Here is a 69431-nt window from a genome sequence, read left to right as displayed (position 1 = left end):
GCAATTGTATCTATTAATTATGCTGTTTTATGTAACTTCCTTAGAGATATGTTTGGGCAAAAGTCTAGAGTTTGTTAGAGATAGTGGTCGTGTCCGGTATGGACATATCTTGTAATTCTCGGGTATAAATAGACCCCGAGCCCTATGTAATTTAAAAAAAGAACACACACGTTCAATACAATTTCGGCGCATCGCCACCTTTTTGCTTTAGTTTTGTTTCGACGAGTTCTTGCTTTCGGGTTAAGCTGCATCGGTTTCGATCTTCAACAAGAGGTAAAACTTGTTATGACGACTTACGTTCTCGAGATTAGTGATTCTATCTTTATGACACTCTAATCTTGTCTATATAATTCGTCAAGTTATCATATATCCTACATAATCTTTGGCAATATCATCATCTAACCTACAATCGGCTAACATCTGTTAATAGAAGACAGCCGATTAGGTTAAATAGCGATGTTGTTCTAGATTATATAAGATATCTACCACTTTATGAAAACCCAGCGGCTTGATTGTCTAGATATTGTTCTTCTTTTCATACTTAATACTGCATCAGTTGAGTTTGATCTATTAAGTCGTGCTTAGAATATCAATCTCTAGCCTGTCCTCTGGTTGCCGATTAGGGTAGTATCGGAGTTTCAGCCGATCTTATCTGATTTAACCATATTCGATCTATATGCTTCAATGACATGTTAAATCCGCCCTTTATGTCAGGATCTTATTGCATTTAAGTATATTAAGCTTTTGTTTGGTATATTATATTTGTTTTAATATCTTTATATAAAGTAGTATCGGAGTATTAGCCGATACATGCTAGATCTATCTGATCGGCTATGCTATAAACATATATAATCATGTTATTAATATATATTTCGATCTAAGTGATTTATACTGTCTCGGCATGGTGACCGATCTATCCCAATCACTTGATTTAAGTATATATTAATATAAGAACTATATATCGTTAATATCTACAGCCGATCGAATAGATTTAGTTCCTTAATATCTATTTATAACCGCCGATCGATTCATATATGACATCGGCTCAAAGATAAATGATATGTCATCAGCACCTTACCGATCGACTATCATTTATAGATTTAACCACGAATTCTTTGTCTCTATTTCTTGTTGATTACAGGATCAAATCAACTGGCACGCTCATACATTCGAAGGCGAGCTTTGGACCTGCACTGGAGTTAAGCAGATCTCCCAGGCCTCGTGTTTTCTGTCAACACGCTTTTGGCACGCCTGGTGGGACCAATTAGAAGTCAGCAAGCAATTCTTCCTCATGGCCGAGAAGCCACCGCTGTCGCCATCCTCGGCTAGCCCAAGCACTGTTAAAGAAAAGATCCAGAAGTTGGGGTTGACTGACATCAATGAAGGAAACGTCGTGCCTATCGATCCAGAGAAATTCACACCTGAGCAGAAGAAGGATTTTGAAGCAATGTTGCAGCAAGCCCGGGATCAGTTCTTGAACTCATTCATGCAGACCCGCAAGGGAACATTGGTTCAGAAGTATAAAGTAAAGGTAGTTGCCGATGACCCTGGGACCAGTTCTTCCAAAGGTGAAGACGGGAAACAAGCTCCAGATGGCTCGGCTCGACTGAGTGACAAAGGGGCTACCGACGGTTCTCTAGGAAGTCAAGGTGACAACTCTCAAGGGGTCCATGGAGTTCAAGGCGATGGAGTGCATGGAGTTCAAGGTGATGGTGCTCAGGGGTTGCAAGGGAGAAATCTTAATCAGAATAGTGATGCGGCACAAGATTTTTTCAATAATTTCCAAGACCGGGTCGACTATGCTGTGCACCATGCTTTGATCAATCAGTCTAGGGTGTTAGTCAATACCTTATCAAACATGATGAAGTCAATAGCCGATGGATCAATAGTTGAGCATCAGGCTGCAGGCCCAGTTTATTTTCAAGGAGGTGTCTTTCCAAATTATCGGCCTTTGATCACTAATACCCAACCATCTATTCAGGCAGTTCCCCCCGTCGCACCATCAGCTCAGCCGACGGAGCCGGCATCGACTCCCTTACCTACTCCGTCAGTATTGGCACCAGGCCAGCTGGTAAACCCTCGGTTGTTAATGAGAGAGCAGCCACAGCATAGTGGGCAGGTTGTGAATCGGCCAACGCAAGATCAGATTGCTGCCATGTTTCTGCCGCCTCAACCTGCTATTGATCCAATACAGCAGCAGCCGATTCAACAGACACTCCCGAGTCAGCAGGTTGTACAACCAATCCAGCAACAAGTTGTGCAACCAGTCCAGCAAACGCCACCAAGGCAACAGCCTCCGCGGCCGATTCAGCAAACGTCGTTAAGACAGCAAATCGTTCAGCCGATTCAGCACCAAGGCTCAATGAGCGTATCGGCCGGGTTTGTGACGCCTGGTGGACAGCCTGTACAACAATTTTAAATCAAGTCGTCCCAGAACACTTGGTTCACCATGTACAGCCGGATGGCACAGTAATGCCTCAAGTTGTTCCCGAGCATTTGGCACGTAAAATTCAGCCGAACCTTCATAATTACCAGGGGCAACTTGAATTATCAAAATCATCATCCTTCCCCGCAAGCCCAATATCAGTCAGGGGGACTGGCTCAACCTCAGTTTGTGTCTCAGTACGGTCAGTTCGAGCCCATGCAACAACAGTCACAGGGAGCAGCTCAGCAACGACCGTGGGCCGATGTGATTGCTGATGTAATGAGGGAACAGTTTGGGCTTAAACCAAAAGAGACTGGAAGCTTGTATCGGCAGCCTTACCCTGAGTGGTTTGAGAGAGTTCCTCTCCCCAATCGGTTCAAAGTTCCGGACTTCTCCAAATTTTTGGGACAAGATGGTGTGTCAACTTATGAGCACATTAGCCGATTTTTAGCTCAGTGTGGTGAAGCATCGGCTGTGGACGCTCTGAGGGTTAGGTTGTTCCGGTTATCTTTGTCTGGATCAGCTTTTACTTGGTTTTCTTCTTTGCCGTATGGGTCGATCAATAGTTGGGCCGATTTGGAGAAGCAATTCCACAGCTATTTCTAAAGTGGGGTTCATGAGATGAAGTTATCTGACTTGACGGCGATTAAGCAGCGGCATGATGAACCTGTGCACAAGTATATTCAGAGATTCAGGGAGATGAGGAACAAATGCTTCAGCTTGAGTTTAACTGACGCTCAGTTAGCCGATCTGGCCTTTCAGGGTATGATTGCACGATTAGGGAGAAATTCTCGTCTGAAGACTTTGATAGCTTGTCACATCTGATACAAAAGGTAACCTTGCATGAGCATAGGTCTGCGGAGGCTAGGAAAAGCTCTAAGAAGATTAATCATGTTTGTCCCTACATGTATGGGTCGGATGACGATGAAGATGACTCTGAGATAGCTGCAGCCGAATGGGTGAGGAGTAAAAAGGTCATACCGTGCCAATGGGTAAAGAGTTCTGGAAAGGAAGAGAAGTATGATTTTGATATTACTAAAGCTGGCAAGATTTTTGATCTGCTACTCCGAGAGAAGCAAATTCAACTCCCTGCTGGTCATACGATTCCATCGGATGAGGAATTAGGCAAAAAGAGATATTGCAAATGGCATAATTCTGGGTCCCATTCTACTAACGATTGCAAGGTGTTTAGACAACAGATTCAGGTGGCCATTGAGGGAGGCAAGATTAAGTTTGATGATTCCAAAAAGCCGATGAGGGTCGATGGTAACCCATTTCCCGTTAACATGGTACACACAGCTGGTCGAACAACTGATACGGGGCGCATGAGGGGTTATCAAGTAAGTTCAGCTAGAATTATAAACAAATATCAAAGGAAATACGACAAGCAACAGGAAAGGCATCATGAAGAAGATAATGGTGGCTTTGATCCTCATTGGGGCTGTGAGTTCTTCAGGTTCTGTTGGAATGAATGTATGAGGTTACCATCTATCGAGGATTGTCCTAGATGCAGTGATGTTGCAGGGGGTTCAAGCCGATTGTACGATGGAGGAAATTGGCCAAAACAGACAAGAGTACCTGTTCATCAGAGATTGGGCCCAGTAAACCAACGTGGTGATTCGGAAGATGACGAAAATAAGAAGACTCAATGGTGTCCTCCTGGTATTTTTACGAAAAATCAGAAAAGAAGGGTTCAAAGATTGAGGAGTAGAGAACGCTTCCAGGAGGTCGAGCAAGAAATTAATCATCGGCTGAAGAAAGCAAAACCGAGGCAGGAGTGGCGTGTTAAGAATCAGGCTCATGTAGCCGATGATGTTGCAGCTGATGAGGCAAAGAGGTTGGTAAAAGGAAAGAGTGTTGTGACGGCACTAGTTAACATGGTTTTTACCTTGCCAACTGAATTCGGGATCGATCAAGCCGATGTCGACGAGGTGGAAGAGGAATCGGCTAAGTTGGTTCTGTCACCAAAACAGGCGGTGTTCGAGAAGCCTGAGGGGACAGAGAATCGGCATCTTAAACCATTGTATATAAATGACTATGTCAATGGGAAGCCGATGTCTAAAATGATGGTTGATGGTGGGGCCGCGGTGAATTTGATGCCTTATGCTACGTTCAGGAAGTTGGGTAGAAATGCCGAGGATCTTATCAAGATAAATATGGTGCTCAAGGGCTTTGGTGGCAATCCATCGGAAACCAAAGGTGTTCTAAATGTGGAGTTGACAGTCGGCAGTAAGACTATTCCTACCACGTTTTTTGTCATCGATGGGAAGGGTTCTTACAGCTTGTTGCTTGGAAGGGATTGGATTCACGCCAATTATTGTATTCCTTTAACTATACATCAATGCTTGATTCAGTGGCAAGGCGACAAAATAGAGATCGTACCAGCCGACAGGTCAGTTAATGTTACCAGTGCAGATTTAGCTATTTGGGAGATGGATGGCCTTGATTGTTTATCTGGAAAAGTTTGGAATGGAGATTTTCTAAAAGTGTCTGATTCTGATATACAGCCAGTTGAAGATGGAGAACCCAAGCTATTATTTTGAGGGCGTCGTGGAGGGTTCAAGTGTCTACACTAAGGATACGGTAGATGATCTCGATGACAAGCAAGGTCAAGGTTTTATGTCGGCCGATGATTTGGAAGAAATAGATATAGGTCCAGGCGATCAGCCAAGGCCGACATTTATTAGTAAGAATTTGTCTCCAGAATTTAGAACCAAGCTGATAGAGCTCTTAAAAGAGTTTAGAGATTGCTTCGCTTGGGAGTATTATGAGATGCCTGGACTCAGCCGATCAATTGTAGAACATCGGCTACCTATCAAACCAGGGGTTAGGCCGCACCAGCAGCCTCCGAGGAGATGCAAAGCCGATATGCTTGAACCTGTCAAAGCTGAGATTAAGCGTTTATATGATGCTAGTTTTATTCGTCCTTGCCGATATGCTGAGTGGGTTTCTAGCATAGTTCCTGTCATCAAGAAGAACAACAAGGTGAGGGTATGCATTGATTTTAGAGATCTGAATAAAGCTACACCGAAAGATGAATATCCAATGCCAGTAGCCGATCAACTGGTTGATGCCGCGTCAGGGAACAAAATTTTGAGTTTTATGGATGGAAACGCAGGGTATAATCAAATTTTTATGGCTGAAGAAGATATCCATAAGACAGCTTTTAGATGTCCTGGTGCAATCGGCTTATTTGAATGGGTTGTTATAACTTTCGACTTGAAGAGTGCTGGAGCTACATATCAACGGGCCATGAATTATATTTATCATAATCTAATCGGCTGGCTGGTTGAGGTCTATATTGATGATGTGGTTGTTAAATTTAAGGGAATAAAAGACGACATAGCCGATTTAAGAAAAGTTTTCGAGAGGACCAGGAAATATGGCTTGAAGATGAATCCGACAAAGTGTGCTTTTGGTTTATCGGCTGGCCAGTTCTTGGGATTTCTTGTCTATGAGAGGGGAATTGAGATAACTCAGAGAAGTATCAATGCGATCAAAAAGATTAAGCCCCCGGAAAACAAGACCGAATTGCAGGAGATGATCGGCAAGATTAATTTTGTTCGAAGGTTTATTTCTAATTTGTCCGGAAAATTAGAACCTTTTACACCATTGTTGAGATTGAAGGCCGATCAGCAGTTTACTTGGGGGGCAGAGCAGCAAAAGGCTTTGGATAATATTAAAGGATACCTGAGTTCCCCTCCTGTTTTGATTCCTCCACAGAAAGGGATACCTTTTAGATTGTATCTGTCGGCCGGTGAGAAGTCAATCGGCTCAGTCTTGATTCAGGAGTTGGATGGAAAAGAACGAGTTGTATTTTATCTTAGTCGTCGGCTCTTGGATGCAGAGACTAGATATTCTCCTGTGGAGAAGTTATGCTTATGTTTATATTTTTCATGCACGAGGTTAAGGCATTATTTACTGTCCAATGAATGTACTATTATATGCAAGGCCGACGTTGTTAGATACATGTTATCGGCTCCAATATTGAAAGGAAGGGTTGGAAAGTGGATATTTTCCTTAACTGAGTTTGATCTTCGGTATGAGTCATCGAAGGCGATTAAGGGACAAGCTATAGCCGATTTTATTGTGGAACATCGTGATGATTCAATCGGCTCGGTTGAAATGGTGCCATGGACTTTATTCTTTGATGGATCGGTGTGTACTCATGGTTGTGGTATCGGCCTAGTTATAATTTCCCCTAGGGGGCATGTTTCAAGTTTGCTTATACTATTAAACCTTATGCGACTAATAATCAAGCTGAGTATGAAGCAGTGCTTAAAGGGTTGCAATTGCTTAAGGAAGTTGAAGCCGATGCTATTGAAATCATGGGGGATTCTTTGCTGGTAATCAGTCAATTGGCAGGGGAGTATGAATGCAAGAATGATACGTTAATAGTTTATAATGAGAAGTGCCAAGAACTGATGAAGGAATTTCGGCTGGTTACTTTAAAGCATGTATCTCGAGAACAAAATATTGAAGCTAATGATCTGACCCAAGGGGCATCGGGGTATAAGCCGATGATCAAAGATGTTAAGGTTGAAATTGCAGCAATAACAGCCGATGATTGGAGGTATGATGTGCATCAATATTTACATAATACATCTCAGTCGGCTTCTAGGAAATTAAGATATAAGGCGTTGAAGTACACTCTATTGGATGATGAGCTTTATTATCGGATGATTGATGGAGTGTTACTTAAGTGTTTGAGTGCCGATTAGGCTAAAGTTGCAATCGGCGAAGTTCATAAAGGAATTTGTGGCACTCACCAATCGGCCCATAAGATGAAGTGGTTACTTCGGCGTGCAGGGTATTTTTGGCCGACAATGCTGGAGGATTGCTTTAGATATTATAAGGGGTGTCAAGATTGTCAGAAGTTTGGGGCAATTCAACGAGCGCCGGCGTCAGCTATGAATCCTATTATTAAACCATGGCCATTTAGAGGTTGGGGAATTGATATGATCGGTATGATAAACCCACCATCAAGTAAAGGGCATAAGTTTATATTGGTGGCGACTGATTATTTTACCAAGTAGGTGGAGGCCATTCCTTTGAAGAAAGTTGATTCTGGGGATGCAATTCAATTTGTTCAAGAACATATAATTTACCGATTTGGTATTCCTCAAACTATTACAACTGATCAAGGTTCAATCTTCGTGTCAGATGAGTTTGTTCAGTTTGCCGATAGCGTGGGTATCAAATTATTGAATTCTTCACCATATTATGCACAAGCTAATGGGCAGGCTGAGGCATCTAACAAGAGCTTGATCAAATTAATTAAGCGGAAGATTTCTGATTATCCTCGGCAATGGCATAACCGGTTGGCCGAAGCATTGTGGTCTTATCAGATGGCTTGTCATGGATCAATTCAAGTTCCTCCTTATAAGCTTGTTTATGGACATGAAGCTGTTTTGCCATGGGAAGTTAGAATCGGCTCTAGAAGGATAGAATTGCAAGATGGTTTGACAGCCGATGAGTATTATAATCTTATGGCCGATGAGAGGGAGGACTTGGTTCAATCGCGTTTACGAGCCCTTACTAAGGTTACCAAAGATAAGGAACGAGTTGCTAGGCACTATAACAAGAAAGTAGTGCCTAAGGATTTTTCGGAAGGTGAACTTGTATGGAAGTTGATTTTACCGATTGGAACTCGGGATAACAAGTTCGGCAAGTGGTCACCAAATTGGGAAGGACCGTTTCAAATCTATAAGGTTGTGTCTAAAGGGGCATATATGTTGCAAGGGCTTGATGGTGAGGTTTATGGATGAGCGCTCAATGGCAAATACTTGAAGAAGTATTACCCAAGTGTTTGGGTTGACGCATGATCGACTAGTGTTGCTGATGCATGACAGCCGATGTGTTTTACATCGTCTTGAGATGGCCGATATTGTTATATCGCCCTTAGTCGTTTTTCCAATTGTAATCGGTTATGGTTTGCCGATATATAACGGCCGATATTGTTATATCGCCATTAGTTGTTTTTCTAATTTTATCAATGCTGTTGACATTATAAAATTGGGGGGCACATATATACCAAAAATGAAAGTGAAAATTAGAACTTATGTTAATCGGCACGAAGGATTGTTAAAACAGCAGGGTATTAAGGTATCTTAGCCGATTACAAGAATTTTTAAGTCCTATTACACAAAAGTTATTGAGACAAGTACTGCTGGATAGCCGAAATAGCTCTTTTCCTAATTTGTTCCACTTCTTCAATGGCTTGGGCATCTTGAGCATCAGTTCCAGAAATGATCTTCAGGGACTTGGTTAGGTCAGCAACATTCTTGATAGCCGATTTGAGCCTTGCTTTTTGCTCTTCGACAGATTTTGGGAGATCGGCTAGCTTTTTGTGCTCCATATCCAATTCAGCATTGCATTCTTCAAGCTGTGCAAAGAGATCAATCTTGCGGGCTTCAAGCCGATCGATATTGGATTTGATCAGACCTTCGGATAGCTGATCGAGTTTGACTTTTTCTTCATGCACAAGCTGCCGATTGACTTGGATTGTGGCTTCAATCTCCTTGCGCTCACGGTGTTCGGCTAATCTTAGCTTGGCTTTTGCTAGTTTAAATTGATGTTGCTCAAGATAAGCGGCTGGAGTTAAGACATCGGCTAGTTCTTCAGGAATTAGAGCTTGAACTTCGTGCAATCGTGTCCTAATCGATCCACAGTCGACCACTAAGCTATCCAGAGAAGAGGCCTCTAGCCGACGCGAGATATCTTCAAGTGTTTTCTTTGCATCGTTAGATAAGGGAACTAGAGCTTTGCTTGAAGTATCTTCTTCTGCCTCATCAAGATAATCTTTGATATCAAAAGAAAAGAGATCGGTTAGAACCTACAGGTATAAGTTCAGAAAGTTTGAGAGCTAAGTCAATATAGTCGATCTAAATTCTTGCATCAAAGGAAAACTTACTGGGATAGCAGGAGCAGCCGGTTGTTCTTCTTCCACAATATGATGACTCCCCACGGCCGATGGAGTTCGGTCACTCGGTGATTGTTGTACAGGAGAACAAGGAGGAGGAGGCTGTAAAAAGACAAGTGTTAGACAAAATCGGCTAAAATCAACTAGTAAAATTGAGAGTGTCTTACTGGTGAAGCTGGTTTGAGAATTGGTGCTGCTGATTTCTTCTTTATAGCAGTTTTCTTCTTTTGCAACTACAAAACCTATGAGTAGTCGGCTGAAAAATAATGATTATAATAGGGTTTGCAAGGAAAGATGTTTTACTCTGAAGAAGTGAGTGGGGGCAGAAGGAGTTGAAGGTATCTGCTTAGGCGAAGCCGATGGTGTTTTTTTAGTATCACTTACTTCGGCTGCAGCCTGATCAACATCATCCTCAATATCTTCTTCATCCAGAGCTTGTTCAATGGATGGATCCAAAGCAGGCAGGTCGTCGGTTGGCTTGGTTTTCTTAGACTTGGCCTTTTTCTTTGGAGCTAGAGTCAAGGTGTTCACAGCCGATGATCTAGTTTTTCTTTTCTTGGTTACATCGGTTGGTTCCCTGATGGCACCTTGGAGGAGGGTTGAGACCTTGGGGGCATGATAGCCGATGATAGAGGGGGACAATCCGCCTCCATTAGGAATCAGACCTGGGGCATATTCAATGTTCCTACCACTATTGCTCTGATGTGGAGGGGAGGACACTGTTGTCTACAGAACAGGAACAAAAGATTAGTCAAGTAATGAATCGGCTAACCGTTATGAAATTTAGTGATGACAAAGTTTACCCGGGGTATGACGTCAGGGAATAGATCTGTCATGTTGTCACGACCGGAAATAACCCAACGGGCGTTCCTTACGTGCGTACATTATTCCTTGTCCCAGGAGGCAAGGTACACCAAAAATTGATACAATTCAGAGTTTAACAAGTGGAAGCGTAATTAATTAATTTATTACATGGGCGGCGAAGGCCCAGCACACAAGAAGACAAACGAAAAACAGCGGAAGACTAGGGCGACGACCACAGGCGCTTGACGACAGGCACGAGCTAGACACCAAAGCCTTCATCATCCAGGGGCTCCTCTTCTGGGTTTGGGAAAAATTGAGCAAGACTGAGTACAACCACCGTACTCAACAAGACACACCCACAAGTGCAGAATAAATGCAAGGGAGTACAAGGGAGCCATAATATAGGGGGTTAGGGTTTGCAGTAAACAGCATTAAAAGTCACTTAGTTGCTCAAAGCTACTTTGTAAACACGGTCCTAGAGCTATACAATATTATTAACCAAGGCCGTGAACCCACACGAACCTGCCTTAACCCAAGGCCTACGATGATTCAGACCGAACTGGCAACCCGACCCTGGGTCCCAGCTCGTCCCAAGCCAACCCAGGCCAACCATTCCACATTTTAGCTGTTAGGCAGGTTTTAAGAATTAAAACACTAACTTGGGTACATTGCTCGGCTTGCCCATAAACGAGGGCGCGGCTATTCGAATAGGTTATACTCTGATCAGAGGTGTACATCTTTACCCACAAGACACATCTTTCTCACGTGTAACCACGTGCCACATACCACCACGGTATACGGACGGAAGACATGACATAGTTTCCAACCCATCCTAGCCATAAACAAGAGTACCGACCCAACCCCACCTACGGCCGGAACCCCCGGGACAGGTAGGCAGGATTGAACCCCTAACAGCAGGACACCGGCCCTGTGCCATGACATCTCGACTACCGGGCCGCAGCTCGTGTAGCCTTCATTTGCCCTAGAGATGTCCATCGACTCCCGACTTCATCCATCTCCATCCGTGTACTTTTGTTTATAACCAGACTGAGCCACAAACTAAGCCTTACCCACTAGACATGTGGAAGTACGGTAGTGCTTTGCAACAGAGGCCCGAAGATCGGTCCTTATATGGCCGAGGTGCTACTATCAAAACAATGCACCCCGAGCCCAGCCTAAAACCATTTTGAGGGTTTTGAATAGAGGGGGAGGTGTGAGTCCAATTCCATAATAATCCAACCATTCCATAGTGTCCAGGTGATAAGAGTATTCCCAAAGTCTAGAGTTGTAAAACCACCTAATATTGCCTAATTAACCAGCGAAGCATCTACCTAAAATCATACTAGTGGTACCATGAGTAGAGTGTCCACTAGTTGGGGTTTTGTTTATTCTAGGGTGAACAAGGAAATAATAACAATAACAATAATAAGGTCATAACAAAGGTAAATAAGCATGGCTAGATAAAACAGTGATAACGCGGGAATTTAAATAAAGCGATAATGCAATAATTTAAATCAAAATAATTTTTTAAACTGGGATTCAATATGTTCAAGGATGATGTGACTTGCCTTGCTCACTTTCCCAAACGTCAGCTTCAACCTCCACGAAGAGCGGATCTTCCGAAGCTGCAACGTCTACACGACCAACGGAAAATAAAAGGGCTTTTACTCTAATAAACTCCATATAATAAGCAGGAACAAAGCACAAAAATGGGTTCTTGAGTTCTTAAGGAAAAATTAGAGACTTGAACGGTCCAATTCCGAGTTCAAATGGCCATGTTATGGCCATTTGAAGTTTATATGCTCTTTAAATGAATATTTGCGAATTTCTGTATTTAAATTTTAATTTAAAAAGGGTTTATTGCGTCAGCCGAGGGGAGGAGGCGCGCGGACCAGGTCCACGGGAGTGGGGCCCACGCGGCAGCCTCACGGTCCACGTGGACCGGGCGCACCCGGGCTCGCACTGGCCGGCGCCGTGGGTCCCACGCGTCAGCCGCACCCGAGGGCGCGGGCGGCTGACGGCCGGGCCCCACGCGGCGGCCACTCGGCGCGGCCGGCAGGAGGCGGCGCCCGCACCCCTATGGTCGCCGGCGGCGGCCATAGGCATGGCGGAGCGGCGGCCGAGAGAGGAGAAGGGAAGGGGGAAAAGAGGCGGTGGTCCACGGCTCACCCTAGGTCGACGGCGACGACGAAAAAGGCGGCCGGAGCGGAGGGAGGCGGCGGCGCGGCTCGGGTTGACGGGGTCGACGGCGTTCCGGCGGTCGGCGGACTCGGCGAGGGGGTGGACGGGGTCGACGGCGGTGCGGCGAAGCCGGAGGAGGCGACGCCGGGGCGGGAGACGGTCCCGGCGAGCGGAGAAGGCCGGCCGGAGGTCGTCGGCGACGGAGGAGAGAGAGGGCGACGGCGCGAGCTCGATTCCGGTGGGGAGACGGTGCGGCAAGGGGCGGAAACGGGCGAGGGAGGCGCGGGGAGGGTTTAAATAGGGTTGGAAGGGGGAGAGAGCGGCCGGAGGGGAAGAAAATCGGCGTGGGAGGTCCGGCCGCCATCAATGGCGCCGGCGAGATTTGCGGGGGCAAATCCGCCCGTTTGAATGCGAGAGAGAGAGAGGGAAAAATAGGGGGAAAGGGAGAGGGGATCACGGGGAGTGATTCCCCCCCACTTTATTGCACGCGGGGACGGCGGGAGGCGGCGGGATTCACGGCGGTGGCGGCGCTAGGGCGCGGGGGAGGCAACGGGAGCGGCGGGAGGAAGGGGATGACAGGTGGGCCCCACCCGTCAGCGAGGATGGCGGGCGGGCCCGCCCGTGAGCGGCGCGCGCGCGGGGAGAGGCCGAGTGGGCCGCGGGGAGAGGAGAGAGAGAGAGGGGGGGAGGAGAGATGGGCCGGGCCGGCCCAAGGGAGGGAAGGGGGACTTTTAGGGTTTTTCTTTTTATAAAATCATTTTAACTTTGTTTATTTCTTAATAATTATTATTTGTGCTCTGAAAATTCCACTAAAATTTATTTACGCATTTTAGGCTTTTAGGAAATTTACAAAAATCCTCTAAGCCTTATTTGGCTTTTAACTTTGCACATTTTAATTGTTGGAGGCTTTCACACGGATTTTAATTATTCTATGCATCATTTAAGGGATATATTTTAGAGTCGTTTTGGGACGTGACACATGTACATTGTGGCCGATTGATGAAATAGATGCAATTTCCATTCCCCACCATCTGTCAAAGTTCCTGCTCCTGAATCCTGCTAACTCAATATTGTCGATACTGCCTAAGGGAGGTCCTTGGAGGTTAAGCAGTCGATCCATCATTAGAGTTGAAGAAATTTCTCCTCGGCATTGGATCTTGTCAGCAAAGAAAAAGCCGATTGGGAGTTGGCCTAATCCAAGTTGTCTAGCTGAACTTATAGGGTGATAGAATTCGTAGGAGACTTGGATATTTCTTCCTTGGTGAATACCGACAGGTAGGATGCATGGGCTGATTGCAGCTGTAAAGACTTCCCTGGACGTTTGATATCATTCACGATTGATGTTTTCAAATCTGAAGTCTAATGGGAGCTCAAGGTCTGCTAAGTCTTCATAAAGAAACTAAACCCGGGCATGTTTCTGGAAGCCTTCATAAAAGCTGCAGAACCAATCTTTGAGCAGCTCAGCCGATAGTTTTGCACCAGCATCGGCTGGTGTCGATGCATATTCTCCATATGACATGCATCTGCGATGGGTGCGTTCTTCTCCATCGTCTTCTACAATTGGCTCCAACCTTGGGAATTCAGCTTCTGTTACAGATGGCCGATTGACAACTTTCATGACTACCAGGTTTAGCCAGGTCTGCAGTAGCCACCATGGTCCACCTGCTCCAACTATTGAGCCGACGGCTATCTTAGCCGATGCATTGTTCAACATTTGGTATAGATAGCCGAGAAGGATTTTGCCCAAGGGAAATTGTTTCTTTGAACCTAAGGCTTCGGCTACAAATTGCCAATTGGTTGTGGGACCACAGCTGGATCCACAGAAGAGAAACTTTTCTAGCCACATTAGCAAGAAAGCTACGTGCTCCCGAGGAGTGACAGGCCCTTTGCCCATGTATGTCGCTACATAACCAGACCACCCTCCTATGCTTTTGGTCTTGAAGTCAAATTGGTTCTTGGTGTTCATACTTATAGGGTTAGCCGATGAAGTTACATCTAATCCAGTAATCATGATGATGTCAATCAAAGTTGGAGTCATCGGCCCTTGATTAAATAAGAAGGCATTGATGGTGTTGGACCAGAAATAGGTGGCGGCAGCCATCAGAGGTTCATCCTTAGCAGAATTGGCTATGGTGAGAGCAAGCGCTTGGCCGATCCCAATCTCATCCCAGTGGGTTTTCTTACTAGCCGATATGCGTTGGTACCAGGTGGTCTAGCTCTTATCAGGGATAGGCTTTTCAAGAGATAGCCAAGACTTGAAGGTATTCTTCCAGTGACCCAAGTTAGGGTTGGCTAGTCTAAAGGGGATTCTGTTGGTTTCACCAATGATGAAATCAGTGGAGTCAAGATTGTCGATTGGGCCAAGAAAATAATGGTTTTTGTGCGATAGGCTGGGAATCGCAACTAGGTTGGAAAGGTGCTGCAAATCCAAAGGAATCAGGAAGCAGAAAACATAATGAGAAAAGAAGAAATCGATTTCATGCGAGGAAAAGGGATCTAGCCGGTGAGAACTTACCTCAGCATACTCGGCCGATGGCGCAGTAGACGGGATAGTGGAAGACGACATCACCGCAGGCGGAGATCTGATCAAAAGCGAAATCGCCAGGGGATCGCTTTTGCGTCGGAGGAATCGCCGGAGAGTAATGGTTTCGCTTGAGCGGTGAAAACGGAAGTCACGGCATGAGATTTCTCGAGGGCAATGGTTGGTATTTAAAGCAATAGAATAACGGTTGAAAAACGGCAGAGTGCGAAACTTGCTCAGAATCGGTACACGGCAAATTCGGAACATTATCAAATATCCCGGACTTGGGGGGCATGTGTTAACGACCAAATTTGGTAATATCAGCATCGGAAAAGGAGATTAGATCAAGGTGGAGTCGAAGGCGGAGATTGATCCGAGAACAGAGCAAGAATCGGCTGAAGTCCAGATCGGCTACGATTAGGATCGGCTGGGTCTAAGTCGGACTAGGTGAGCCGATGCGTCCGATTCTGACAGTATGATTTGGTGTATGATATTGGGTTGAATTGAGGTGCTTCAAGATGATTGCCGCACATGGATAGAGTCCTGAGAAGGCAATTGTATCTATTAATTAGGATGTTTTATGTAACTTCCTTAGAGATATGTTTGGGCAAAAGTCTGCCGCAAAGACTTATGATATCTTAGAGTTTGTTAGAGATAGTGGCCGTGTCCGGTATGGACATATCTTGTAATTCTCGGGTATAAATAGAACCCGAGCCCTATGTAATTTAAAAAAAGAACACACATGTTCAATACAATTTCAGCGCATCGCCACCTTTTTGTTTTAGTTTTGTTTCGACGAGTTCTTGCTTTCGGGTTGAGCTGCATCGGTTTCGATTTTCAACAAGAGGTAAAACTTGTTATGATGACTTGCGTTCTCGAGATTAGTGCTTCCATCTTTATGACACTCTAATCTTGTCTATATAATTCATCAAGTTATCATATATCCTACATAATCTTTGGCAATATCGTCATCTAACCTATAATCGGCTAACATCTGTTAATAGAAGACTTTATGAAACACCCAGCGGCTTGATTGTCTAGATATTGTTCTTCTTTTCATACTTAATGCTGCATCAGTTGAGTTTGATCTATTAAGTCGTGCTTAGAATATCAATCTCTAGCATGTCCTCTGGTTGCCGATTAGGGTAGTATCGGAGTTTCAGCCGATCTTATCTGATTTAACCATATTCGATCTATATGCTTCAATGACATGTTAAATCCGCCCTTTATGTCAGGATCTTATTGCATTTAAGTATATTAAGCTTTTGTTTGGTATATTATATTTGTTTTGATATCTTTATATAAAGTAGTATCGGAGTATTAGCCGATACATTCTAGATCTATCTGATCGGCTATGCTATAAACATATATAATCATGTTATTAATATATATTTCGATCTAAGTGATTTATACTATCTCGGCATGGTGACCGATCTATCCCAATCACTTGATTTAAGTATATATTAATATAAGAACTATATATCGTTAATATCTACAGCCGATCGAATAGATTTAGTTCCTTACTATCTATTTATAACCGCCGATCGATTCATATATGATATCGGCTCAAAGATAAATGATATGTCATCGGCACCTAGCCGATCAGCTATCATTTATAGATTTAACCACGAATTCTTTGTCTCTATTTCTTGTTGATTATAGGATCAAATCAACTGGCAAGCTCATACATTCGAAGGCGAGCTTTGGACCTGCACTGGAGTTAAGCAGATCTCCCAGGCCTCGTATTTTCTGTCAACAGCGTAATATTCGCGGATATAAATATTTATAGGTGGAGTTATGCATCCATGACTTCACTACCACACCACTTATGCTTCCCTATGAACACACTAGAGTGAATGTAAACCAAATCAAAATTCAGTTTTTGCTGCTGTTTGTTTTGGCATGTGTACTTACTGCAGGGAGGGGAGAGGAGGAGGAGGGCCAGGAATAATATGGACGCCACCATTGCTGCTGGTGTGAGCTTGCAGCTGCAATAAGCCATGGCTAAAAGCCTGAAAGCTGAAATCTCTGGAGTTATTGGATTTTTTTTAGGGGATGGAGTTATTGGATTTGGTTGGATTTGAAAGGGTCAATTAGGCCTAGAGGGGGGTGAATAGGCTAATTTAAAATTTTATGCAGAAGCTAAAACTGAAATAAGGTCGGAAAGTCTGATCCACAGTCAGACTATCCGAAAATATCAGATAGTCTGATGTTGGATCAGACTGTCCGATCCACCAATGAAGCACAACAAGTAGATCTATCACACAAACAAGAGTAAAGCACAAACAGCGACTAGATCTATAGCGGCACAATTAAGCAAAGCTAAAAGGAGGATGAAGGGAGATCACCAATGATGAAGTTCATGAAGTTGTTCCCGGAGTTCAAATCCTTGAGGGGATTCTACTCTCCGTTGAGGAGCTCACTAAGAGCCGGGTCTTTGCTAACCCTTTCCTCAAGAGGTTGCACTAAGCACTCCTCCTTCCACTAAGGGGTATCTTTTTCCTTGCGGAGGTGAGATCCGGCCTTCACAAACTTCTCTCAGCCAACCACACGTAGATCGGTGGCTCGGGAGTGACACCTAGCCGTCTAGGAGTACTCAACCTCCAAGAGTAACAAACACCACACAACTCTTGGTCAAACCCTAGTGCTCAAGATCGAGTGAAACACACACTAGGCCCTCAAACACCAAATCCACAACCACCAAGATCCACCACACAAAGAACAAGGAGGGATTTGAGAGAGGGAGAAAGAGCTCAAAGATCCAAAGCACCTTAGCACCAAGCTCAACCCAAAGTGAATGAGAATGAAATGGGTTGGGTAACCCTAGAAAAGGGTTAGGTGGGGGGTATTTATAGACCCCCCAAAAATGTGGCCGTTGGAGGGGAATCTTTCAGCCCACGTCGGATAGTCCGATACAAGATCGGATAGTCCGATATTTTAAACCTCCAAGGCAACGAGAAATAGAGAACGAAGTTCCATGAAATTTCGGACTTTTCGAGACATCGGACTATCTGATGTTAAATCGGAGTATCTGATATTTTAGAAGCAAAAACTTTGTCCTCAAACAGAGACTCAAGTTCTATGAAATTTCGGAGTCTCTGTATCATCGGACTATCTGATCCGACATCGGATACTCCGATACTTAGAAAAACTCACTCGATAGGATTTTTTTCAAATCAAGATAGAGAGTGAAGTTCTGTGAAAAATCGGATAGTCCGATACATCGGATAGTCTGATTTCAAATCGGATAGTCTGATGTTGCTAAAGTAAAACTGCAATAACTTTTTACTCCGAACTCCGATTTCGAAGATCTTGGACTCTATGGAAAGCTAGTTTCGTGGGCTATCAAACCCAACATAAAACATGGTCCAAAACCTTCAAGAGATGTTGAAAAACTTGCAAAGAAACCCGGTGTAAGTGTTGTGACAAGTGAAACAACTCGGGATTGAAATTTTGACTTAGGTTTTTCAACTCACACAAAGATGAAGCATTTTGAGCACTAGTATTCTACCAATAATATGCATGTGGTATCCCTCTTAATAGTACGACATTCCTACGACACAATGTAAGGTAAAAGATACAATATACCATTTGATCATTGCCGCATTGCATCGTGATGTCGCATTCATGGGGTATGCATCTCATTACAACATGTTGAGGACATAACAACCTTCACATTTGCTTGAATAAAAGTGTTAGTCCTCTCTAATCGCATTGTAATCAATCATCAAAATCATTAGGGTCCTAGATGCACTTTCAGGATTTGATCTGCAGGGGTGACTATTTGTAAGAAATCAGCCACTGATTGGAAATGGATGGCATTGATGATTTGATAAAAATCTTGATCAAGATGTATAAGTGGATAAGGGGTAAGTATTAACCCTGTGTCTAATAATGGTATTTTTTTTAATAATGAATAGAAATATGATCTCTATATCCACACAGCTAACTAATAATGGCATTTAGGATTGTGTTAATATCTTAGTGTCTTGCTAACTGCAGGATGATCCAGCTTATTTGAGACTTGGCATGCATTCCCTGATTAGGCTATGTGTGACTTTGTTCCATTTTACTTCATCGAGGTCCTCTGAAGCAGAAATTGCTTTCGTTCAGGTTCAGCTGCTCCTTGGTATCTAATTAACAAAAGTTATCTACAAAAAATCTAAGTAAGAAAAAAAAATAGCACCAGAGCTTTTCAACGGCGTGGAAGGAACACAAGGCACGTTTCTTCGAGAACGAGGTTAGGAAGTTCAGGACTCTGTCGCAAGAAGATGGTAAAGGAATATCGCCGGGGTTTTGACACCATTGTGGCGTTGGTTGTATGGACGATCGCCGAGGTTTTGACACCATCACGACGTTGGTTGCATGGACGATCTGAAAAGAAAGAAACAATCGAGTCTTCAGCCAGAAGAGCAGAACTTGAGCGGAGGTTGCAAGGGTTATGGCGGGTGAAACGGAGCTGTGGCAGCTAGCTAGAGCTGCAATCCCTGTTTTGGCAGCTCATGTTAGTGGAGAAGGGTCGCAAAATTTAGTTGGAGATTAGGCTTTTGGTTCTTGGTTCTCCTCTTGTACCTCGTCCCTTTTGCTTTGTCTTTTTGGCCCGCTTTGTACATACATTTATGGACGCGACTCCGGCTCGGGCGGCCGATAGAAGGAGGTTAAAATCGAGAATAACATGATTATCCAAAACATTTACGTGCAAAATTACTCTAAACTGATTTTTCTCTTAAATTACTTATCCAAATCATGATCCGATTGCACCATTAAATCTGTTGCAATTAAATCTTCAAAACAAGACCACACATGGATATATTCCGACGAAAAAAAATTATCTTATTATCGAATTATTTTTAAATGTTGCACGATTTTCCACCAGGTATATCGGAATTGTTTCACTAAGTAGATCGAAAATGTCTCACTCGTTTAAATCAGGTGTTGTTTCACCTTATATAAAAACAATGTTTCAACAAATAGTGAAAAAATATTTCAGTTCACTGCAACATTAGATCTATACATAGTGAAACATTGTGAGTACACTAGGTGAAACATTTTGTGTGGAACAAAAAATAAAACGAATTCCATTAATAGAGGGTTTCCAAAATATGTGGGTGATTTGTTGCAATGGAATATTTCAATTCACTGCAACATTAGATCTATACATAGTGAAACATTGTGAGTGCACTAGATGAAACATTTTGTGTAGAATAAAAAATAAACCAAATTCCCTTAATAGAGGGTTTCCATAATATGCGCGTGATTTGTTGCAACGGCGCGTTCCATAATATCAAAATCCACTGCAACATTTGATGCAACATTTGATCTGTACATAGTGAAACATCGCGAGTACACTAACTGAAACACCGTAAAACTACTGGTCGAAACATCAAAAAGATCATATGTAACATTCAAAACATATCAATAAAAAAGCTAAAATATTTTTTTATCGAAATATAATCATGTGTAGTCTTGTTGTAAAGATTTAATTGCAACGAATACAACGGCGTGATCGGATCGTAAATTGGATAATTAGTTTAGGAGAAAAATCATTTTAAAACTATTTAAAGTAGCAACGGTGGGAGGCGTGGGCGCCCGATTTTTTCTTCTGCCGTTGGACGCCCAGCACGCAGCATTTCCGTACATTTATTCCTTCTTGATAAAAAAATGCGCTCCTTACGTATTAAAAAAAAGTTCAGGACTTAAAAAGTCCTTCAAGAGCTCAAGACGTAATAGGTAGTAGTCGAAATTTATTTGTTTATTTATTTTTTGCAAGATGAGAACCTATATATGTGTGCCCTGCCTATTCTTGTAGTGAAGAAATCGCTTTTTTAAAAAAAAATGATCAAGCCAATTACACTTGTATATCCCATTTTTCTTAAGAAATTGGGCAGCTGAATCATGTTGGACAGTAAAGTTTTCCCCTTTTTACTGCACTGACTGCCCATTATGCAATCCTCATCAGAATACAGATTTCTCCAGGGGAAAAAAATCAGATATCAACTTATCCAAATTTTCCAGTGCTAACTTCAGCATCACCTTGATGTAAAATCGTAAATACACAAGAGGAAAAACATCAGTTGTACGGGGGATTTGAGGATTGAGCACCGATTATACGTGATTTCTGTTTATGATGGTTGTATGATCAAATGTTTCTCTCCTAACGTTTATTAACGGCTGCAAGTTTCGGTTCAACGCAAAATTGGATTCCTCTTTCCACATGGGCAGCGCAGCGATGGATCGTACTAAAATCATAAACAAACATAATATGCACAGTATTTTCTTTTTAGAAATTTCCTGCTTTACAGGGTGCGTTCGATACACGGTTGTAGCCACAACACTGCCAGCCGAACACGCCCACTATTAGTCGAACTCTAGGATTTGCGGTTCACTGGTAGTTGAAACTTAGTCATTGCCACTATAGGTTGATCATGACCCACATATCATGTACGGGTGGTAAAACATAGAACACCCCTACTAAGACATTGTTCAGTTTAAAGGGGATTGAAGAGGATTGGATTGGAGGGGATTGAGGGGGAATAATTCCACACCGCAGTAGGTGTGGAATAAATCCTCTCCAATCCCTCCCTCACAGGGATTAACCGAACAAGGCCTAAGGGGCGAAAAATACTCAGGTTTTTCCTCTATAACAAGGTAGAATTTCGCCGGACACAATAAGGTAGAATTTCACCAAATAAGGTAGAATTTCACCATATATATAGTTGGTATTTTCTTAATTCTCAACAACTCGATTCAACACTTGGTCAAGAAAACAACTCGATTCAACAAATTCAGCAATCGTCAACACACAAGTTAATTTATTCCCATGGTGTATCCATCACAAATTGATGATGCCATGTATTTTTCTCACAGAATCAACCTTCTCACTGCAGGAGTAGGAGCAATAGTAGGAGGACGGCCGGCTTGCACAGCATTTGTGCATTTGGTGCACACGCAGTCACCCAATCGACTACCATAAAACTCACAGAATCCAATCAAATAACCAGCTGCTACACACTGATTAGCACAAATTTGAGGGCTCAGGCAGGTCGGATTCGGCGCTCTTACAGTTGGGCAGGATAAACCAGCTGCATCTGTTCAAGCCAAAATTAAGAGAAGTTTTTGTTTGTGAGAAGTATATATATGTGAGAAATTAGTTAATTACTAGCCCCCAATGCTTCATAAAATACGCAAAAAGAGTGTACGTATACTATGATATTACCGCAAGACATGACGAGGACCGACAATATTAGGATGGATGCAAATATGGAGGCAACCTTGCAAGCCATGGCGAAACACGAAACCTTAGATACCAGTTGCTATTAGGTGCAGAACCCAAAGGGTGGGTAGTTTTTTTTTTCTAAGCACAAGGGTAGGATATCATGCCTATTTATAGGACAAGAAAGGTGAATTCTTTTTTGAAAATGGGTATATGGATAAAATGTGTAACATTGGAAAGAATTTATGGTTTGCTATCCATTAACCATAGGACGATACAATTAACTAGGAAAAAAAAGGATGCGTTGAACATGCATGGATAGTATAGCCAATAATAGAATCGTTTAAATTGGCATTAGAGAGAAAATAAATAGGCGTTTAACATGCATGGATAGTATAGTCAATAATAGAATCGTTTAAATTGGCATTAAAGAGAAAATTTAATGATTGATGATAGATTAACGGTTGAGCCAAATATAGAGGGGTCGGGCTCATCTTTACAATGAAGTGGGCCACAAAATGTAACGTTGCTAACTATTTTCATTTTTTTTAGATAGCATTGAGGTGAATTTGCTTGTTTAGTACTCTCAAGTCTCATGTATACGATTATACGAGGTGTCAATAGCATGAGACGAATTTTTTTAAAAAAATAATACGATTGTAATGGAAATCGCAAAAATATATCGATTAGACGAAATCGCATGATTAGCACCCTGTCGAACAACCGTGGTTCGACAGGTGTAGTTCAACATGCACCTGTCGAACTGGGTGCAGTTCGACAGGGTAGTTGATAAAAAAAACAAAAAAGTACTGCTACCGGAATCAGCGAGAACATGTAGAACTGGCAAAGTTTGATAGGGTCGCGTGAATAGTATCGCTGCAGACATATCCAACTTTCAAAGTTCGACTGGTCGTGGCTACAGTGCGCTACAGTGCTGCTACAATGTTTTGTTTTTATTTTTTGAAGTTTTTTAATCACCTGTCGAACTGCCACAGTTAAACTGTGGTTGTTCAATGTCGAACCCCGGTTGTTCGACAGGCTGCTACTCTTGCGATTTCGTCTAACCGACCTATATTTTTACAATTTTCCATTAAAATCGTATTATTTTCAAAAAAAAATCGCATGAGACGTACTTACATGATGAAAAATTGGAAGCGACAATGAGATATGTTATGAAGTGCTTCCTCCATTCCAATTTGATCATTGTCTAAAATTTTTAAGGTCTTTTTAATCATCATCTAATCGTTTATTTGTATATGAGTAAATGACATCGCTGCATGCTTATTCATTTACGTGTATAGGAGTAAATGATATCGTTACATGTCTGCACGTTTGCGTACCTTGACCGATGAGATTTAATTTTAAGAAGGAAGGAGATTTTGTTGCTTTAGTCTCGGCTCCATTTACAAATATGATATAAAACTGGGATGGATAGAGAGAATAACGAATGGGAACCATGGTCAATGAAAAGCAGTAATTATGAAGCTACTGGAACTATGCAATTGTATAGCCTTGCTTCCGACTTATGGCCACCAACACGTACGGCTCCTCTGGCACGGCTTCTCTGGCACACCTTCGGCTTCTCCTCGATCGCTGCTGCTGCTGATTTTATTGAAGGTGAATAGCCGGAAACTTTCCCTCTTGGTAACAGCCTACATAATTCTCTGCTGTTACTCTCAACAAGCCGCTGAATTGAAACAAAATTCTGCAGATTCTGGAGTTGAGGTAAATTGCCAATTGTCTGTTGAACATTTCTGGCATGAAACAAGCATGTTTAAAGTAAATATAGAATGGCATAGCATTGGACTCAATGAATCAATCAGGTTGCCGACATATGGTTCACTCAACAGTTCCGCTTGCCCAGGTCGATACAGAGTAAATTTCACCGCCTGCTACAAACAATGTCATGGACATCAATGTCCATTCTTTTTTTGCTTTGTTTCCAAGTTTACATCTTATTCCAAGACAACAGAAAGAGACCGTCAAAATTGCAGCCTTTCCTAGCTAGATACTATCGGAGGAGGATTTTCAACAAATCAGTGCTTGGCGTTGACAAGAGCCATGTGGGCAATCAGATCCAACACACGGTTGCTGAAACAAAGAATGGAACAGAATCATTAGGACAATAGAACAATTGGAAAAAAAGATGAAGAGTTAAGCCCCTTAATGGAAATATAGACACTCACCTGTAGCCCCACTCGTTGTCATACCATGACACAAGCTTCATGAAGGAAGAGCTCAGTCCAATACCAGCCTTGGCATCAAAGATGCTTGACCTGATATGCAGAAAGGGGCAGTTATGTCAACCACTCCCTTTTGAGCACAACACAATTTACATCGGTACATCTAGAAGTACTTACCTTGCATCACCAACGAAGTCATTGGAAACCACATCCTCATCTGTGTAACCTAGAATACCTTTCAGTGCACCCTCTGATGCTGCCCTGAAACACACAGCTTATGAGTAAATCTGATAAAAGATTCACAATGTTACATACAGGCACATCACAGAATCTTCAGACGGTACAAGTGCATGACCGCAGTTTCTAGCACAGTCAAAAGACGTAACAAGGGATATGTTACTTTTGCAATTCATTTGTGAACACAAGTATTATTCTGTTCACGTTCAAATTATTGAAGGCTACTGTATACCAACTCAAGCATTTTAAGACTTAAAACAATTGACCAAACAGAAACAGCAGATAATGTGCATGGACAAATGATAGTCCTACATACTTGATGGCTGCTTTCACATCGTCATAGGATGCACTTTTTTCAATCCGGCAGGTCAAGTCGACAACAGACACATTTGGTGTTGGAACTCGGAAGGCCATACCAGTGAGCTTTCCATTTAGCTCAGGGAGGACTTTCCCAACAGCCTAATAAGGAATCAAAACAGTCAGCCAAAACAGAAATCTAGAAAAGCAAGGTAGATTTTTGGTTCATCGTACCTTGGCTGCACCAGTGGAGCTAGGAATTATGTTTTGAGCAGCACCACGCCCTCCTCTCCAATCTTTCATTGAAGGGCCATCGACAGTCTTCTGGGTGGCTGAATATAGGAAAGCAAGTCTGTTATGACTAATGAACAACATGATATGAGGAGACTGAAAAATTGGCAGTCTCCATCCTTGACAATGACAAAATTCATAAGGGAAAGAAAACCTGTTGTGGCATGAACAGTTGTCATGAGACCCTCAACAATGCCAAATTCCTCATGGACAACCTGCATACCCATGGAATATCAATTAGCTCCATTGGATGGACGAAAATATGAAAAATCACAAGAGCAAATTGTTTGTTATGATTAAAATGGGAAAATAGTAACAGGATTAGAAATAGATAAGTTACCTTGGCAAGAGGAGCAAGACAGTTGGTAGTACAACTTGCGTTAGAAACAACATTCATTTTAGGATCATAGCTCTTCTCATTTACTCCAACGACAAACATTGGAGCATCTGCTGATGGAGCAGATATCACAACTTTCTTAGCACCGCCCTACAAACAAGGCATAAAAACATCACCATTTTATCCAATATAAAAGCTTGCCATTTCTCAGTTAGATGGCAATGTATAGAAATGGTGTACAAACCTTCAAATGTGCCGATGCCTTTTCAGTTGTTGTAAAAACACCTGAAGATTCAACAACATACTCAGCTCCAAAGTTACCCCAAGGAATATCTGCTGGATCTCTGGAAAAGAAGGGGGCAAATTCTTAGGTGCAAATGCAAGAACTAACAGAAATTAATGTAGTCACAGAAACATAATTGTGTATCGAGAGCAGGGGCACGGTGAAGAAAGGATTGTGAAGTACCCCAAATGTACAACGTACACAACAATACTGAGTTACTTTAGGAGCTAGGACTAAAAGGTACTCAATTATAAATCCGTATAGCATGTTCAGTCAATCACTCCATACTCCAGATATGGTTAGAGTCGTAAAGACACTTTACTTTTCTTTATTTCACAAGGCTGCACATTGTAATATATTCGACTATACAAGTAAGCAGTGATACGACAAAAGACCAGATTATACGTTAGGCTACAATAATTATTTTTCCAGTGATCCAAAGAATTTTAGGTTGAATCCATGATGGCATGGGAACACAGTGATGCAATACCTCAATAATTGTGAGATCCAAATTTACTAGCAATGTTTCAAGAGGGTTTTTTTTTACTAATAATCATCAAACACAATACTTAGATAACAAATAATTGTGACATTCTATGTAATCATGTACTAGTCCCTAAGTGGACTTGATATTACCTTTTGCTAGTGATTGTGACTTTCTTTCCATTGATCTCCAGGGTTGAATCATCCACAACCTTAATGGAGCCTTTAAATGGACCATGAGTGGAGTCATACTTGAACATGTAGGCCTGGAAAAAAGAAAGAGATTATCTACAGAAAGAAAAGGCACAACCAAATGTTGCATCCGCATGGAAGGATGGGTTGGTACTCCCACAGTGACAGGAATTATGTTGCATTAGGAGTAAAACATTGAAATGGACTATTATGGTCATTGAACCGAACACATAAGGTAGGGATGCAGTTTCGTGTGATTATATGGAAGAACCAAGAAACTGTGCCAATATATAACTAGCAAATTGAAATGTAGCACAATGGACTGCATAGCATATTTAAGTAACTTAAGGTGAATGCACATTAAGTAGGTTTTTCAATGATTTCAAATAAAATATTATCTGCATCAATCTTAATTTAGCTTAAGCTGAGAAAAGGCCAATCTTTTCGTCAAGGTTTATAACACTTACAAACCTAAAAGAACGTAACATGGCATCATATAAGCTAATGCAGTGTAGCAAATGCAAGCAAAACTTCATCCCCCCAAAATTGAAAATATAATGTTCATTGATTAAATGAAGCAACCAAGGTATGAAATATGGGAGGTAGGCAAATAATTTGAACTATTTTCTTACCATGTATTTAGCATCAATGAAAGGATCATTGACAGCAACAACTTCAATATCATCTCTACTGGTTGCAATACGCAGGACCAACCTCCCAATTCGCCCAAACCCTATGATACCAAAAAAATAAGACAAGCATTACAAACAAATAGCAATAAATTATTTCGCCTACTTTTGATGTATGGTACAATAAACTGTAAACTACTTCTGCCAACAAGCCATGGGTGATTCAGTTGCTGTAGCATATACCTAACTGAGCACTAAAAATTGCTTTTGGAAAACCTAAAGACATGGAACTCGAACTAACACATTCAGTTGCAATTGATATCATATATTTGCAAAAAAAGAAAAGAAAAAACGCATGCAAGACAAAATGCATTGGCCAGCACAGATTAATATATCCCATTAAAATTATAGCAATTTTTTTAATGGACTAGGTTCCTAGAATAAACAGATTAATATATCCCATTAAAATTAATGGACTAGTTCCTAGAATAAACAGAAGCAACTCACCATTGATGCCAACCTTTGTCTTCTCGCCACTCGAATATTCTACAGACAGAAACAAAAAGGAATAATCAAATGCTGCTGCCTGCACAATTCTATTATTACACATTTGTTTGGGAAACCAGACACTTACGTGGGACGGCAGGGGGTGCCTGAGTAGCTATCGCTCTCAGCGGCTCAATGTTCCTAGCACTTGAGTTAAAAAAATTATTTAGATGCGTTAAAACATAATCAGATCAAAAAAGCGCTCTTACAACGAAGAGGAAGAAATAGGCATTAGAAGCAGGCAGTTACAATGAAGAGGAAGCTGCGATGGAGGTGAACTGAGCTGAGCCAGCGCTTCTCAAGCGTAACACCTGTTCCATAGCAGGCAAATCGCATCAACAGGAGGGACATCTTTCTACTACTAAAAAACTAAAAATCCAACAAACTAACTATGAGCAACACATAATTGAAGAGAGTGAATAGTATTAACATCTTAATTGAAGAGTGTGAATAGGATTTCTTTGACCAAGAATCAACTATGTTGATAACAGTACAGAACTTTTTGCTGATAACAATAAAGCGCCTGGGTACATGATTCTCCACTAGTATGTATAAAAGTAACCTCCATACTCCAGCACAGAAATGAACAGATTATAGTACGAAGCAACCAGGGAGAACGCACATAAACAAGAAACGAACCCCAGCATTTGCCCCCCCCCCCCCAACCCAAGGTTCCCAGATTCACGGAAACCAAGCTTAAGACGAAATCTAGGCGCAGTATCAGCAACACAACTAGTCACACAACGAACGAAGACGTCCCAACCCTCTGCCAATCGAACCCCGACGCGGAACAAACCGGAAAATTCCGGAGGGGGGGTGGGGAAGAAGGTGAGGGAGAGGGAGCACAGGAGGAATGGAAGGGAGGGCGATACCTTGGCGGGATCGGCGGCGGCGGCGGAGGCGCGGGATCCGGCGGCCGCGGCGGCGCGGAAGGGGGCGGAGAGCTGCTGCGCCATGGGGGGGGCCTCCTCGCGCGCTAGGGTTTTGACCGCGCCGCGGAGAGAGAGAGAGAGAGAGCTCGCCTTTCGTTTCGCGGCGGAGGAGGCGGCGGAGGGGGGGAAGGGGAAGGTGGCGGCGAGGCGAGCGACTCGTCTCGTCTCCTTTTTATAAAAGGAAAATGTTGTACTGTAGAATACTCCCTCTGTCCATTTAAAAAACGCAGCTATGAGTTTTCGTGTCTAATTTTAATTGTCTGTTATATTTAAAAAATTATTTAATAGAATTATGAGTCACACTTAAAGTAATATTCATATTTTATCATCTAATAACTATATAAAATTATTAGTTATAAAATAAAATGAACGATTAAAATTAAACACGAAAATTTATAGCTACGTTTAAAATGGGAGGGAGAGAGGGTACTAGAATGGGTAGGTGGGTCGCCTACCCCGCACCGAATCGGATCTCTCGCCCTCCCGACTCTCTGGGGTTGTGGACCCCCAACCTCACCTCTCCTGTCATTAAATTATTGTTTTTGTTTTTAAATTGAGAAATGGAAGAAAGATTCTCGTTTTCATTCACTTTGTTTAAAATTTTTTGTTGGCTAATGGGAAGGTGGAGAAGGAGAAGAAGGGATTGTCAATAGTCTGGTTGCTAAATGCTAATTCGTCTATGATGGCCATTACATCGTTGACGAATGAGTGTATTTGGTGTTTGTTTAAAGTTCGGGCATTCTGTTTTCTACCATAGATTTGAGCTTTTATAATCTTTAAGAAATTAATTAAAGAAAAAAAAGGATATAAGAGGCGAACCAACCAAAGCAGAAAAGGACCGAAATGAAAAGGAGAGGAAAAGAAAAGAACTGGCCAAACGGGTGCTTCCCAAATGAATGACAAACCATACACTGTTCAAAATAAATGTAAATGTTTTTTTTCCTACTGCCATGTCAACATGTCTAATTGAAAAGGACAAGCAATGTAAGATCTTATCAACTCATTATGGAGAATCTTTTTTTTTTTGGTGAAGTTTTACATGTTTCACAGTTTTTTGCCGTGAACCACCTTTTGAATTAATCTCACCTCGATGTTTTTCTGGCGAATAAACCCCTGTGGATCCATTTGAACGAAAGGATCCTTAATTAATCATTTTTTTTCATCACATAATAGTATGATACAGCTTATTTATAAGTAATCGATCAAGTTGTAATGACAAGCTGCCTTTTGGCTGGCTGATTTGTTGGTTGATAATAAAAATTTTGGAATTATTATTTATTTTTTTATTTACTTTATTATCCAAAGTACTTTGAGCCTAACTTTTTTGGTTTTTATATTTGCATAATTTTTTTTAATAAGATGGGTAGTCAAACAGTAAAAGTAAAATATCAAAAATCCCCAGGACGGAGGGATTACACGAGAAGAACATGATTTGTGCCAGAGCATCAGAGCCGTACCATTCTGGTCCGAACAGGACCATGCTTTTGATGTTTGAGCGGTGCAAAATTCAAATTTACTCTGCCACGAGAGAAAACAATTTTACTCCCTCCGATTTTTTAACGTACCACGCCATACAAATGCTATCTTCATAGTACAGTGTAAGTAATATCACAACCTGAGTTGTTTATCATCGAATAGTGAATGCATCCTTGCATGGTTTCATATTTTGCATATGTGGTGCTAGGTCAGAAGACAATAGCACAGCTCTTCTATTTTGAAACATGGGGAGAAGAATTCCAATGTGAAAAACGCACAGATAAAGTTGGACTGAAATGAAACAAAATTGTTTGTACCTTGCAAAGAATCCATGAAGTTTATCAAAATTCTTATCTCATAGGAGCTAGTATATTTTGTATTAGATATATTACAATAATGCTGTGAAATTGCAGAGTTTCGAAATTACGTATCTGAAATGGCAATAAACAAAGCCACATGAGAGCGGAACTGGTATCCATTATCAAACCCTACCACCCATGTATTAAATATAAAATAGTAATTTAGTAAGGTCACAACATTATGATTTTCTTTTGAACATATGTATGATCTTCCTATACAAAATATAAATACAGTAAAAAAATCACATATTTATCATTGGTCGTCTTCTTTTAAACATGTGAATAGAAGGATTAATTGTGGATATGCATGCTCATATGTATGAGAAATAACAGTAAATTGCCTATTGGATTGATATGAATTTTTTTACCACACTTACGTGTTGGATCAAGGGTAACCAAACCTTTCTAGTTTGGACCACCTATTTTGACAAATTGTTTCAATTTGGACTTGTTTTTTTCTCCAGCTCCCTCCCTCCCCTCTCTCATCGGTGGTGGTATTACGCTCTTCTCAAGAGAACCATACGTGAGACTCTTGCCTTATATGGCTCTGTCCTGGAATCTGGATCCCCCTCCTCTTTCCTTTGACCAACGGCTCCCTCCCTCTGCTCTATCCTCTTCATATCATCAGTGGCACCGTCAATGATGACCTCGAGTTCTGAGGCTAGCTAGTGTAGTGCGTGCGGGAAACCTCAACCTTGCCACAAGTGTCGATGTTGTCTTTAGCTAGAGTCTAGTAGATAGTGTGCTTGCCACGCTCAACCTAGACCTCTGCCCCGTGCTCAACCTTGAGCACAAGCATCTTAGTTGATGCACTCCACCTTGAGCTCCGTAGGCACCATCACCGCAGTTGATCTTTTGCCTCCATCGGTGATGTGCTCCACCTTGAGTCCTACTAGCTTTCATGTTGCACTTGAGCTCTAGTTCGACTGATCAGCGCCATGCTCCATCTCAACCTTTGCCAACATTGACGCATCGCTTGAGCTCGAGCTCCACATGTCCCCCTCTATCCTAGCAATTGGTTTTTTTTGTTTGTTTCTTTTATTTTTTTAGCTCAAGTGAAAACATAGGCTGGGGAGATTCAAGTTTCATCTCAAGCGCATGGCAATGGTGGCCGGTGGATGCTCGATTAGCTACCAATCTGTCATCGGTGGTTCTTTCACCCTCCATAGAAACATAAGAGAACTAGAGAAGAGAAAAAACTGGAGGTAGAAGAACAGGTGTAGCCTGTAGGGCAGAATTTTGGTAAACATACATGGTCCATTTACATACATAGTTTAAGTTATAACAATAGTAAAAAAAATTGTAAAATTTGCTATGGGACATCAAAAAAACGTGTAATTAGCTGGGAGACACTGCAAAAACGCTTATTTGCTATAGGACACCACCAAAAACTGGTAATTAGCTGCTGGACACCCACGAGATTATTTTATTATATCCGGAGAAATTGCAGAGAGAAACAACTGTGTAAGTACGATTCTACCCTTCGAATTTTTTTCTTTTTATTTTTTCTCTATCCTTCTCTGCTCCTTCTTCCTTATTCTTCTCTATCTCATTCTTTCTCTCTTTCTCTCTCTGCTCTTCAAGCGAGCCCGAGGGAGCGCTGGTGATCGTGCGACGAGGCGCGGGCCAGTGCGGGCACCTCGGTTGGAACGGTGTTGCGCGTTGCTGAAGTATGACGGCCTGTACTTGGGCGCCGGTGGCACCGGGATGTACTGGCGGCGACCAAGCATGGGCTCTAGCACGAGGAGGCGGAGCTGGGTGGGGCTAAGGAGGAGGACGCGCCCGCCACGGGAGCCGACGACGTGCCACTCGGCGGCGTCGCCCAAGGCGAACACCCCGTCAGGATTACGCGTCGTGGCGCCGCGATGGTGGCTCCGACGGCAGTCCCCGGTGTCATTGATGCCGATAGGGATGGAGCGGTTGTTCGCCCAGGCGCCATGGTTGTGGTTGTGGAAGAACCCGACGAGGGGAGCCCCTGGCGCGCTGATGTGGAGGTCGCTGAAATGGTGGAGGAACCGGCGGCTAGTGAGCACGCGGCGGAACCGACTGTTGACGAGAGAGATGCGGTGGAGGCAGGTCGGCTGCGGCGGTAGCAGTAGCACGATGAGTGTCACCGGGACGCCTCGAAGGAGAATGTGGCGTCTCACCGTCCTCGTGTGGGTATGCAATGGCGTGTTCCAGCTGGTCGACGTGGCGCTGCGTGGGGAGAGAGAGGGGGGGCTTACATTTGAGCTTACATGTGGGGCCCACGTTTGGACTCATTTGAGCCAAGGGCAAACTTGTCTTTAATGATTGTTTCTCTATCCAATTTCTCCGGATATAATAAAATAATTCTGCAGGTGTCCAGCAGCTAATTACCAATTTTTTGTGGTGTCCTATAGCAAATTAGCGTTTTTTAGATGTCCTACAGCAAATTTTGCAAAAAAAAAAAAAAGCCAAAGTATGCAATTTGCTCGCGAAAAAAATTCCAGCTGCATTGCGCCCTAACCACCTGACACGTGTCCCCGCTCCCCGACATTTAAACTGTCGCGCCTGCCACCCCTACCCTCGTTGTATACCAAACGGCAATACGCGCCTCTCTCTCTCTCTCTCTCTCTCTCTCTCTCCCCTCCTTCCCTTCCCTCTCTCTCTCTCCTCAATTCCCCATTCCACCAACGCACGCACCAACCCGCCATTCCCTCCCAAAACCAAATCCCCCGTCGACGCGAGAGGAATCCAATCCTCCGAATCGTCTCCCAATCCCGCGCGCCGGTGAGCTCCCGTTCCGATCCCGCCTCAGTTTTTTTTTTCATTTTTTTTGCGCTTTATTTGGTGATCCAGCGCGCGAGCGAGCGAGCGAGCGAGGCGATGATTTTTGGTGTTTTTTTTGGATGGGGAGCATGGAGTTCATGGATGGGATCGACGGCGTTCGTCGTCGCGTCTAGTCTCGTGGTGGTTCGGCGAATGCGGTTGCGGCTGCTGTTTGTTTGTTGCGGGTGGTCTCGCTGGACGCGGAGGCGTGCGCATGACGCTATGGTGTTTTGGTGTGTGGGCATCTGGTTCCGTGACGCGGCGATGCTGCTGCTGCTGGGTTGGGGTGACCATTCAATTTGTGTGGCTATCGGATTCTGCGTTTTTTTTTTTGGGTTGTGTATGCGTTGCTTCATCATGCAGGCATGCGGTTGTTTACTGCCTCCAATCCCATGGTCGATTTCATGATTCCGGTACTTGTTAGTGTCGTGGGATTGTGCATACATGTGATTTTGAGGTGCGTTGCGGTGGAAGGCAGTGATCATGATTTATAAGGTGTCATGCGCCTGTGGAGTGGAAGTAGTTTTTGTCAATTCGGTCGTAATATGAATAGTTCGGTGTAACATGGTTGAGAAATTTCAGAGGGTTGTGTATACAGTGCCTCTGGAGTTGATTCTGCTGATTTGTTTCTGGGGTGAATTGCCCCGGTTATATGTGCTTCATGCGTCTCTGATGATTGGTTTGGTTGTGTTGTGGTTTGATCATGAACCCTGTTTGCTTCTTTTTTGGGTGATGAGTTCAGCATGCAGTTCTGGGGTGACTTATCCTGTAACTGTGATTGAAGCAATTATTTCTGTCACTTTTCAGTGATTACTCCATGTTGTTGCTATGAGCTCAAATTGAATGCATAGTTGGTTGTAGAAGCGCGGATGCTTTTCGCATCTATTACGATGCAATCAGAACATATTCTTATTGTTTGCTCACTTCTTTTCTTTTTTTGTTTTTGTTTTGGCAACGTTCCCATTCCTAATTATTTGATGGCTTCTAACTGTTCAAAATTCCATCACCCTCTATGTCAACCCTGAACAAAATGCAGATTGGCACATTGGATTTCCTTTTGCTTTAAGGAAGTTATCCTATTGCATATAATTTTCATATTTGTTGCTCCCAGTGTAGATCGACAGATACAATTGCTAATTAGTACAAAATGGCTATAAGCTTCAAATATTGGGATGACTGCTTGGATCCAGAGGATATGCAATTAATGTGGGCTGATCCTCATGTAAGTAAAGAGTGGATTGATGCTGGGGAAGGGCCGGGACAGAAGGTTCACCTGTCACGGGATCCTGATGGTGAGGCATATCTCACACAAACTGAAATGATGGTGAGTGATCAGCTGTAGCCAGTGTATCTTGACATCTAAAACCTGCATTAGTGGCAATCAAACCAAAGTTCATGTCATTATCTAAAAAGAAAAAAAACCAAAGTTCATGTAAATCATTGTATTTATTTTTTCGCAAGCTGTATTTCTGTACGTATCGTGTCTATTTTTTGAGCAGTTTATATTATACTTGGTTGTTACTTTTGAACAATAATTTCCTTGTACCTATGCTGTAGTGGCGTTAAATGCAGGTTATACTAGTGCCAGCAAATTGATTCACCGAAGTTTAAACAAGACAAAAATCAATCAGTGCTGTGAGTTAAGAGTCTAACATAATAGTTTTTACCTATATTTATCCAAGTGACTAAATTACTGTTGACAACTTTGTTACTGCTGCGCTGATCTAAACAAATTTTCGAAGCTATGGAAACAATAACAAATTAAGGGTCCTTTGCTTTATTTTCTTTTTCAAAACTGTACTTGTTATCTACTTATCTGTACAATTTTGGCTTAAAACTAAATTCATTGATTCTTCAGGCGGTGGCTGCAATTACTGTTCATAAGCATTTCAAGTCACAGCTAGACCCGGTATTGCTTCTTTTGCTTTATGACTTATCAATATTTGGATTTGTATATGTATCAAAGACACTGCTGAAGTACATTAAACATTATTTTTTACTTTCATCACTCATGCAGTATATGATAGGTGCCCTTGCAGAAATTGCAAGTGGAAGGAGACTCTTTGTCGATAATTATGACCGAAAGACTAAGGAGATCAAAGCTGGCATAATGCAGGTGACAATAGAAGTTGCTCAATGGCTTGGCAGGTACCATGAAACCTTGATAACCCAGATTTAGTAACTATCTTTTCTTCTATGTTTTCATACTAAATATTTGTTTTCTTTACCTTTAACAAGGGAATTGGGTTACAAGTATTATGACATTGAAGAAGATGCTAATTTGCTCTATTGGCCTTTTGTGAATGTCTACTTTGGTGCTGCTTATGCAAAATGGCTATTCTCATGTGACGATAAGTATGTATTTTGATTGTCAGATTATGCTTGACCATTGCAATTAATTTCCTTTGACATATTTTATCTTCTACTGCCAAACATAATTACTTGCCAAAAACACTTCAGAGAAAGAACTGAAGAATTCGTTGTTAGAGCTTACAAGGGAGGCAAAAAGAAGGCTGTTCACAAATCAACTTCCCCCATCTTTCAACGCTATCTTTATGTGAAGGAGGCCTTGCTGTCTATGAGGTTTCACCCTTAATAATTTATTTCCATATTCAGCTTCTAACTTTCTTATTCTGTGAAAAGTGTGCCTTAAGCACTAAACAAATTCGTTTCTCTTAGCACCTGTGAACCTCCAAGGTCCAATTTTAGAGGTATTGAGGTTATTTGGAAGCCTAGCAAACCTTTAAGTTGGAGAAAATTGGTTTGAACTTCTCAAAACAACTGGCCATTGAAGATTTGAGGTAAAAAACCTAAAATTTTACTTATGACATGTCACATAATTTAAAGAACAGTAGTTTTCATCTCAAGTTTGAACCCCTGAACCTGACCCCTGAGCTGTGCTATGTGGACCTTCTATGCTGGCAGGTTAAACACATGATGGACAGCAATATGTTTAGTGACTTTCTTTACTGTAATTCATGCTCACCTGACCTGTCGAAATACCAAGTTAATTAAAACACTGATATTTCTTAATTCAAACATGAGTGTTTCTTGATGGTTGCATCATTTGCTCGGCCTCTCAAATATATTCAGAATTTCAAGCTCTTCTGAGTTTTCCGTTAGGGTTAGAAACATATTCAATGGATCGAAATCCAAAAGTTATGTTTGTAGAGGAGCTATTATTTTATTTTACTTTAGTTCCAGTTCTGAACTTGCTGACAAACTGCTTCTTGCTATTTTGTCTGCAGACAGCCAGAAAGTTTTAATGATTTAACTCCTAATCTCCTAGCCAATTCCTCGAGCACAGGTTAAATTTTACTGTGTTACCTTTTTATTTATTTAAATAATTTTCTGCTATTCAAGGTTTGTGGTTTGTCGAGATGTTAGCAAATACTAGGTTATGATTTTAGGATGTTGATTCTTGTTTTGATTCCAGAGAATTGATATGCTTCTAACATTCAAGCTGACATCTTGTTATCACATTTGAGTCAGAAGGACAGTTGATTTATTGGGATTCCAAGGTATCAGAGGTAGATATGGATGCGATGTGGAGTCAGCCCGATGTGATTAAGGAGTGGACAAAATCTGGTGAGAGGCGAGGAAATGTGAGGTTTTCTCATGACTCCAAGAGGAGGCCTTATCTTTCTCGAGTTGAGGTGAAGGTAAAAGATGATTCTTTAAATTTTTTGTAGTTACTTTGCATTTGCAGTATACGGGCCACCTTTTTTTACCATGCTAAAATGTTGACATACATATGTTTTTGTGTAAAGCTACCACTATAATCTTATTAATATTCTTGTGCTGTTAAAATTGCATCCTTGATTTGATCAAGTGAACTGCTCGTGTGGATGGCATGTAATAAAATCAACTTTGTAGTTTGTAGGTGTGGCTGCAGTGCTATACATTTCCTATCATGCCATACAAATTACATGGACAAATATTGTTCACAGAAGCATTACTTATACTTGGTGCCATAGCTATTCCTTCTTTTTGGAACAATCCCAGACTCATGCCTTGTTTGATACAATAATCCTATATCTGCTCACCAGTAAAATGTCTTGCAGGTTTCATGTATTTGTTATTTTATTCACCAATACTTAATTTCCATCCATCTCAGACTTACGTGGTTGTAAATTTTTTTCTCAGGCTGTTGCTGAAATAACCATATCACGTCATTTGAGCTCAAAAGGAGTAACACCAGTAAGTTTTTTTGTTTATAAATCAGTGAACATATAGTATCTGTATAATGATACTAATTATGTATTAAATTTGTTGTTTTATATCGCTTTCTGTATCACCTATAACATGGCCCTCCCTTATTTTAAATATGTGATGAGGCCAACATTTAGGCAAACTGAAGAAATTCTTTTGGCTCTTAACCTATTTGCTTTGTTGCATGGTATTGCTTTTCTAAGTCATACATTTAGTACTTTAGCATGATTATCCATCACATCAGTGCTGATACTCATCTTGTTCTTTTTTTACATAAAACTCATCTTATTTTGGTTGTCGATTCATGTAACATCATTGCATTAGTTAATGGATTTGTTGTATATTTTGTCAACAAAGCATTTTCTCTATTTTGTGGATATTCTAAAATTATGCAAATGTCCATAGATTGTGTTAGTATATATGTCCTGGTCAAAATGGTGAATAAAGATGGTGTTGGCCTATTTGGGTGCATGTTACAATAACAGTATTTACTCTTATTTTAGCATTCCAAGAAAGCTTGAGATATTTAGTAAATTCTCTATTCTCATTCATATCTGCCAGGAAGCCCTAGCTGCTCTTGCTGAGGTGTGCAGTATGCGTTTTGTCCATGGTGTTCGTTCTCGTACTGGCTTGATGGGAATAGACTACCCTACTGCAGCATGGCTTTACAGGCAAGCATGAAATTAAGTTTACAGTTGTGTTTTAATTATCTATAAAGCTTTGCTTTTTGTCTAACAGTTTTGGTGAGCTATTTGCTTAATCCTAGTAGGACCTTACCAGTTCCTTTTGCCCTTTTACTAGTTATGAATGCTTACAGAGTAATGCACTGTTCAGGATGGCTGAACTATTGTTTGGACTATACCTTCATACATATTCATATGGTGATTTAAACTATGATAATTTATTTTGGTCTACTACTTGTCTAGTTTATGTTACTTCAGATGTCAGGCAATCATATTCTAGAGAAGATTAATCTGGAAAACAAATAGGCATAGGAGAAGTTAGCTGCTTAGGCTATCAGAAGACACACTGCAGTTACTCTCGGTCGGTTATAATATTATAGTTTTCATGAAGTTATCTTCACTTGCAGTTAGCTTTTTCCTGCAGAGATTGTGGCCATAGGGCGTATACTGTCAGCTCCGTAGATGATCTATACAATCCTTTTACATCAATGTACTTTGGCGCAGCTTACTTGGGATGGTTGTCACAATATGAAGGAAGGTTAGTGAGATTAAATGCTAACATGTTTTCAGCATAGTGAATAAATGTACTAGCGAAATGAAAAAAAAAACTGACACATTCTATCTTCTCTCTTTCAGAGAAAGAAGTCACGAGTTCATTGTTCAGGCATACCTTGGGGGACCAGAAAACGTTAGCCTTCAGGAGACTGGCCCATTTTGGAACAAATTCCTGGAGGCCTTAAGACTATACCAAGATCCAAAGAAGTATGCTTCTCCTTGCTGTTAACTTAAAATGGTATTTTTGTTTATAAGGTGGGCCTTACTGACCAATCAAAAAATGAGAGCATAAGTGTGTGAGTAGCTCTCATCAACATTTTTAGTAGCATTGACATCAAATATTCAAACTTACTCAAAAATGCAATTTTGACATGTTTTTAAAGTTTAGCTTTAAAACTACTCTAATTTTTGTAACTATATGTCTTATGAAATAGCTATACTAAAATAACTGAGTGATTGTACCTTTTCAGGGAACAAGCAAGCTGTTGTATTTTGTAAAAGTTGTCCTGATGTGCCCTTATGTCTTTGTTTGGTGAAGGTATTTATTTGATCCTAAGTACAATTTTCATCCTATTTTGCTACCTCAAATTTACAAGATGTGCATGTTTCTCATTGTATTATCTCATTCAATTCAAATACGTCTGAGCATAGCAAGGACTGCATAGTATGAAAATGTTATTTTACTGATATGGTTGTCTTACGAGACCCTTCATCCCACAATGTATGGTTTTGTGTAGTGTGTCTAGCTAGTCCCTCCCTAGTTGGCATAATATTTATTTTAACAGTTTGTGCAGACTAGTGCATGCTGATTTTTATTCTTATAGATAAGGGATAAGTTACTACTTGAGCAGTAGCACATCAGATAGGCAATTCTAGCCGACAGATTGACCTATTCCATACTCTCTGTGTCCCTAAATATAAGGGATTTTGGTTGGATGTGACGTATCCTAGTACTACAAATCTGGATATGAAGTATGTTCAGATTCATAGTACTAGAATACATCCCATCCACCCAAAATTCCTTATATTTTGGGATGGAGGGAGTACCTTGGAATCTTTAATAGTCACTTGGATGTGAGTTTTGACATTGATGCATAAACTCTCCTCATTTTATGTCAGAGAATGCAGTTGGATTGTATTATTGCAAAAATGCATTTATTGATATGAGATGATATGGCAGTCCATCTAGTATTATATATTTTAAGGTAATCACTTGCAGTTAAGCATAAGGGTAGATGTGATTTTGTTTTGGATGCCCCAATTTTTTTCTTCTTTGCTGGTCTGGGTTTGTCTGCCACAGTTTTTCTCTTCTTCCAAGTACTATGGCGCAGTCACACAGATTTCCTGTGGGTTCTCAAAAGAAAAGCACCTTTAATTTCCAGATAATTCTGATCGCAAGTAGTAAGCTAAGCCTTCTTTAATTTGAGTCAACTTGGAATAGTTGAGCTGGGGGCACCAGTTGCAGTCATTACTCATAAGTTCTATACCAACATTCAGTGGTGGTTTCTCGTTTGTTTGTATTTATCTAACTCTTGTTTCTGCACATTAAATTTGAAAAGTATCATCAGTACTCTATATAAATTAATATCAAAAGAAAAATGCTACTCCCTCCGTTTCACAATGTAAGACTTTCTAGCATTGTCCATATTCATATATGTGTTAATGAATTTAGAGACACATATATATCTAGATTCCTTAACATCTATATGGATATGGGCAATGCTAGAAAGTCTTACATTGTGAAACGGCGGAGGTATATCCATGATTAGTGAACTATTAATGGCGTCTGTTCTGCAAAATTTCAGGCTCCCACTCAAAGGATTCAACGCTAACTAGCAACGGGCTTGCTTGGATTCCATTTGTACATATTTGGTCATTTGATACCCTGCTCGTGTTCCAGTTTTCAACTGTGGTTGATCCCCACTGGGTGCTCACAGAGCTATGCCCTCCTCTTCTTCTGTCCATATATTTTGCTTTTCTGTACTAAATATATTAACGGCCTTTTTTTTTCTGCATACCGGTATGTTATAAAAATCACTTTTGATATATAGATACCCAAAAGGAATTGACTCAAACAAAATTAAAAAGGAAAAAGGTTCAATTACATAAGACTACTGTTTTAGGAAAAATGTTTCATGGAGGATTGTTAGTTCTTCATTACAGACTAGAGAATGTAAAATTTTCAGGCATATTGCTTATGGCTCATTATACATCTCAAATGAAATTAGGGTCCCCTTTTTTATTTTTTATATCATTCCTATGATGAGCCCTGGAATTTGGTACTAAAGAAAGGCATGGTCCAATACATGTTTTTGGAGTAGATTTGTCAGCTATAGGCGATTTCAGCTTAGATTTTGAAACAGGACCCAAAAATCACTGTTACGTTGCAGTTCTGAACAGTGCCATGTTATCGTGTTAGGATTGCAGAGCCCCCAGTACTGAATTCACAGTCATTTATATATCACGCAGCAAGAAATGGTGGCAGCTTGAATCGTAGCCGACAAATCTGTTGATCCCATGCCAAATTGCGATGTTTGACTCCATCTGATGATTATTCCTGCCAGTTTACCATAAAAAAAAATTTCTTCCAAACTTGCTGATCTCATGTGATTCTTATTTAGAATACCTGCAACTAGTAGACACTTTCCCCAGTTGTATCTCATCTCACTGCCTGAGTTAAGTTAACCATTAACTTTGTACCAGTTCAAATCAGTGACAATCACCAAACCAAACAGTGCGAGCATGTGAGCTCGATCTTGACAAGCAAGCAGAACTGTAGCATGAACCACCAGCTGCTGAGGATCCAAAGCAAATGGGGATCATCAGATCGATTGCTCATCGGCGTACTACTGGAGATGATGGGCTCCAGGGCAACCTTGTCGGCAGTTGCCTTCCAGGATGGATGGATTAAACCCTAAAGTGCATGAACTTTTTCCAACTTTTCTAGTACTACAACTACACTGGTTAGGAATCATGGAACCGTTCGCTTTAAGCAATGTCTTCTCATCAACAAGCTCAGCTCATCAGTCCAATCCATTCGCAGAATTCAGGGGAGTGTGATTAGTACTACTATAATCCAGAGAGACAGGGCATCTTGGTTAGGGAAGAATGTGTGCAACGTGGGTCCTCCCATTGCCTGCCCATTAGATCACAGCATATTCACATGCACACTGTCTGTCCTCCCGTGGATGTGTATGCATGGCCACTGCTGCAAATTTGGGTCGATTTTTGTTGGAGAAGAATTTGTTCTTTCAAAGGTGACGTCGCAGTAGCAGAGGATGAAACCGTTGTCTGCCTGGAAATTTCTTGAAAAACTTTACGCAGTTTTATTTCTCTCTCAAAAAAGGGGAAAAACAAAAAAACAAAAACGGTTTGCGAGATGGGATCAGATGCGTGGGTGGGCACGGTGAGGCTGCCACGGCGGTGCGTGATGGGGGGATCTCATCGCATCGGTGGCGCGGCGCGACAAGCAGCGGCCCATGACGACTGTGGCGTCCGCCGTGGCTGCATGCGCCGCTTGTGCGTGGACACAGTAAATTCCTAACTAGTGAAACTCAACGTCATGTATCTTATCGTTAGAGTTTTTTTTAAAAAAAAAAAACGGAAGGAGAAGGTCCTGACTGCTGAGGCTCACCATCCATCATGGGTCCACGTGTCAGTTACTCATTTTTCTCCGAAGCATGAGCGGCACTAATCCATGGTATTGCTGTTGGACCACACGCTGCCCACCGTTTTCGACTTTTCTGGAACCAAGAAACCAATCTGCATGGAGTTTCCAGCGTTTAGCAACGTACTACGGACGATGACCTGCTTACCATTACTCCGAGTTACTGCTACCTAGTGCCCCAGTCCAGGCATAAACCCACATAGTTTGTGTGCTGAATTTGTTTCAATTTAGGGCCTGTTTAGTTCCCAAAAAGTTTTTTCCAAAAACATCACATCGAATCTTTAGACACATATATGAAACATTAAATATAGAATTTTTTTAAAAAGCTAATTACACAGTTAGGACGGAAATCGCGAGACGAATCTTTTGAGTCTAATTAGTCCATGATTAGCCATAAGTGTTACAGTAATCCACATGCGCTAATGACGGATTAATTAGGGTCAAAAAATTCGTCTCGCGGTTTCCAGGTGAGTTATGAAATTAGTTTTTTTATTCGTGTCCAAAAACCCCTTTTAACATTCGGTCAAACGTCCAATGTGGCACCCTAAAATTTTCTTTTCGCGAACTAAACAGCCCTTACAAATAGAACCAAATTTGGCACTTGTTCAAACTAGTGGAGTACTAGGACACCAGTATCTTTGGACATCTTTGAAATCATGATTTGTAATTTTGTATGGTTTTAATATGGTCACAGTCTCACAGACACACATTTTATTTGACTTAACCTTGGACCTATAAATAAACACATCTCACCTCACCTCACCTCACCTACCAAGAAAGCCAGCCAGCACACACTCTCACTCTCTCACTACTCCACTCTGCCACCGCTCAGCGGCAAGCCGGCAATGGCGGATGGGCGAGGTGGCGTCGGCGGCCAGCCGCCGTCGTCGGTGGCGGCGGCGGCGGTGGTGGCGCGGCGGTGCGGCTGCGGTCTGGGCAGGCTGGTGCGGCGCCTCCGGCGTCAGGCGGCGCTGTGCGCGGCGCGTCCGGCGCCGGCGTCGAGCCGGCTCCGCGGTGGCCGGTGCCAGTACGACCCGCTCAGCTACGCGCGCAACTTCGACCGCGGCGGCGTCGACGTCGCCGGCGGGCTGGACGACGACTCCGACGCCGCGCAGCTCTACTACAGCTACACCTTCTCCTCCCGCTTCGTCCTCCCCGCCGCCGCCGCCGCCGCCGCTCGCGCCCACCCGAGCAGCCTCGCCGCCGGCCGCACTGCTCCAGCCACGGCCACCCATTAGATTTTTCTTTTCGCTTTTTCTTGATGATTTTGAGCTTCTTCTTTTGTTTCTTCTCGATCGCCATGCATCTCCCAGCCATGGCTGCAAATGAGATGAGATCGAAGGGAAGGATGAAATTGTGAATATTGGAAGAGAAATAATAGCACGACATCGATCGATCTATCTATCTCCTGCAAGCGAAGATCCGTTCATTTGTCGGATGGATGTGTACTGTACAGATGTGATTAAGATTAATTAATTGCGATCGTGCACCGATCTTGGGGAACCCAAGCAGCTATCTGAGAGTGTAATTGAAGTGATTAGTTGATCAACATGTTGATCAAGATTGCGTATGGCATGGAGAAGGGGAATATATACGTGCGTTCGCTGGATCAGCTGGATGGTGACGATAGATGAATCGTGGATGGATGCGAAGGGAATACTAGACACGATAAGTGATGGGCTAACTGCCTACCTAGCTTTGGTGGACAAAGATGTATGCTCACATAGGATTGAATGAATGTGACGTTTATTACAACGTTTCTGAAACCAAACTCTATCGACTTGTTTGGCAACACGAGGGAAGAGAATTAGGAGTTTACATGATCCATTGATGATGAGATTAAGATGAAAATTTAATTTTTAATCCCAATATCTTATTTGGTAGAGGTGGTGAAAGTCGATAAGAAGTTTGGTTAGAGATCGGGTCATTAATAAAAACAGATGGTTAAGATTTATTTAGGCAAAATAAATAAGGAATTATCTCCCAATTACCACCCCTACCCAGGTATTGAAAATGAGGTAGTTCCTTCCTCAATTCCCCATCCACATCCGGCCATCCCACCAAAATTACTATGTATCCCAACCAAACAAAACAGTTAATAACCTCATCACTTTAAACTTCCAATCCATTATAAAAACTCCCTCCAATCAAACATGTCATATATCTAGATACATCATATTAGAAAATATCCTATTCGATTCTAGTTTTAATATTTTCGGACGAAGGGAATAGTGGAGCAACACAATTATTGTGAATTAAATTTAAAAAAATATACCATTTATTTTTTATTTCTCAGAAATATACTAGATGTAATTTTATTGGCACAAATATACCATTGATATTATGATGTCGATATTATGGTGTCACGTGGAGAATGAGTGAGACCGTGCGAGACTAATTAAGATAATTAATAACTGATTATAATTAATTAATCATTTAATTTTTGAAATACTCTCGCAGACTTGTTGCGCGAGACCGTTCACATCGTCACTTTCGCACAACGGTTCAGAGAAACCATCAGTATATTTGTGTCAAAATTTGCATATAGGGTATTTCTAAGAAAAAAAATAAAAAGTATATTTTCAAATTTAATTTCAATTATTGCTTCACCCTGAAATCACCATTTTCTCTCCAGTTGAGTGAGAGCTCAGCTAGCTAGCGGTTGACGCACCAGGTTCAGTGGGTCACCACGGAAGAAGCTCATCGGACGTACTATCTTTTTTTTTTACGTGGGTTAGTAACGTATAGGCTCTAGGGTTTCCCTTGTTACCGGTGGTTACCGTAGTTATCGGGTTTACCGCGGGGTATGGTAATATAAATACCGCGGTAACCTCCTTAAATTTAAATAAATTTAAAAAATAATTTGAATTTTTGATAAATTTTGCACGGTTTTTTATGGTTTTCCACGGTTACCGCGGTAACCGCACGGTAACCGTGCTTACCGCCGGAGCGCGGTAACTCTGGCCCCGGCGTTTTGGGAAACCCTGATAGGCTCACAACTCACAGGCTATAGGGTTCACATATTTAGGCTTGGTTTAGTTCCTAATTTTTTTTCTCAAAAAGTCATATATAGATAAAAACAAAAACTAATTACACATTTTGTATGGAAATCACGAGACGGATCTTTTGAGGATAATTAGTCAATGATTAGCCATAAGTACTACAGTAACCCACATATGCTAATGACGGTTTAACTAGGTTCAAAAGATTCGTCTCGCGGTTTCTAGGCGAGTTATGAATTTAATTTTTTTATTCGTGTCCGAAAACCCCTTCCGATATCCGGTCAAACATATGATGTGACACCTAAAAATTTTCTTTTCACGAACTAAACAAGGCCTTAGCCACTCAAAATCAAACAATTGTAACTGCTGGTTCTGTCCACCACTGCAAAAATTACGGGGGTAGAGGAGGAAGGCTGCGTTCGTTCCAGATACATTGAGCGCACGCTTCCCAAACTACTAAGCGGTGTTTTTTTTTAAAAAAAAATTCTATAGGAAATCTGTTTAAAAAAATCATATTAATCCATTTTTGAGTTTTAAAATAGTTTATACTCAATTAATCATGCGCTAATGACTTACCTCGTTTTGCGTATCTTCCCAATCTTCTCAGATGAGATGCCCGTGCATGCATGCTGATTGTAGTGCATATGAATGTGTGTGTGTGTTTTTTTTGCGGGGAAATGTGTTAAAGATTGAACTATGGTTGCAAGTTTCTAGCTATATATGAGTTGTATAATCGGATTGTACGTATATCAGTACTTTTTAATTTTTTATAATACTAGAAATACAGTAATCTCTCTGCGCGCAATTGTACATGAGCACTTGTGTCCATAATGTTTTTTTTTTAAAAAAATCCATATCCTATTTATTCACATTAGCATCGAGATTCATTATATCCTTTGCGAAGTCTCCAGCTTTTGTTTTGTTTTGATCGTTTTGACTTATAGCTGATAAGGCATAGAAAAATGAACAAAGCCAACAAAATAAATTACAGATATAAAATTTATATTTGTGTTATTCTTGATTTAAAATCTAATATTAAAAATAGGCTAAGATAAAAAAAATGTAGAATCAAATTAGAAATTTCAAAATTGAGCTACGGCTGATAAGATAACCCATCAGAGGCTTTGTGAATGGATGTGATTGTGTAGAGCGTGAGGTGAGTTTAGAGTTGGTTGCGCGTTAGAAATTTTTACGGTGCGAAATGGGCTATAACGAAGGGAGGCAAATTAGACTTTTTTCTCCAACAGAAACAACGCGGAATTTTACCAGGCCTGGAGCCCACATAGAGAAACCTCCGGCCCACCGAGCCCACCACCCCCGCCCGCGGCCGCCGCTGCCTCTCTCCTCGTCTTCCTCGCGCTGACTCTTCTCCTCCTCCTCCTCGCGTCCTTCTGACCCAAGGGCGACCGCGTCTCCCTCTCTCTCTCTCTCTCCGCCGCCGACGCCGAGGGCTCCACGAGAGGGAGGTGGGCGGCGCGGCCCTTCGCCGGAGGGAGCGCTCTCCGCCGCCGCCGCTCCCGCTCCCGCCGGCGCGGGAGATCCGGGCGTCGTCTCTCGGTAAGCCCCGCCTCCCGCCACCTTTCCTCGATCTCTCTGTTCCCAATTCCGTGGGTGATCCCGTTTGGATTGTTGGCTGCATGCGTGGGTTGGGTGTTGCTAGCTTGGGGGGGGGGGAATTCTCTCTCGGCTCGTAGCTGAGGGAGGAATCATCGCCTCTGTTTCTAGGGCTGTGGAGCTGATCCTGGCAGCATATGGTTAGGTTTCGATTAGTCGTCGGCTTCGTTTCGATTGCTTGATCCTGCTTAGTTCTAGTTTGGATTTTTAGTTTGCTATATGTGTGGAGAGACGTGCGGTCTCGTCTTGGTAAATTTGTGTTCATGAGTGTTGAGTTGGTCCCGTGTCATGGCCGCCTTGCCACTGCCCAGAATTCTAACCCTAGCTTGTTTGCCGGAGTTCATGAGCTCGCCGGAGAGGCGGAGGGTTTGTAGTTGCTGGTGTGGTGGCGCCGCGCCGGAGCCTTGGAAGGAGCTGCTGTAGAGGAGAATTAGGTTTGATGTTCTCTTTGATTTGGGAATGGAGCTTACTAACTAGTGAAATGGAGCTTCAAAGAAGTGAGATAACCAAGATGCCCTCCTTCACCATCGCGATCGTACTCTCCTCTGTTTCCGATCTGCAGTGCGAGCTGGAGTTCCTCGCCTGCGTGACTAGCAAGAAGCACGGTGTGGATGGATGACCACCCTGGCCTTGCCCCGTGTTAGGTCCGCACCTGCATCTTCTTGTAAGAACAGTGGGTCAACTCGTAGGAAACCATTACCATGGTCAGTGATGATGGATTGCTGACGCGCGCTTAACGTAGTTCTGCCACGAGTGCAAACTTCCTAGATGCAAGAGTACTGTTCTGATGCCACATCTAAATTTGTTTATTTTGGTGTTGTTTTCATACTGTTAGGATCTCATGATTTGCTGTCTAGATGTTCTGTCAAAACAGGGCACTCCTAATTTCCTACCATTCGTTGCATTGTTTTTTCATGAAGTGATATGATGATTTTCTCTTGGAGTGATATTTTCTCTTAGTGATGGATCATAATTACATGATCACCCACATCGCGTATGTGTTAGGACGCTGCTCTCTTCTCTTTTTTTTTCCCTAAAAAAAGACGTGATTGGTCCCATGCATTTAATGAGTCTGAGTTTTGGAATGTATCTAAATTTGCCTTTTTCTGTGTTCAAATGTCACGTGACATGATACGTGCCAACTTTCCTTGTTTGTCCCAAATGTGTGGACCTCCTGGAACTACAAGATTGACATATTCTTCAAAGAATCCAATTAAGGTAGTTGCACCCCAACCTTAAGCTTAACCTGACAGCACTTTATTTTAGTACTGATGGTGTGTCAAACAGAGAGTAAGATGGCAATTTGGATCACTTGGCTTCTTGATATGTTGTTCAAAGTTAATAATGACATAGCGGATCATTTTTAACATTTCTTACATATTTAAGTGTGCATTTTTTTTCCTACTTGCTTGAATGTTGTAGTCTTCTTTTACACACACTTCTGGTTGACATGGAAAAAAATATTTATGAGATTTGGCATCTGGGTGTCATAGACTTAATTCGGTTTGATGTAAGTAGATGAGATGCTGCGAGTAAATTAGGAGGAACACATAGCCATGGTATGAACTGCCCTGCCATGACAGCTGCAACTGCAGCTGGGTAACTACACCAAATCCAGGCCATCCTTGGAGTGTTGGATATCCAACAGTAGAGGGGAGAAAAAAAGCCTTGACTAGAAATACAATTCATTCCGTATTTTCCCATCTCCCATCTCAGTTATCCAAACATTGATTTGTCAGTCAATGAGCTAAAACCTGTGCAATTGGCTTGGAACTAGCCGATCTGTGCCCTCTGGACACAAATGCCATCATTCTGGGAGACTAATAAGTCATAACTGGAGCCATGGGGGCATAGCTACCTTTTGTGGGTTATCTTTGGGACCTGCTTCTACCGGAAAACATCAAGACATGTGATTTATGCTGTACATGCATGAGAAGCTTCAAACTCTGTATGATGCATACTTATCCATGTTGGTTTGTAATAGCAGCCCACAAATTCACTTGTCCGTAACCAGTTTGACCGATAATGGCAGGGCTTGAATGTTCATGCAACTACCCACTTGCACAATATGGATAGTAGGAGTACAAAAGGTAATTTACCATCCCATCACAAATCATAGGGATGATTTTAATGGAAGGTTCTACTTTCTGTTTAGCTTGCACATGTTCTATCACATATACTGGTAGTTATGCATCTGTAATTCTATTCCACATTCAATGGAAGTCTCTTTCTGTTTAGAATGCTTAATGAACCAATAGAGATGAAAGTATTGAGATCATGAGTTGTGCTTAAAGTGCAACAGCAAGCTACATGGAACCGCAGCACTCAAGTTGCTCATTAATTGTACTATAAGCAACAAAAGTCGCAATCAAGTTGCCTTTGTTCCTTCAATCATTTTTTTCCCTGCATGCAAGTTTGTATGTCAGATACAATTTTGTAAAGGAAAAGCAGTGAGTTCCATTCTTATACCAAGGTATTCTCACTCATGTGTATTGTATTTGACAAAATACAAATTTAGAACCTATCATGATCTTTCTCGTTAATCTATACAAAAGATCAACTGATCAATACTTGCAACTGTTTCCCACAACGACAGGGCCTTTGGCTTTGGACGGACAAGAGCTGACATGGAACCATCCTCACAGCCTCAGCCTGTGATGGGTGTTGCCACTGGTGGGTCACAAGCATATCCTCCTCCTGCTGCTGCATATCCACCTCAAGCCATGGTTCCTGGAGCTCCTGCTGTTGTTCCTCCTGGCTCACAGCCATCAGCACCATTCCCCACTAATCCAGCTCAACTCAGTGCTCAGCACCAGCTAGTCTACCAACAAGCCCAGCAATTTCATCAGCAGCTGCAGCAACAGCAACAGCAGCAACTCCGTGAGTTCTGGGCTAACCAAATGGAAGAGATTGAGCAAACAACCGACTTCAAGAACCACAGCTTGCCACTCGCAAGGATAAAGAAGATAATGAAGGCTGATGAGGATGTCCGGATGATCTCGGCAGAAGCCCCCGTTGTCTTCGCAAAGGCATGCGAGGTATTCATATTAGAGTTAACATTGAGGTCGTGGATGCACACGGAGGAGAACAAGCGCCGGACCTTGCAGAAGAATGACATTGCAGCTGCCATCACCAGGACTGATATCTATGACTTCTTGGTGGACATAGTTCCCAGGGATGAAATGAAAGAAGAAGGGCTTGGGCTTCCGAGGGTTGGCCTACCGCCTAATGTGGGGGGCGCAGCAGACACATATCCATATTACTACGTGCCAGCGCAGCAGGGGCCTGGATCAGGAATGATGTACGGTGGACAGCAAGGTCACCCGGTGACGTATGTGTGGCAGCAGCCTCAAGAGCAACAGGAAGAGGCCCCTGAAGAGCAGCACTCTCTGCCAGAAAGTAGCTAAAGATGATACAGTGAAGTTGTGACATTGATATACATTGTCCTGTGAACTTAGGGCCTCTAAAACTCAGTGCTCTTGTCAAAACTATTCCCATGATTGTTGGCTGAAACGGGTAATCTGATTAGGTCTTAGGCTTTCCTAATGTTAGTTCTGCTCTGCTATGGCAGCAGTAGAAAAAAAAAAGATTGTGATTTGGTAGGTGATTTGCAACTAATGTAGTAACTGTACCTTACCTTTCATCAGTTTCTAATCCAATACTCAAAAGTGCTGGCATGTGGAGACCCTTGTATGAATTGAGTGTTTGTTCATGTCATGCATCAGTCTGTTGCCTCATTTATCAGTCATCATGCCTCCTGCTTTGCAAGAATCTTGCCTCCCTGATTTGGCAGTCATCAAAGCAGAGGCTGATGTGCAAAGCATCAGGACTGCTGCTGCTGAAGCATGGAAAAAACAGATGGTTGGTTTCTTTCTGTTGAATCCTATTCCTATTTGTATGTGTGAAAGTTAACTGCCTGTGTATTGACTTTGGATGAAAGTGGGTGGGACAAGTACCCTTGCATCGATAGTCATATCCTGTATAAACTTTGGGCAAATTCTCTAGCTTGTTCACTGAACTCTCAAATTTCTGGGTTTACTGTTCATAAATGCTCGTCTTCTTCAGGATAAATTTAGATTGTAGTACAGTCCATAAGCACAAAACGCACTTCATTTGGTATCTACAGTCCAGGTACTTGTAGCTGAATGCCTGAATTTGTGCCTAGCTGCTAGCAGGCAAGCAAGCGGATGGTTTTGAGTTTGGTGGATCTACAAGTTCGACTCCGTTTTATATGATAGCCATCAAGTTACGTATCAGAAGCATAAGATTTCTTGCTACACACCTTATCATATGTCTGAAGCTCCAACCCAAATGGGGCATTTTTATTACCACAGTTTTAGGTAGATTAGGACTTTTCAGAGTACAGGATTGTGAGAACATAGAAACATAAAAAATGCATGAGTAAAGCGTCATGCCCATTAATTGAATTCCTATAGGAACTTAAAACATATAAAATTTCAAAATTACTGTTTGGATGACACAAACTTTATGTTACTGGAAGAGAAAACCATGAATTTCTCCGAAATTCCTATAAATTTTAGGAGAGTTATTCTCTATTGTTCCAAAGAACCACACATGAATATTTTTTCCATACGAATCAAATCCTTCAAAATTCCTCTAATTTTTCTTTGTGGAGCCCTTGAACATGGGTAATGTGCTGGTAGCAAGAACTAATTAATTAGTGGATCCATTGTACATGCATGGTATCTAACGTAGCTACTCCCTCCGTCCTAATATAAGTGTAATCCAATACAGATGTAATATATTATAGAACTATAAAATTGTTTAGATTCATAGTTTTAATATATGTTATATTTGTACTAGATTTTACTTATATTGAGACAAAGAAAATATTTTATTCTCTTTAAAGTTTAGAGACAGTAGGTATATAGGCATCCCGCTGGTAGAAGCTGCATCAACTTGCTTGTTGCTGTAAACAAGGCACGACTTAACTTCGGAAAACACAGACCGGATATATATGGTGATGGTTTTGCGTAAGTCCTTTGGGGTTGCTCCATCGGCCAACTCCTCCATCGACACACCTAGCTACTACATTCAGATCATATCGAAGCTTATTTTAAGTTTACACTACGTATCTTATGTGCAATAAAAATGAAACCCCTTCTGTTTCATATTATAAATCGTTTGATTTTTTTAATAAATTTCATTCAACTAAAAGAAGTTTGACTTAAAAAAAATAAACGACTTATAATATGGGAGTAGTGAATTTTACCCCAACAGTAGACCGCGAGGGATAGCTGTTACTGTGAGGATGAACGACAGATGTGACTTTTATAGACACATATATACTCTTGCATAGTTGACGCTAGGTTTTTCTTTCTGGAAAAACATATATGCGGTTTCTTTCGAAAGGATATAGAATTAATGCAAATAACAAGGCCTAGCTTTATGGTGTAATTAGCATATTCTATACATAGGTAACCAAGATACGCTCAAATAATTAATTACTTGTCCTCGCAAAAAAAAATAAAAAATAAAAAATTAATTACTTGCAAATATGGCAAAATCTAATCAATAAAAAATCTCAGCAGAAGAAGAAAATAAAGCGAATTAAATTATGATTAATATAGTGGATATGACAGCTACAGTTGGTACAGCTTCAGCTCCACGAAACAAGAATCTCGGAGTGTAGGAGCTGTATACCAAACGGGCCATAATTTTCAGAAACGGAGCGGCAACATCCTTCTGTATTATTCGAGATCTCAAAAATATTTAGTACAACTCTAATTCCACGAAACAAGAATCTTCAAGTAAGAGATGCACCAAATTAAACGTCGCTCGAACCAAAAGACATCCACATATATCGTCGACACAATTTCGTATAATTTTATTATGCTAGGATTAAATGATACATCACAGACCATGATGCATCATCATCATAATTAATTATTCAGTTCTTCTTTGGAGGAGGGAGAGTACAAAAGGTGCATTGGCATCCCCCGGACGTACACTCGCCAACAGCCCCAGCACCTATTTGCGACTTGCAGTTATCATCGCACGTTGTGGGAGAACAGGGGCCGGGTACGTTGACGCTCTGACAATCGGCCGACACCTTCATCGACATATCTGCAAATTCAGATCAAATCAAAACTTATTAAGTTTTCACATGTGCGTATTCTATATAATCAAAAAGAAAAGACGATCTTCGTCATATAAATCGATATATAAACAGTACTACCTCCATCGATCGTACAAGTACTTCATTTTATTTCTAGATATGAACTTGGATAAGAGAAAAGAAATGGAGTTATTTTGGGACGACGAGAAATTTACCCGAATAGTGGGCCGTGAGAGAAAGGGCCAGCAGCAGCGTGCAGAGTAGCTTCACCATCCTATGCATGGCTATAGCTGCTTTACGTATGAATTGACGGCGAATTGCAAAAGGGAGGCTGCGGCAGGGGTGCTGTTAGCTAGGCTAATCCTGGCTGTGAAGGTGATGGCTATCTGATTGGGTTGGCATGGCTTTTTATAGCTGCTATGGCCCCCCTTTTCTTTTTTGAAACACACTATTCGATTTCTTAATAATTTGGAAAAAAGTTATGATTGCAAATAATAAAAGGCCTATCTTTATGGTGTAATCAACATTTTCTATATATACACATATATAGGTGACCAAGATATGCACAAATAAATAATGCCATTAATAACTGATTGTATATGTACAATAGCTAGCCAAATCATACCCAATTAAACTAGGAATAATAGATATGATAGGGTTGATTAATAGGGACCAGATTTAAGCTTGCTGGTATATGCAGGCATTGATTCATTTCAAATATCAATGTAGGGATGGATATCGAGTCAACTCAGTTCATCCGGGCTCATTAGGATAACGAATTGGATTGGCTCAGCTTGCTATGCTAACGCGCTAAACACTTGGCTCGGCTTGTGTGCTAGCTTGAGCCAGAGCCAGCTTATTTAGCTCGTGAGCCAAAACAAAAAAAAGGAGAAGGGGATGCCACGCTCGAACCTCGTTGTGCCGTAGTTGACATTGAGCATGGGGTAGGGTCAGGAACCCGCGGTGGTGCGACGACGTCTGGCGCTGGCGGGTTAATTGACAGCGGATTTAATCGAACCTAGCCTTGGGACATGACGCCGGTGAGGAGCTTTGTCCAAGAGGCCACCATCCCAGAACGGTGGCTCGTTGAGGGGGTTACCTTCCCGGCGGTGCTTGCTCCAAGTGACCGGAAAAACTGATGATGGCCTCAATGAGGTCTAGGCCATCGTCCAGTCGAAGAGGGTGTCCTAGGTGGAGCCGCCGCTACAGGTGACCGAGGCAGTGCTACTGTGGGAGTTCATGTGCGGTGCGGTGGTGGACTTCGACCTCACCATGGACACCTTTGGGTACGAGGAGCTTCCGTACATCATATGGGAAGGGGATAAGGTTGGCACGAGGAGGGGATAAGGTTAGTGCAAATGCGCTTTGTTTGTCCGAGCCTCGTCCAATCCTATTTACTGGTTAAGAGGGGGCAAATATAGTGGAAAACAATTTCTTTCCTTCAATCCAGTATGTGTCCCATATTAGTACTAAATGGTCAGACTACAAGATATCAGTACACAATAAAATAACAAGGGAATACCAGCTAGTATGTACCATCCCTATTTTCTTATATTGAGTTTGTAACGACAAATGAATTACTCCCCCATTCACGAACCCTCGTTAGTTTTGACCAGAACTAGATAATATTAGACCGCTATTTTTTTAAGCAACTTCAAAATTATTAGGATCATGTGTGCGTACTCTTATTAATTAGTTTTAGATGATGAAAGTTTTTATTGAACTAATCGATTATATCAAGGTGATATAACTGCGGTGAGAACAATCGTGGCCTCTGCATAACTAGGATCGATGCATACAACCAAAGCGTAATCTTATTATGTTCGCTTGATGTTTGGGATCGTGGGTAATAGCTTTCATTGGCCATCATACCTCCTGCTTTACAAAAATCTTGCACTCGATTTGGCAGTCCCCAAGGGCCAAAGCTGAGGCTGATCGATGTGCAAAGCATCAGGAATTCAGGACTGCTGCTGCTGAAGCATGGAAGAGCAGATGGTTGCTTTCTTTGTGATGGATATATCCTAATCGATCCATGTCCACAACGTATCCTGTATGAAGTTTCATTCTCTAGCTAGCTCGTTTCCCTACTCTCAAATTCATCACCGCGTTAGCTGTTCATAAAAGTTTATCTTCTTCAGGTCAAATTTAGATTCTGTTCTTAAGCACAAAACAAGTTTTCACACTTCATTAATTTACTATGTATATATAGACCAGTTGCCATATCATTCGTGCTTGAAAATGTTGTCTACAGAACTGCTAACCTACATTCAATAGAAAATAGAATTCCAAATCTTACAGATTTCTGGCTTTCGGATCTACTTTGTTACCGTGCTTCGGTGAGCTTCTCCTCCATCTTCAATGACCTTGATGAACTCTGTTAACTGGCTACAACAACCCCAACCAGTTAGAATATAATTCACAGTTGGAGGTCACAGTAGGATGAGGAAGAGAAGGGAGTTCCCCGGCTTAGAGGAAGGCCGGGGAGGTGTGGCCCAATGGTGGGTGGTGGTGAGAAGGCGACGAGGCGGCGGTGGTGCAATCGGAGCCGTGGGTACAAAGAGGGGGGGGGGGTAGTAGTGGTGGCGTATCTAATGATGGGAGCCATTGAAGACGAAGGGGGAGGGTATAGGTTAGGGGGATCTCGGTCGAGTGGTTAGGTAGCGGTGGACGGTTATGGTAGATCCCGTGGCAGGATCCAACTAAGAAAAAGGAGAACAAGGTGGACGAATCTCGTCCAACTGGTTAGGTGGTGGCGGATGGTAGAGTCGGAGGACGAGGACGTGGATGGGGCGGGGGCACCTCGCAAAGCTTAGGTAGAATCAATGGTGAGCGGTGGTCGGCGGAGGGCTCATCGGCGTCTAGCATCGTTGGAGGAGTCACCTGTTGAAGCAGAAGGTGTGGATGCATGGCAGCGGCAGCTGGGGAGTAGAAGAGAGGTGGGTGTTAGAAATTGGTATTTGTATTGAATGGTTTGATTGACCTGGACCATTGGATCTTGATCTATCGGATGGATGGAAAAATCGACTGAGATGAGGTGGGTTTCCTTGCACAAGTTACATAAGTCCATGTATCATACTGGAAAACAACATTTTCTTTTTCCTTTAATGGTAGAGTTGGGTATTATTAAATGCATATGTCACAAGGCACAAGCACACAACAGAATACCAAATGAATAGTACTACTAGTTTGTGTGTCATCCTTGAGTCCTTGTTTTGTGTGAGTTAGGAAAGATGAGTCACTCATATTCTCTCCCTTTCCTCAATGGTAGTAGATGTAATGTGTAATCATGTACTGCTGCAAGTATCAGGCTGTAGCTATCAGTCAGACAAAGACAAGATGTGAATTCATACGCACAGACCATGTGTATATGAATTCACATCTTGCCTTCATGATAATCAACAGGTTACAGCTTCAGAAGAGGGGTCCAAAGTATGTACTTATATAGTTGAATCTGTTTCCTAGCTGACTAAAGCTGATTAATTATTTTGAGTTTGGTGGATCCACTATTCGGACTCCATTTATGATTACTATCAAGTATTGTAAGTAATTTGTTTAATTACTTTCTCATCACATAAATTAAATCACCCCTGAAAACAATATATACTACAAGCTGATCTTTCTTGAATACTTTGGCAGTTGGCACATCAATAATTGTCATTGCTGTAAAGTGGTGGTGGTTACAACTCATCAGGAACATCTATGGCAAAAGATTTCTTGCTAAGCTTCCTCAACATAACCTTTTTCCATTTCTGTTGCCATCTGATTTCACACAACTACGTGGCAAATGTCATCTAATTAATGATGTTCAGATTTCTGCCAACTCTGAACAAAAGTTAGCCCATCAAGTTGATCAGAATTTCATTAGTGTTGGCAAGTGATAATTAATTCTTCCAATCTTTTACTGATCTCCTGAGTTACCTGAATTTGCTGCAGTGGATCAACTCAATTGCACGCGTTTGTATATGTGCAGACAGTTTGGATGAGAAATCAACCATGCATATTTGGATGGATTACTTTGGAAATATACAGTGATATAGAATTTCGTGTAATTTGTGTATGTCTCAATCTGAACCGGCAGTCGATCAATCAGACGATGTAAAGCGTGTGATCTCTCTGAATTTGCACATTTGGTGGATATGAGAAAGAATCTGGGACTGAAACCAAGCTTCATCGACAAAGGAAAGCCACAGAACTTGATGCAAAGAGGCCGTTTCCTTTCACAATCAGTGTTTCATAAATGGAAGTCCTCGCTTTCTACATATGCAACAGTTGCAGACAGTGGATGAGATGAAAAATATATGTACAAATATATGTGCAAATTAAGATTGTTTGGATGTTCATGCAACAAGTAGCCTGAAAATGCTGATCATATATATGTGGGTAAGAATGCCCATTTACTTTTGGTTAATGTAAGATTTTCTAAAAGCTAACTAGCATGCTTACACAGTTCTGAGCCTAAGTTTTTTTTTGTATTCTTGTCTACAGTACATATTTGTTTATATTGTGTGCTTATATATGGTCATTATATATTTGCTACATGTCCTCACCAAAAAAAAGGGCTGCTATATGCATATATATGTATATATGCTCCGAATATATGCCACCAGCTCTCCATTAACATTTCAACATGATCATGAATGCGTTGTTACTTTAGCATTACTGATTCGTCAAATTCAGATCGAGGTAGCTAGCTAGACTGAATATTCCTCAGGATATATAATAAGTTACTGAATGATCTTCTTTATTGATTTTTGCCCCTATCGTATGGACTTCTATACTAAATTGTCCACCCAAAAATTATGTATTGATTTGGACAAACAGAAGGTCAACCAACAATTAACAGCCAATGACCCTCTGACTGACTGAAAGCAAATAAAATGCATAATAACTTAGATATCATTAGTTCTTAAGAATACTTAATAAAATTAAAATTATTTTTTTCCTGGTTACACGATAGACGCACATGCACCATGACGCTCACACACACCAGCGAATGTGCCTCCTAATACACGTTCAAAGAGATGAAAACCAATAACATATCCCCGATCTCACTGAATTCATATTAAAAAACCCACTTGCATGTGCGTAATAAAACTAGGGACTAACTAGAAAACTGTTGCAAGTTTTTTAAGGAAAAAACTTTCAAATCTAACTATAGTATAATTGTAATATAATTTTACTATAACTATAATGTAACTCGTATATAAGTATTAAAATAATATATGTAACTTTATATCTAAATTATATAGAGATGATAACGTAGTTACAATGCAATTACACAATGCAGTTATAGTAGGGTGCAACTGGAGTATAACTAACATGTAACTCAATTAATTTTTTAAAAACATGCAACAGATCTAAGTGGCTAGCACGCACGGCTTGTGGGATGGATATCCTAGGTTCAAGCCCTTGCAAGGACACACCTTAATTCTCGCGCAGATTTTTTTTTCCAAATCTCGCACGAATCATGGCGTGGATCGCACGGCCAGAAAATCAAAAGTTTTCAGCCTCCAAAACTGTCGACGGCTAGCTAGCAAAACCGTAAAACTAAACTTACTGTAAAGGAGAAACACGGAATCTCGCGGAACTTGATCACATAGGGAACCCTAGCTCTCTACTATATAATTAGCCAAGCCATCATGGAGAGAGATCAAAATCTCTGCCAAATTTATTTCTTCCTTCCCAAATGAGGGGTGCAGTCCACCCCCCCTCCACCCCATGTGGTACAATGTGCAGTGGCAGTCCCCCATCAAGGCAAGCAAGCAACCATAGTGATCAATATGCTAGCTGCACATATACCTCTCTCTCTCTCTCTCTCTCTCTCTCTCTCTCTTAGCTAGCTAGCAACAAACAAGGGAGCTAGGGTTTTCTTGGCTCTGTTGCCATAAGCAGCAAGTGTACCCTGTCCCTGGAGAGCTCCTCATGGCCATGGCCAACCTAACAAACCTAGCTGCCAAGATCGGCAAGGAGGAGGAAACCGGGTGGGCCCACACTGTCAGAGGGTGGTTACAAGTCCACACACATGTTGCTTTCCATGGTGCCTTGTGAGGGGCATGCAGAGAGTTGCTATAGCTACATACACCTTCCTCGCAATTGCATGTAGTGTTCATGATTTTATACCATGCCCATGTATATATAGCTGCACTGTGCTCTGATGAGTAATACTGTTGCATTATATTGCATGAGCTACATACACTGATATCTCTGAACTTTTGTGTGCGTGATATATGCACTGTTGCAGTGTGTGTTTTGTGTCACAAGCTAGGCTCGTGTATTTGTGCAGAGATCGACCAGAGAGTATATGCTAGTGCATCATCATTGCATGCTGCAAGTACACACATGGATATGCACACTGATCTGATCATCATCATCATGAAGTCATGCTTATGTCTGCATCCGTTTCTTGCTTTGACTCACTATCTGATCCTAATTACACACTGATGCAGGGGTAAATGTAAAACTAGACTAGCTAGCATATTAGTTACAGTTAAAAATGTAGTTTGTTGCTTTCTGGATATTTACTACTCCCTCCATCTACTTTTGATTTGATTTGGAGTAGTACACTGATTTGATTTGCAGGAGTAGTAGTGTGAGAGTGTGTGACAGAGAGAAAGCATTGTGTGTTGCACATTACTACAAGCTCTCTCTCCTATATATGTCTCTCCTTCTGCACCTCCTGCCTTAGCCTTTGAAGCAAGCTTAGCACTTCACAAGGTATGTACATAGCACATTACTACTCCTGCCCTATCTATCTACCCTGTTCATGAGTAATTCAAGAAAAAAAAAAGGACACCTTTTCTAGCTAGTTCTTCATCCTTTCGCAGCAAAGAGTTTTTACATCTCTAGCTACTAGTTGTTCTCTTCTCTACATGAAATTTTTTCTACTTCTGATTGCACCCTTTACATAGCTGTGGGGGGAAATCCAATTTGAGCACCCATGCCTTATGTTGATTTTAACAAAATTCGTCCATGTATCGATATGTTCATAACTTGGCCATTTCTGTTCTTCTTCTTCTTCTTCTTCTTCTTCAGTTTCCTCTTGTGCAGAAGAAGGAGAAACAAAAGAACACAGAAATTAAATTAAACTCGATCAGGAAGGTATAGCAGGCATGGGGCGCGGCAAGATCGAGATCAAGAGGATCGAGAACGCGACGAACAGGCAGGTGACATTCTCGAAGAGGCGGGGAGGGCTACTGAAGAAGGCGAACGAGCTCGCCGTGCTCTGCGACGCCCGCGTCGGCGTCGTCATCTTCTCCAGCACCGGCAAGATGTTCGAGTACTGCAGCCCTACCTGCAGGTACGGTTCTTGTTTTGTTCTCTTATATTATCAGATGCTGTTCAATCTTTCCTTTCTCCAGCTTAGTGTCTCTTGTTCTCTTTTTAGTGCTTGATTTGATGGGTTAATTAATTTCTTGTTTTTTGTCAACCAAGAGATTAAGTTTTCGGCTAAGTTTCTCTCGGCCTTTATTTTGTTTTTCAGAGAAAATTAACTAACTCATGCAGTTTCTACCCTTTGTTTTCTTTGGGCAAGAGTGTTTAATTATGATCATTTGATCTGTTCATATAATGGATGGATGCCTTGCATTTATTCTTCATCTGAACTATTTTTCTTGTCCTGAACTCCTGATCGATCGAGTTTTTCCTACCTTCATTTTAACTATTTTCAGTGTATATGTATGCATCTGCAGTTTCCTTTGATATATTTTCGAAGAGCCAAGAATCTATTACAAAATTAAATCATGATCAAAGGCATACATAAGCAATGATCTATATGCCCTAGTGTCTCTTGTGACTTGATTACGCACTTGTCTTTTACATCTCTGAGCAACATATATGTATGTAGATTTGCAACTTGATCCTGAATTTATAGTCAACTAGTTAATTAATCCTTATTTCCCTCTTTCTAATGATTTCTAGGATCGAGCTGGGTTTTTTAGGTGGATTTCCCCAAAAAACTATTTCATATGTGGCTAATTTAATCAAACTAAAAGATGTATATCAACAGGGAATATAATTTGAACAAGTGTACGACAGTACGACCATATCTTATCTTATGTTATGCATGTTTTTATACTTAAAAAAAGATGCGAATATAAGAGAATGACCTAATATTAAATAATTAGAAGAGGTGAGGTTTCGAACCTTGGTTGTCTAGTCCACCACTTTGTGGAGCTAGCCGGAAGATCCCCAGACGTTTCTCACATGATTTTATACTGTTCTGCAGCATATTATAGTTAATTAATATGTGAATATTCATGTGAAGTTCTTTCTTCCGATCCCCTGTTCATTCCTGTTATTAGTTAAGAAATTTTCGTTTGTTTCATTTTGATCTAAAATAATATACTCTCTGTAAGTATATACATCACCAAGAGAAAATTCTAGCTACAAAATTAATTTATACCATCTGATTTGTACATCAGAGATTGTCATTTCTTTTTTGAATGCGCAAAAGAATTACACATGCACCATTCCAATTAGATACATGAACTTATCAAAGTATTAATTAACTCACAACTAATCAAGGTACTTGTTTCAATGTTTGACAATATATAGTTTGAGGGAACTCATCGAGCATTACCAGACCGTCACCAACACTCATTTCGAGGAGATCAACCACGATCAGGTATACATTAATTTTACAATCAGCAACACAATGTCTGATCAATATCAGAATATATATCGATCTATCTGCCAGCAGTTGAAATGAAATTTTCTTTCAAATGCACTGATCAAATATAATTAATGTGCACATATATATAGCAAATATTTGTGGAGATGACTCGGATGAGGAACGAGATGGAGAAGCTGGACGGTGGCATCAGGAGGTTCACCGGCGACGACCTCTCCAACCTCACGCTCGCCGACATCAACGATCTCGAGCAGCAGCTCGAATTCTCCGTCACCAAAGTCCGTGCGAGAAAGGTAATTACTTCCTCCATATCATATTATAAGTCGTTTTAATTTTTTTTACAAATTTATTTAAGTTTAATCAAGTTTATAAAAAATATATTAGTATTTCAAAAACAAACATTATCAAAATGTATTCAGTGATAGATTTAATAAAATTAATTTGGTATTACATGTGTTGCTATTTTTTTCTATAAATTTAATCAAACTTAAAAGAAAAAAAATTAAAATGACTTGTAATATGAAATAGAGCTAGTAATTGATTAAGAAGATAGTATTTGATGAATGAATCATTCTTCAGAGTTAATTTAGAATGATCAGTCTCTGATTCAATGGTAAATGGTAAGTTTAGGGTTTAGGGATTAATTGATCCCATAGTTTTTTCCTCTTTTCTGTAAAGCTTTGCTTTCGTAAGTTTTTTATTTTGTTATATTCAATGAAATAGGTGTATCTAAGTGCCGATTCGTTAAAAAAATAAAAAATAGTTGTTTCACATTAATTCTTGCTTGTTGCAGCATCAGCTCCTGAACCAGCAGCTGGACAACCTTCGTCGCAAGGTAATTAATTTGCACTACTAAACTGATCATGAAACACCAAATACTTTGCTGTATGATGATGAAAAAAAAAATGATTGATTCAATTCTATGCATGAAATTGATGAACAGGAGCACATCCTGGAAGACCAGAACAGCTTCCTGTGCCGCATGGTATACGTATAGTTAGTTAATCAGTAATCAAGAATTCATTAAAATGTTTTGATTCTTGAAGCACATATATGTACATTAATTATGGTGTTTGGTTGATTCTTGTACATGAAACTATATATGAATTCAGATCAACGAGAACCATCATCAGGCGGCGGTGGGCGGCGGCGACGTGAAGGCGATGGTGGAGATGGCGCCGGTGCTGTCGATGCTGACGGCGGCGCCGGCGTACTACGGCGAGGAGTCGTCGAGCACCGCGCTGCAGCTCACCCCGCCGCTGCACGCCGTCGACGCCGCCGCCGCCGCCGGGTTCCGGCTGCAGCCGACGCAGCCCAACCTGCAGGACCCCGGCTGCAGCAGCAGCAGCTTCCATGCCGCCGCCGCCGGCCACGGCCTGCAGCTGTGGTAAGAACAAACGAAGCAAAGCATACATGGCACATCCTGATACTCTCATCAGGTGTGTGATGTGAATATATATATCGCAATGATTTTATCTACTAGTTTATGTACTTCATCCGTTTTATAATATAAGTCATTCTAGTATTTTTCATATTCATATTGATATTAATGAATACATATATATATCAATATAAATGTAGGAAATGCTAGAATAACTTACATTGTGAAACGGAGGGAGTATAATTCATCGCAACACAGCTGCGAATTAATCATGCATTGATATCATTCTGCAGAGATCTAGATGATTGCTTGCTAATTAAGCACATGATGGCATTGTCGATTCTGGGAGCTAGGAGTAACTTGGAGACCATGAAGATGCATGATCAGCTGATGATAGACGATCGAGTTGGGTTGCTGTGTTGTTCAATTGTTCATCGTTCTGGACATATATATATATATATATGTGTGTGTGTGTGTGTGTGTGTGTGTCTAATTAGCACATCAGAATAATCAAGCTTTTCTACCTAGTTAACTAGTACAGCTGCTAAGTACCTTTTGATTTGTTGGTGTGTGAACTACTGAACTGGAGTTGGATATTAAGGTCTCCATGCATTTGCATGGTTAATTAGCAGAGAGATCATTGAGGTTTTTAGGATGTAACACAACGACAAAGCTTAATTAATTTACTTGAGGATTAATGCCATTTCTGTAGATTGTTAATTATGGTTGAACTATAAATTATGACGCAGATTACCTGTTACTACCTAATTAATTAACTAGTACCAGTACTTAGATTATTGGACATATTAGTGGTACGAATTATCTATTTAATTATAATGATAAATTAAATATTTTAAAAAATAAACTTGACAAATAGCTTTGAAAAGTTGTTTAAATAATACAAGTGGGAAATTTTTTAAAACGTTTTTTTAATGTGAGGAATAAATAATATGTTTTAATATTCGCAAAGAGGACATAGATGCATGTTCTAAGTATTTCCCCCATCTCAAAATATTACAATTTAGGATAGGTCTAATCCGTTCATGATTATAATATCATTGGACAAAGGGAGCACTCACTTCGTACAACATATTTTGAGTTCAATGACAAGTAGTAACTGGTATAATCGAAATCATTCGTATACTTGATAAGAGAGTCGGTGTGGTCTAGAGTATAACAATGGTAAGACTATTAACATTTGATCCAAAATAAAAAAAAATCGATGAAAGTGTGGTACAAAAGAAAATTTCAGTAATAAAATGTGTTCCAGGGTGAAATTTACGCAAAACCATAAACTTGATGTTAACCACACGATTTGCCTAGGTAGAGCGTGAGTGCTTCGTATTGCTGTACTCTCTCCCCAACGTCGGATGAGACGTGAACGGCTTGGATCGACCGCGCCCGAAAGCCTTCTGACAATTTTGCATATGAGCCCTCGGACTCATCTGTAATACCAACTAAACCCGTCCCGAGACCTCACCTGAGCTAACCCCCTCTTCGATTCTTCTCCCCGGCGGCGGCGGCGGCGACGATGGGCGGCGAGGGCAAGTCGAGGAAGCGGCGCTCGTCACCCTCGTCAGGTGCTCAAAGGCCCCCTATCCATTCCCCCCCTCTCGAGGCATCGGCGTATCTGGTCTCCGCGTGTTGATTTTGCCAATCTTCTTGGTGCGTTTGGTGGTTCAGGGGAGGAGGAGGAGAGGGAGCGGAAGAAGAGGAGGGACAAGAAGGAGAGCAGGAGGAGCAGCCGAGACGAACAAGCCGAGGAGGAGGAGGAGGAGGAGAGGCGCAGGAGGAAGAAGAAGAAGCATGGCGACAGGGGCAAAGACAAAGGTAGGGAACTAGGGTTCATCTTTTGCCTTCACGGCTTGGCAGTGGCACTTGTTGATTTCTTGTTCTAAAACAGTTATATTGTTCTTACTTGAAATCATGCTCAACTATTCTGGAAGTGTGCAAATTATGCTGAGGATACACTCGTACCTGCTATATTAGCTTTGATGTATGTCAGTAATTCAGTGTGTGTGTGTGTGTGATTTTGACAGAGAGGGATTCAAAGGAGAAGCATTCCAAGGAGAAGGAGAAGAGCAAGCGAAAGCACAAGGATGATGTGAGTTCTCTAAGTCTGAATGATGCTATGAATCTACTGGGCATCATCAATCAAATGATTTTGCATATTAGCAGTTAAGCTATCTGAATAGGCTATTTAGGCCACATTTTTTCATATATGAATTGTTCTACAAGCTTGAGCCTTCGTATAACTATGGTACTGGAACGAGGTTGGTTTTTCTTTACAAGTAGAACCAAACTGGAGAACGTCCCTAGTTCAGTTAATTCTTCAGTGCGTGAATCAGGGATAGATTATCGCAGATTTCTTACGACCATTTTTTTTCGCCGGGCTGGTATATGTTCTGTAGCCATCTTACCCAGCCTGAGTAGGAGCCCCTTTTGTTTTCCTGAACAATGAAATTTTGCTGAAGCTTGCCAGAATGTATTTTGTCTCTGAAGACTGAATATAAAGGAAAAGCTTTTTTTTTTTTTGCTGTTGCCATCGAATTGAATTAGTGATATCAGTTTGTAGGTTATTTCCTTTTGTGTGTCTGTGATGAAAATTAGTGATACCAAGTCAGGTACTTGTTTAAGGTCACAGTTCACAAGAACCAGAATGGCTTATCTGTATCTGGACAGGTGGACAGGAGTTGTATCATGTATGCCATTTATATTTTTGAGACTAACAACAATTTTGGGGAAGTATTAAACTGTTGAGAACATACATAATGGCATACTGCACCCTTTGAGCTCTCCATTTCCTTTCTCCTTGAGACCATGCTTATCATTGTTCTTTTGTTTTACTGAAACAGGATTTCAAAGAAATATCCAAAGATGACTATTTCGCAAAGAACAATGAGTTCGCAACCTGGTTGAAGGAAGAAAAAGGCAAATTTTTCTCTGATCTTTCTTCGGAGTCTGCTCGTGATCTGTTCGAGAAGTTTGTGAAAACTTGGAACAAAGGAAAGCTTCCATCCCAATATTATGAGGGGATCACTCGTGGTCCACGGTCAGCACACAAGTGGAACATCAAAGTGTGATGCAACCTGAGGCCTTCTGTATTTTGTTGAGGACATTGTTCTGTCAGGCTAAGGGTAGTATTTATCTTCATCGCCTAGGTTTTTGTATCTAAATTCATATATATTAGTTCTGTATCACTGTTCACTAATGTTGCTGACCATCACTTAAGTTTGACATATACTTATAGTGATAAAAGTATCTACTGTTTTTGTCCCATATGTTGTTATTCTCGTGGTGATTTTACACATCCATTTGTGTCATTTGATAATTTTGGCGTCCATGTTCTATGACAGAAGGATATGTGAATTGTGATATGAACTTGCTATGTGATTAGGGAATCCTCCAAGTAGCCTATTCTTTCTCATCACCTGAATGTAAATACTGATAATGTAAGAACTAAGAACAGAGCTGTAGAATTGCAGACTATCTAGGATCTAGGAAAAGTAAGGCCATAATCTGGGATGAGTTTTTTTTTCCTAATTCTGAAATATTGACGATTCTCAAGCAATCAAGCATCCCCAATTTATATTTAGCTATTCGTCTACTACCAATCATCCCCAATTCCTCAGCATAATGCAGGCTCGTAGACACCAAGAACACACGATTCAGAAGTAAACGAAGCACACGTTTCAGAAATAAACGGAGCAGAGGCGGCAGAGCTACAATTGAAGATGAAATCACGCGATACTACAAAGAAATAACGAAACTCATGTCATTTACAGGTTCGAAGTTTGCAACTCTTTGTGGAAGAGGCAATGCCAACACTAATTTATTCATGTGTTGATCGGTGCTGATTTCAGGAGCAGCCGGTGGTAAAGATAAGTGCTCGATAGCACATCACAAGCATTGACAAAAGGGTCAAGGCGCATTCTTTGCAGATCACAAGTCACTGGTATTTGTTCAATGCTTGCTATCTTCTTCCTCGCAGAATTTCGAGTATTTCGCGTCATCCATCAATGAATTGAGCTCACCTGAATCACTAACCTTGACCTTGATGATCCACCCACTCTCGTATGGACTTGTATTAACCTATGCAAAAAAAAAAAAAACACAGTTCATAGAAGTGTTCAATCTACTCACAATGATCTATTACGCAATTAAAAGTTACCAATCCAGGTTCATCGCCTAGTCCATCGTTCACTGCAACCACCTCTCCAGATACTGGAGAGTAGATATCGCTGGTTGCCTTCACACTTTCAACAGCACCAAAGTTCTTTCCCTGGGATACACTGCTGCCAACTTCTGGAAGCTCCACATACACAACATCACCCAAATGGTGCTGGAAGCAAAAAAAAGAAAAAAAAACAACACATGATCAACTTTAGCACTGCTAGTCCTTGCTACATGTACTGAACATGATAACATATATTGGAACCCTGTAATGTTTAAGAAATGGAATGCTTATATTATGCGTATGTACAGAATGAAGCAATGAATGTGATATAACGTATGAATAGATCAACCTGGGCATGGTCTGTAATTCCAACGGTTGCCGAATCACCCTCAACCTTAACCCATTCATGAGTGTCAGCATACTTCAGATCCTTCAGCACTGAAAAAAATAGAAAACAAGCAATATGCACAACTTCATCAGATGTGTAAAATACTGAATTGGCAGTGAGGAAACAAGGTTTCCACAGAAAGCATACGAAATTTCCAGAACAACTGGAATTAATGGCCCCCCCCTAGAAGCCAATTTATAAACTGAAAATTAGGTGTATTTTCCTATGACCATTTGTCCAATGCTTGTTAGAAACCAAAGCCTCTTGGCCAGGCAAATTAACAATTGACTATTTGTCACTTCTTAAGTTGCATAAATATTTTACCATATGGTTTTCATTTCCTACTACCAAAGTTTTAAAACCAAAGTCTGCTATAATAAGACTTTCCCTTAATTCATTTCCTTGGTGTGCCTAATTCAGATCTGTAAATATGTGATTGTGGCACACCATTTTAGCAACACAAGTTTTAAATTCATAAACAAACAACCGTGGTATTGTAACATTTTCATATTGGATAACAATATTGCCAATTATTGGTCGGTAGGTAGCTTTCTCCTAATAGCTACTAAAAGCATCTTCCTGAGATGCTTCATATGTTGGTGTCAAACGTCCTAACACTTCGAATAAACAGGACAAAGAAAGAAATTAGGCTAAAAAAAAAACTTTGCCTTCCTCATCAACACATACAATAGGCTAATCTGAATTTCAGAAATCAGTGTGCTAACATTCACATATCCAAATGCAGAAACATAAACCTGCCATGCACACGCTGTTACCAAGAGCAGGAACAATCACACAAGATTCCTTTTTCAAAAAAAAAAGATGAAACATTTCGCCGAAAAGAGATCAAATCAGACCAACCAAATTTCCCATTCACGCAGACGGATTCACAGCCTAAACCACCAACTGAACCCAAAATAAAAGAAGATAAGATGAACAGTGATCCTTGCCCCCAAAATCCAATCTTTGCGAGGAACAGGCAACGAGATCACGCCATTCCACCACCAACCACGCGTGATCCCACGAATATACAGACCACAGAATACGAAAAATACATACGCAAAACAAGAAACCGAAAGAGAAGAAGAAGAGAGAGAGAGAGATACCGGTGGAGAAGGCCCTGGGGAAAGTGGAGATCTTGAGGTAGGAGGCGGCGCGGGAAGCCCACAGCAACCTGGAGGCGGCCATGGCCATGATCGGACGACGAGGTCGCGGAGGAATGGATTGGAATTGGATTATTGCTCCTCTCCTCCTCGGCGCCGCACTCTGTCTGTCTCTCTCTCTCCTCTGATCTCTCTCTCTCTCTCTTCTTTTCTCTGCGGGTTCTGGGTTTGGTGGCTCCTTTCTCTCTTTTTTTTTTCTTTTTTTTTGGCAAAAATATAAGCAAGATGCAGAAAAGGTTGGTAGTGCAGGTTGCAAATTGAAGAAAAAAATTTTTTGGTGGGCTCTTGGCCTTAGTGGGGCACTTTCCTACATTTTTTTGTGTTTGCAGTTATACCCTTAATATTCTCTATGATTTAGGAAAAAGTATCATTCAAAAAAATGGCAACCATTTTTCGAGCCATATCTGGTTTACTTTTCGCAATCATAGAAAAGATTTATATCACTTACGAAGTATAAACTGTTTGTAAAACGCCTGTGTTTCAAAGGGGAAGTTAGGAGGTCTCAACTCTGATGGACATATTCACAAGGGCGAATATATTGCAGATATTGAGAAATATTTACAAAAATACTAACTAGGTTAGGGATGAAAATGTCAAATAACACTACAGTTGTTACAGTGCGTGTTGAACCACAATGAGGAAGGATCATTTATTAAAGAAGATTAAGCATCAGATGCTGTATCGCCAAGAGGGGCCATTGGTTGCAAAACCAAAAGCTCTGATGAGAAAAAAATGTGATCACCAAACTGATTGGAACGCTGTCTGTCAGGGAGGCCCTAA

General features: G+C 41.3%; 7 protein-coding genes and 2 long non-coding RNA genes across 16 annotated transcripts; 5 read left to right on the top strand and 4 right to left on the bottom strand.

Annotated features, from left to right (window-relative positions):
* Nucleotides 1-21532: 21532 nt before the first annotated feature.
* On the bottom strand, nucleotides 21533-22210 carry LOC112937803 (uncharacterized). Its single transcript, XR_003240379.2, has 2 exons — nucleotides 22070-22210; nucleotides 21533-21941 (listed from the first exon to the last, which is right to left on the bottom strand). It is a non-coding gene; the product is annotated as an uncharacterized lncRNA (long non-coding RNA).
* Nucleotides 22211-23839: 1629 nt separating this feature from the next.
* LOC4328446 (glyceraldehyde-3-phosphate dehydrogenase GAPCP1, chloroplastic) lies at nucleotides 23840-28578 on the bottom strand. Its single transcript, XM_015772221.3, has 14 exons — nucleotides 28417-28578; nucleotides 27794-27855; nucleotides 27633-27691; nucleotides 27506-27544; nucleotides 27002-27102; nucleotides 26331-26443; nucleotides 25656-25755; nucleotides 25415-25561; nucleotides 25229-25289; nucleotides 25018-25115; nucleotides 24803-24945; nucleotides 24427-24510; nucleotides 24253-24342; nucleotides 23840-24157 (listed from the first exon to the last, which is right to left on the bottom strand). Exons 1-14 carry the CDS (start codon nucleotides 28498-28500, stop codon nucleotides 24103-24105), a joined length of 1236 nt encoding a protein of 411 aa, XP_015627707.1. The 5' UTR covers nucleotides 28501-28578; the 3' UTR covers nucleotides 23840-24102.
* A 4282-nt stretch (nucleotides 28579-32860) lies between these two features.
* Nucleotides 32861-40597, top strand: LOC4328445 (uncharacterized). 2 transcript variants are annotated; one of them, XM_015767957.3, is made up of 14 exons: nucleotides 32861-33062; nucleotides 34218-34425; nucleotides 34960-35010; nucleotides 35119-35249; nucleotides 35340-35456; nucleotides 35562-35684; nucleotides 36350-36408; nucleotides 36594-36763; nucleotides 37248-37301; nucleotides 37875-37984; nucleotides 38421-38534; nucleotides 38633-38758; nucleotides 39022-39089; nucleotides 40357-40597. In XM_015767957.3, exons 2-13 carry the CDS (start codon nucleotides 34249-34251, stop codon nucleotides 39047-39049), a joined length of 1260 nt encoding a protein of 419 aa, XP_015623443.1. In that variant the 5' UTR covers nucleotides 32861-33062; nucleotides 34218-34248; the 3' UTR covers nucleotides 39050-39089; nucleotides 40357-40597. The 2 variants fall into 2 exon arrangements, with proteins under 2 accessions (XP_015623443.1, XP_015623444.1); XM_015767958.3 differs by having other exon boundaries at nucleotides 34213-34425.
* A 2387-nt stretch (nucleotides 40598-42984) lies between these two features.
* Nucleotides 42985-43622, top strand: LOC9267856 (uncharacterized). Its single transcript, XM_015769556.3, has one exon. The coding sequence runs from the start codon at nucleotides 43064-43066 to the stop codon at nucleotides 43454-43456; it is 393 nt and encodes a 130-aa protein (XP_015625042.1). The 5' UTR covers nucleotides 42985-43063; the 3' UTR covers nucleotides 43457-43622.
* Nucleotides 43623-46603: 2981 nt separating this feature from the next.
* On the top strand, nucleotides 46604-50531 carry LOC4328444 (nuclear transcription factor Y subunit C-4-like). Of its 4 annotated transcripts, none has more exons than XM_015772036.3 (3): nucleotides 46604-46777; nucleotides 48867-48924; nucleotides 49431-50531. In XM_015772036.3, the coding sequence occupies exon 3, from the start codon at nucleotides 49462-49464 to the stop codon at nucleotides 50239-50241; it is 780 nt and encodes a 259-aa protein (XP_015627522.1). In that variant the 5' UTR covers nucleotides 46604-46777; nucleotides 48867-48924; nucleotides 49431-49461; the 3' UTR covers nucleotides 50242-50531. The 4 variants fall into 4 exon arrangements, with proteins under 4 accessions (XP_015627522.1, XP_066163588.1, XP_015627520.1 ...); XM_066307491.1 differs by lacking the exon at nucleotides 48867-48924 and adding an exon at nucleotides 48022-48052; XM_066307492.1 differs by lacking the exon at nucleotides 46604-46777 and adding an exon at nucleotides 48612-48782.
* Nucleotides 50532-52512: 1981 nt separating this feature from the next.
* Nucleotides 52513-53282, bottom strand: LOC107280111 (uncharacterized). Its single transcript, XR_001543176.3, has 2 exons — nucleotides 53129-53282; nucleotides 52513-52921 (listed from the first exon to the last, which is right to left on the bottom strand). It is a non-coding gene; the product is annotated as an uncharacterized lncRNA (long non-coding RNA).
* Nucleotides 53283-59596: 6314 nt separating this feature from the next.
* On the top strand, nucleotides 59597-63626 carry LOC4328443 (MADS-box transcription factor 29-like). 4 transcript variants are annotated; one of them, NM_001406452.1, is given in 8 exon segments: nucleotides 59597-59627; nucleotides 59946-60210; nucleotides 61467-61536; nucleotides 61674-61835; nucleotides 62336-62377; nucleotides 62486-62527; nucleotides 62655-62981; nucleotides 63217-63626. In NM_001406452.1, coding segments are annotated over 6 exon segments (783 nt in total). In that variant the 5' UTR covers nucleotides 59597-59627; nucleotides 59946-60022; the 3' UTR covers nucleotides 62934-62981; nucleotides 63217-63626.
* A 752-nt stretch (nucleotides 63627-64378) lies between these two features.
* On the top strand, nucleotides 64379-66233 carry LOC4328442 (style cell-cycle inhibitor 1-A). The gene is made up of 4 exons (NM_001406450.1): nucleotides 64379-64503; nucleotides 64607-64753; nucleotides 64963-65027; nucleotides 65779-66233. Exons 1-4 carry the CDS (start codon nucleotides 64455-64457, stop codon nucleotides 66004-66006), a joined length of 489 nt encoding a protein of 162 aa, NP_001393379.1. The 5' UTR covers nucleotides 64379-64454; the 3' UTR covers nucleotides 66007-66233.
* A 357-nt stretch (nucleotides 66234-66590) lies between these two features.
* On the bottom strand, nucleotides 66591-68774 carry LOC4328441 (glycine cleavage system H protein 2, mitochondrial). Its single transcript, XM_015772102.2, has 4 exons — nucleotides 68595-68774; nucleotides 67450-67538; nucleotides 67095-67265; nucleotides 66591-67015 (listed from the first exon to the last, which is right to left on the bottom strand). The coding sequence occupies exons 1-4, from the start codon at nucleotides 68680-68682 to the stop codon at nucleotides 66887-66889; spliced, it is 477 nt and encodes a 158-aa protein (XP_015627588.1). The 5' UTR covers nucleotides 68683-68774; the 3' UTR covers nucleotides 66591-66886.
* Nucleotides 68775-69431: the final 657 nt, after the last annotated feature.

The sequence above is a fragment of the Oryza sativa genome, chromosome 2 (assembly GCF_034140825.1).
Source record: "Oryza sativa Japonica Group chromosome 2, ASM3414082v1".
Lineage (NCBI taxonomy): Eukaryota > Viridiplantae > Streptophyta > Magnoliopsida > Poales > Poaceae > Oryza > Oryza sativa.
This window is presented reverse-complemented; position numbering and strand designations above follow the sequence as displayed.

Bases quoted from the DNA above. Each gene is read 5' to 3' on its own strand.
- LOC4328446 (XM_015772221.3), bottom strand. From the start codon at position 28,500: ATGGCGCAGCAGCTCTCCGCCCCCTTCCGCGCCGCCGCGGCCGCCGGA. The intron at 27,692-27,793 runs GTAACTGCCTGC...TTTTAACTCAAG, and splicing joins ATCGCAGCTTCCTCTTCATT to TGCTAGGAACATTGAGCCGC. The intron at 25,116-25,228 runs GTTTTCTTTCCC...TCCTATATTCAG, and splicing joins AACTGTTCATGCCACAACAG to CCACCCAGAAGACTGTCGAT.
- LOC4328445 (XM_015767957.3), top strand. From the start codon at position 34,249: ATGGCTATAAGCTTCAAATATTGGGATGACTGCTTGGATCCAGAGGAT. The intron at 35,685-36,349 runs GTTTCACCCTTA...TTTTGTCTGCAG, and splicing joins GAGGCCTTGCTGTCTATGAG to ACAGCCAGAAAGTTTTAATG. The intron at 37,985-38,420 runs GCAAGCATGAAA...TTTTTCCTGCAG, and splicing joins ACTGCAGCATGGCTTTACAG to AGATTGTGGCCATAGGGCGT.
- LOC9267856 (XM_015769556.3), top strand. From the start codon at position 43,064: ATGGCGGATGGGCGAGGTGGCGTCGGCGGCCAGCCGCCGTCGTCGGTG.
- LOC4328444 (XM_015772034.3), top strand. From the start codon at position 49,462: ATGGAACCATCCTCACAGCCTCAGCCTGTGATGGGTGTTGCCACTGGT.
- LOC4328443 (XM_026023251.2), top strand. From the start codon at position 60,023: ATGGGGCGCGGCAAGATCGAGATCAAGAGGATCGAGAACGCGACGAAC. The intron at 61,537-61,673 runs GTATACATTAAT...ACATATATATAG, and splicing joins AGGAGATCAACCACGATCAG to CAAATATTTGTGGAGATGAC. The intron at 62,528-62,654 runs GTATACGTATAG...ATATGAATTCAG, and splicing joins ACAGCTTCCTGTGCCGCATG to ATCAACGAGAACCATCATCA.
- LOC4328442 (NM_001406450.1), top strand. From the start codon at position 64,455: ATGGGCGGCGAGGGCAAGTCGAGGAAGCGGCGCTCGTCACCCTCGTCA. The intron at 64,504-64,606 runs GTGCTCAAAGGC...TTGGTGGTTCAG, and splicing joins GCGCTCGTCACCCTCGTCAG to GGGAGGAGGAGGAGAGGGAG. The intron at 65,028-65,778 runs GTGAGTTCTCTA...TTACTGAAACAG, and splicing joins AGCGAAAGCACAAGGATGAT to GATTTCAAAGAAATATCCAA.
- LOC4328441 (XM_015772102.2), bottom strand. From the start codon at position 68,682: ATGGCCATGGCCGCCTCCAGGTTGCTGTGGGCTTCCCGCGCCGCCTCC. The intron at 67,266-67,449 runs GTTGATCTATTC...TTTTGCTTCCAG, and splicing joins GAATTACAGACCATGCCCAG to CACCATTTGGGTGATGTTGT. The intron at 67,016-67,094 runs GTAACTTTTAAT...TTTTTTGCATAG, and splicing joins TAGGCGATGAACCTGGATTG to GTTAATACAAGTCCATACGA.